The sequence below is a fragment of the Notamacropus eugenii genome, chromosome 1 (genome assembly GCF_028372415.1).
Source record: "Notamacropus eugenii isolate mMacEug1 chromosome 1, mMacEug1.pri_v2, whole genome shotgun sequence".
Lineage (NCBI taxonomy): Eukaryota > Metazoa > Chordata > Mammalia > Diprotodontia > Macropodidae > Notamacropus > Notamacropus eugenii.
In genome coordinates, this window is record NC_092872.1 from 64,623,719 (window position 1) to 64,695,807 (window position 72,089).

Below are 72,089 nucleotides of genomic sequence, written 5' to 3' on the forward strand. Positions count from 1 at the left end.
AAAATGCAATATTGGCTAGGCTTTCTCTTTATCCTGGTGCCTCTCACCTAATGGATTAAACAGCCAAGAGCTAAATCCTGATGGAGTCACCTTGCTGGGAAGATAAGAGAAGATGTAGAAGATATATGGCAGACACAAGGTGAGGGGACGCTATCAGCTTCAAGGGGGCTTCTGGAGGCCCCATCCAGAGGATCCCTCTTTTTGGACATATAACTGAAATTTCACTGAGGGATCTTTGGAATTTAGAGCTAGCTCACTGATTTGTTTTTGTCCTTTTTTCTTTCATACCATAAAACCTTCACTTGTCAGGTAGCCACTTGATTGTGTACTTAAGATTCCATGGGCTATTCTGAGTCAGAATAGAATAGATTTTTAGTCTTAGTTGGTCAATAAACATTTATTAAGCTCTTATAATGTGTCAGGCACCGTGCTAAGTATTGAGGATACAAAGAAAGACAAAAAAAACCCCCAATGAAACCGTCCCTGACATCACAGTACAGTGAGGGGAACAGCATGTAAAAAAACTATGTACAAACAAGATAAGTGTATATAGTATAAAATGGAAAAAAAATCAATAGAAGTAAGGGATTAGAATTTAGGGGGATCAGGAAAGACTTTTTTTTTATTAAATTATTTTATTTGTTTTCAGTGTTCTACAATCACTTCCATCTATCTTAGATTTTTTTCCCCTCCTTCCCCACTACCTCCCTGAGACAGCATACAGTCTTATATAAGTTCTACACATATATTCCTATTAAATACATTTTCACCTTAGTCATGTTGCATAGAAGAATTAAAATGAATGGGAGAAACCATAAAACTAAACAAAACAAAATGTAATACAAAAGAAAATAGTCTGCTTCATTCTGTGATCCAATTCTGTAGTTCTTTCTCTGGAGGGAATTTTTTAAGTCCTTGCACTGCTGTGAAGGACTAAGTCTACCAGAAAAATTCCTCCCATACTGTGGTTGTTGCTGTGCACAAAGTTCTCCTGGTTCTGCTCCTTTCATTCAGTATCAGTTCATATAAGTCTTTCCAGGCCTCTGTGAAGTCTTCCTGTTCATCGTTTCTCATAGCACAACAGTATTCCATTACATTCATATACCACTTGATGGCCATTCCCCAATTGATGGGCATCCCCTTGATTTCCAGTTTTGGGCCACCATAAAGAATGCTGCTATAAATATTTTTGTACATGTGATCTCTTTAGGATAGAGATGAAAGGTTTCTTAGAGAAGGTAGGATTTTGACTGAGACTTGAAGTCATGGAAGTCAGGAGGTAGAAATGAGGAGGGAGAGAGAGCATTCCAGGTATGGAGAGATAGACTGTGAAAATGCCTAAAGGCAGGAAATGGACTGTCTTGTTCCAGGAAGAGCAAAGAGGCCAGCAGTACTGAATTTCAGAGTAGATGGGGGTAGAGGAGAGGGAGTATAAGGTAAGAAGACTGGAAAGGTGGGGAGGGGGCAAGTTATGAAGGGCTTTGAATGCCAAACTAGGGATTTTATAATTCATCCTGGAGGTGACAGGGATACACTGGAGTTTATTGAATAGGAGGGTGACATGTCAGAACTACTCTTCAGGAAGGTCACTTTATTTAGCAACTGAGTGAGTAATGACCTTAGAAGGAGTAGGGAGAGACTTGTGACAGGCAGACCAACCTAGTCTAGAAGGGAGGTGATGAAGGCATGCACTAGAGTGGTGGCAATATCTGCCATATCAGACTGGCTTTCCTAAATCCAGAAAAGTTTATGATCTACTAGGCCACAGGGTGATTTTTTTTTCCCCACAGCAACTTTTAGAGATTGCCTTCCTTGGAGTGGTTGCAATTTGCATTGGTGGAGGGTTTGGGCATACAGATGAAATCATGATCATGGATTCTTGAATATTGACCTAGAAAACAAAATCAGATAATTCAGGTTAATTCTAAACAAGCAAGTCACAATAGAAATGCTATGTCTGTTTCTCAATTGCAAGCATTGTTTAGTAAATTCTGGAGTAGGATTTTGCAAAGTTAAGTAGGGGCAGATCAAGTAAAAATAAAGTCTGGTCAAATCTGTCCCTGTAAAGCCCAGTAATTTCACAGAGTTTTCATAAAAAAAACCCCAAACACAAAAGTTTAATTCTTCAAGAGTGTAAACAATCAGCTCCTAACATTGTCACCACTGCTGGACCTACAAGGGCTGGAGCACTTAGATCTCCCTGTCTTTATTAAGAAAGGATGACCCTTTTCAGCTGTATTTATGATCTAAGAATTAGCACATTTATATGTGCCTCCAATATACAGTGTGTGGCAGCTTCATTCTGCTTCTAAATTGGGGTGGATTTTACAGATTGTGCCTAGTATAACCAAGAATTTCTAAAGTCTCACAACTGGCTATGGATCTTCCTTAGTTATTGGCTCAGGTAGGTAAGAGACCTGCATAGTCAGACAACTGGATTATAGGATTTTTAAAGAGCCTTGGAGACCATCTAAGTGAATCTTTTCATTTTACAGATGAGAAAACTGATTACCCAGACTGGTACTTGGTTACTTGCTGAAAGCCACACAGATAATAAATGGGAGACCTGAGATTCAAACTAGGGTTTTCTGTCTCCAAGTATAGAGTTCTTTTTACTGTACAGGATGCACTAAGGGGCTACAAACATTTGCAGTTTAGGATTATCCCTGGGCCCTTTTGTGTACAAAAACACAAATTTCCCCTGCCTGGATCAATTCTTAAAAGGCAGAAATCCTTGAGGGTGTTGGAAAGAGTGTCAGACCTATGGTCAGGAGATAGAGATTTGACAGTGTATCCTATCACTTATAAATGTGTATTTATACATATATACTTGCAATTATTAAAATGGACTTGGGATTTCATTAATTCAGGAACTTTCTCCAGCAAAGCAAGTGGTAGCCCATTCATGCCTGCTCATCTTGTGTTCCTCTGGTACATATTCTACCAAATATGTTGGTAGAACATATTTGTTTTCCAGGGTAGTAGTGGAAAAGGGGGTTCACTCACCATGCTAGGTTTTCTTTCCCCCTCCCCCCCGCAACATCTATAGGGCTCCAGTGTTTTGCTCTGGCTAGCCCCTGTCACTCTTTGCTCTTACCATGAGACCAATCCTGTCATGCAATTCTTTGATGATTCCATTACTTGTGTTCTTTATGATATATGGTGCAGAACGCTCATCACCAAGACATCGTTCTGTTGTCCTGTGTCATATTCATCTTTAATTCTCAGAACGCAATGGTGTTTCATGTCTTGCCAACTAGAACTGTCAAATGTTAGCATTTAAAAGGTGGGCCTTTACATTCAAGAGAAGTTTGAGGGTCAATAAAAGAGCTTTTCAATCTGGCTCACTTTCCTCCTCTTGATCAGTTCTGGGCCCCATGCATTGTCTATCTGTCCTCTGTTTTGGATCTCTTTCAGCATGGTGGCAAATACCTTGGCTGAGCACACATTTCTTCATGGCTCATAAGGATAGGGTCATTGAGCAGGGTTGTTTCTTTTGTTATATTTTCCAGAGAATCTTAAATGATCTCGCTGTTTGGAGGATGATGGGATATGAGAAGTATGGCAAATATATGTACACATATACATATAAGATATACACAATACAAATATATGGGTATGTATTTATATGTCTATACATATAACACACACACACACATATATATACATATAAGTCCACAATATAACATTATGTTATTATTATTCATCTGCTTCAGTCATATCTGACTCTCTATGACCCCATGTGGGGTTTCCTTGGCAAAGATACTGGAGTGGTTTGCCATTTCCTTCTCCAGCTCATTTTACAGATAAGGAATTGAGGCAAACAGGGTTAAGAGACTTTCCCAGGGTCATACAGCTAGCAAGTATCTGAGACTGGATTTGAGTTCGGGTTTTCCTGACTTCAGTCTCAGCACTCTTTTCACTGTGCCACTTTGCTGCCCCACAGTTTAACATGTATTGTACAAACATAGATATGTGTACATATGTATTAGTGTGTATTTATGTGCATATATACATAAAATGTCAATTATATAGACTATTAATTGTATTTTTTATATTTTTAAATATTTAAGATTTGAGACTATAGCCATAGTTCTACTAGGTTGCCTTACAGCTCACATTTCAGCCCAGATATCGATAGGGGACAGGACAATGGGACAAAAGATGGAATGACGCCCACTGATAGTGAGGGAAGGTGAGTTTTAGGGGCAATATAAGCACAATTTATCAAGGAGACAAAGACCTTAGGCTATAAAATTTGAGAGGCCAGAGTTCTTAAGCTGTGGACAAGCAGTGAGCTTCTTTCTCCACTCCCATAAAACATTTCTGCCACATCTATGTAGGCTTAATAAAGTATTTAGGTTAATGGAAAGAGTCCTGGATTTTGAATCAGGAGGGACTTGGATTCAGAACCTCTGACGTTCACTAGCTGGGTCACCATGGCAAAGTCACTTAACCTCTTTAGACCTCACCTATGAGATGAGGATGACACTCCCAGTCCTGTTACTGTCACAGGTCTTGTTATGAAGGCCAAATGGGGGGCAAGGGGAAGTGTGAGAAGTGCTATGCAAACTGTAAAGTGCTATATAAATTCCGGTCATTATTATTATTTTTATTATTTTCTATAGTACTCTGTAACCCTAGGTAAACACAACTAAAGACACGATCCAGGCTATAGCAGTCACTATTGGGAACCTGGCCAGAAATCAGTGGCTGCTATTCATGTTTCTATTTGTTAATTTAGACCAGAAAAGCTTTTTTTTTGTTTTGTTTTTTAAAATGAAAATCAAAGCCTGTAAATAAATATCTGGGGGGAATTAGAGAAGATTTGGAGAACAACAGCCAATCTCAATATAATTAAAAATAAGCTCTCACCTGCTACTAATTTTCTTCTCTCTCACTAACAGAAATCTTTGTTTGAACAAAGAGGTAAAAGGCACAGTTAGAAGCTGTTTACATAGTGCAAATGAGAGTGCTAATTGTAGGGAGCCTGCATGTTAATGAGAAAGAGGTTATTTATCAGTGTGAAATTTGGAGCACAATAAGGTGCAGCTGATATTTCAGGAAACACTCATTTTTCTAATGTATTTATTTTCACCTCTAACAGTGGGCCAGAATCAAAGGGCAGCAAGCCGACTGGGCCTGAGAGTACTTTCACACACACCAGGTGATCTGCAAGAAAATCGACGGATTCGTCTGTAGACCAGTCTTGTGATCTAAACACACTCTGCTGCTCCTCTCTCGAGGCTCTTCTTCCTTCTTTGTCCTTCCTCCTTTCTACTTACTCATTTTCTCTCCCTTCTTAGGGCCCAATATGAATCTCCCTTTCCTGATGAGGTCTTTCTTGATAATTCCAGGCTGCATTATTTCCCCTTCTCTCTAACTACTTAGACAGATGTGTTTTCCATACAAGCAAAAATTCTTGTTGGGGTGTCTTGTGCCTATAGCACTTAATGACATCTCCACATTTGTTCTCAATATCTAAGAAAAAAAAACCTCTCTTCCAGTATTCTTTTATGAGACAGCTATGGTCCTAACATTTATAATAGGAAGGGATAATGCAAAAATTTCTATAAAGAATATAGAGAGCAATACTGATTCAACATTTTAAAATATCATTATAATAAATTAACTTCAGCAATATCTCAAAATTATTCACTATGACTGTGTTTTATTTATGTCAGGGATAAAAGGATGGTTCAATGTTAGGAAAACAATGAATATAACATCATATTAAAAATAAAAGCAATCAAAATCATTTGATTATTTTGGTAGATACAGAAAATATCTATGATAATATAATGCTAAAGCATAGAGAGAAAGAACATTTTAAAAGATAATAAAAAAATCCATGCATGAAACAAAAAGCTAGCATTATTTTCTGTTGAGAAACACTAAAAGATTTCCCAATTAAGACAGGAATAAAACTAGGATGCCACATCTCTTCATTATTATTTGACATAGTTCAAGGAATGCTAATGATAGCAATAAGACAAGAAAAAGAAATTAAAGGCACTACCATCAGTGAAGAGAAAATGGAATTGTTCCTGTTTGCAGACTACAGGATATTTTCTCTTTTAATTTAATATGGTTTTAATTTTCAGTTCCAAACTCTCTTCTTCTGGCCACCTCCTCCCTCATCCATTGAGAAGGCAAGAAATATACTTATTTACATGTTGAAATCAAGCAAAGCATATTTCCACATTAACTTTGCCTCTCCTTCCTTGCCCCCTTTCCCCTGCCAAGAAATAAAAAGCAAGAGAAACAAAGAAAGGAAAAAATTCTTCAGTCTACCCTCTGAGTCCATCGGTTCTCTGTCTGAAGGTGGATATCATTTTATATCATGAGTCCTTTGGAGCTGTGTGGGATTGTTGTATTGATCAGATTAGCTAAGCTTTCATACTTGATTATCTTTACAATATTCCTGTTAGTGTATGAATTGTTCTTCTGTTGTGTTCACTTCGCATCAGTTCATTTAAGTCTTCCTCCTTTCATTTCTTTTAGCACAATACTAATCTATCAATTTACATATCATAACTTGCTCAACTATTCCACAATTTATGAACATTTTCAGTTTCCATTTTTTTTTGCCACTACAAAAAAACTGCTATAATTATTTTTTCTATGGGTGGATCCTTTCCCTTTTTCTTTGATCTCCTTGGAATATGGATCTAGTCATGGTATTGCTGGGTTAAACCCTTTGGGCATAGTCCCAAATTGTTCTCTAGAATTCTTGGACAAGTTCACAGCTCCACCAAGAGTACATTAGTTTGTCTCTTTTCTCATATTCTCACCAGCATTTGCCGTTTCCCTTTTCCTGTCTTATTAGCCAAGCTACTAGGTGTTAGTTGGTTCTTCAAAATTGTTCTATTTTGTATTTCTCTACTTATTAATGACTTAGAGCATTTATTATATGATTACTTACAGTTTAGATTTCTTCCTATGAACACTACCTATTAATATCCCTTGACTTTTTATCAATTGGAAAATGGGTCCTATTTTTATAAATTTAGCTCAGGTCTCTTATATTGTATCATTTGCAAAAAGTGAGAATTTTGTTTCCTTGTTGAATATGTTTATTCCTTCAGTTTCTTTTTCCTTATCTAACTGCTATTGCTAACATTTCTAGTACAATGTTGAATAATAATGGTAATTATGGACAATCTTCCTTCATCCCTGATCTTATTGGTAAGGCTTGTAGTTTATCTTCATAACATATAATCCTTGTTCTTGGCTTTATATAGATACTACTTATAGTTTTAAAATATGAGTTATTCTTATAAGATTTATTCCTTTGCTTTTTTGTGTTTTTAATGGGAGTGGATGTTGCATTTTGTAAAAAGCTTTTCTTCTTTTTTAAAAATAAATTTATTTTTAGTTTTTAACACTGACTTCCATAAGTTTTAATTTTTTTCCACTTGCCTGTGCTCCCCCCTCCTCAAGATGGCATGCGATCTGATATGGAGTCTTCATATACATTCCTATTAAATATATTTTCACATTAGTCATGTTGTATAGAAGAACTAGAACAAATAGGAAGAACCATGAGAAAGAAAAAAACAAAAGAGAGCAAATATTATACTTCGATATACATTCATGCTCCATGTTTCTTTCTTTGAATGTGGATAGCATCTTCCATCATGAGTCTTTTGGAGTTGTTTTAGGTCCTTGCATTGCTGAGAAGAGCTAAGTCTATCAAAATCAGCCATCATACAATGTGGCTATTACTGTGTACAGCATTCTCCTGGTTCTGCTCATTTCACTGAGCATCAGTTCATATAAGTCTTTTTAGGTTTCTCTGAAGTCTATCTGCTCATCATTTATTATACTTCAATAGTATTCCATTACATTCATATACCACAACTTGTTCAGCCATTTCCCAAGTGGTGGGCATCTTCTCAGCTTCCAACTCCTGGACACCACAAAAAAAGCTGCCACAAATGTTTTTGTACATGTGGGTCCCTCTTGCATTTTTATGATCTCCTTGGGATACAGCTCCAGAAGTGATATTGCTGGGTCAAAGGATATAAAAAACTGTCTTCTGCATATATTGATATAATCATATGATTTTTGTTGTTTTCATTATTGATATGATGAGTTATGCTTATAATTTTTCTAATACTAAATCAACCCTTCATTCTTGATATAAATCCAGCCTTGTCATAATATGTGATCTTTGTGATATATTGCTAGCATTTTATTTAAAAAAAATTTTCATCAATATTCATTAGGGAAATTGGTCTGTAGTTTTTTTTTAGCTCTCCCCAGTTTAGGTGTCAAAATCATATTTTTGTCAAGTAAGGAATTTGGAAGGACTCCATTACCTATTTTTTCCAAAGAGTTTATATAATGTTACAATAGTTTTTCTTTAAAAATTTGGTAGAATTAATTTATAGAACCATATATTCCTTTTTTTCCACTTAGGGAGCTAATTTTAACTTGGTCAACATCTTTTTCTAAGATGGGGTTATTTAAGTATTCTAGTTTCTCTTCATTATTCTGGACAGTTTATATTTTTTGTAGATATTTATCTATTTCATTTGGACTGTCAGTTTTATTGGCATATAGTCAATGGGAATATAGCTCCTAATAATTGGTTTAATATTATCTTCATTGGTTATATATCTTCCTTCTTTTCATTTTTGATAATTTGGTTTGCATCTTTCATTTTTTAAATTAAATTTGCCAATGGTTTTTCTTTTTTATTCATTTTTTCTTAAAATCGGCTTCTAGTTTTATTAGCTCAATATTTTTACTTTCAATTTTATTAATCACTCCTTTGATTTTCATGATTTCTATTTTGGTATTTCATCAAGGATTTTAAATTTGTATTTTTTCCATATGTTTTAGTTTCATGCCCAATTCATTGATTTGCTCTTCCTCTCTTTTAAACATTTAGAGATATAAATTTTCCCTGAAGAACTGCTTTGGTTGTATCCCACAAATTTTTCTGTTCTGTCTTGTTATTATCTTAAATAAAATTACCTATTTTTATGGTTTGCTCATTGACCCACTGATAATTTAGGCTTAGATTATTTAGTTTCCAATTAATTTTTAATTTTTGCCTCAAAGGCCCTTCATTGAGTGTAATTTTTTTGACCTATGGTCCAAAAATTGGACTATGAATTTAATATTTCTGCTTTCCTGTATTCTTTTGTGAAGTTTTTATGCCCCAGTAAATGGTCAATTTTTGTGAAGATACCATGTACAGCTGAGAAAAAGGCATACTCTTTATATTCCCATTCAGTTTTCTCCAGAGGTCTATCATATCTAACTTTTCTAAAATTCTATTGATCCTTTAACTTCTTTCTAGTTTATTTTAGGTTAGATTTGTCTAAGTTTGAGAGATATAAATTGAGGTCCTCCACTAGTATGGCTTCACTGTCTATTTCCTCCTGTAACTAACTTAACTTTTTTTTAAGAATTTGAATGCTGGGGGGGTGGAGCCAAGATGACGGAGTATACTCTAGTGCTTCCGCTACAGTACACAAAATACCTGTAAAAAGGACTCTCAACAAAGTCTAGAGCAGCAGAAGTCACAGAACAACAGAGCGAGGGAGGTTTCCAGACAAAGATAAACCAGAAGGCTGACAGGAAGGGTCTATCTCACAGGACACTGAACTGAGCAGAGCACAGCCACATGGCACTAGGAGGAACAGGACCTGAACAGAATTCCAGGCAGAGTTCCTAGCAGGGAAGGTCCCAGATACCTCAACCCACAAGCAACAAAGAAAGCTCCAAAGGTCAGTGGGGTAGGGCTTTCCCAGCTAGGCGAGAGGGAATGGGGGTTTCTCCAGCAATACCCCCAGGTGACAAAAGAGGCCTCAGCAGCAGATTGTACACAGCTACAGAGGTCAGGAAGCAACCTGGATCCATTGTTCAGGCAGCTCAGCTTAAAGCATCTAGTGGTAGGGAGCAGCTAATCTAAACCCCGTAACCCCATCCCTGAGTGACAGCCCTACCCCCACCCAAAGCCCAGGAGAACCCAGCAGCTGAGTTTAATCTCTTGACAAAGGATTCAGAAGTCAAGTAACTGGCTGGGAAAATGCCCAAAAAAGGGAAAAAAATAAGACCATAGAAGATTGCTTTCTTGGTGAACAGGTATCTTCTCCCATCCTTTCAGATGAGGAAGAACAAGGCTTACTGTTACAGGAAATTAAGACCCCTGCCTCCAGGGTCTCCAAAGGGAACTTGAATAGGGCTCAGGCAATAGAAGAGCTTGAAAAGCAAATGAGCAGCTTGCTAAAGGAGAATCAAAAAAATGCTGAGGAAAATAACACCTTTAAAAAGAGGCTAACTCAATTGGAAAAAGAGGTCCAAAAAGCCAATGAGGAGAGGGAGGCATTAAAAAGCAGAATTAGCCAAATGGAAGGGAAGGTTCAAAAGCTCACTGAACAAAACAGTTCTCTGAAAGAGAGAATTGAGTTCAGGGAATTGAATGACTATGAGATAAACCAAGCAGTTAGAAAACAAAACCAAAAGTTTGAAAAAATAGAAGATAGTGTGAAACATCTCATTGGAAAAACAACTGACCTGGAAAATAGATCTAAGAGAGACAATTTAAAAATTATGGGACTACCTGAAAGCCATGATAAAAAAAAGAGCCTAAACATCATCTAGGACCCAAAAGTCAAGTAACTGGTTGGGAAAATGCCCCCAAAAAAGAAAAAAAAATAAGACCATAGAAGGTTACTTTCTTGGTGAACAGATATCTCCTCCCATCCTTTCAGATGAGGAAGAACAATGCTTACCATCAGGGAAAAACATAAAAGTCAAGGCTTCTGTATCCCAAACATCCAAAATAAATATTCAATGGGCTCAGGCCATGGAAGAGCTCAAAAATGATTTTGAAAATCAGGTTAGAGACGTGGAGAAAAAACTGGGAAGAAAATGAGAGAGATGCAAGAAAAGCATAAAAAGTGGGTCAACATCTTGCTAAAGGAGACCCAAAAAATGCTGAAGAAAATAACACCTTTAAAAATAGGCTAACTCAATTGGCAAAAGAGGTTCAAAAAGCCAACGAGGTGAAGAATGCTTTCAAAAGCAGAATTAGCCAAATGGAAAAGGAGATTCAAAAGCTCACTGAAGAAAATAGTTCTTTCAAAATGAGAATGGAACAGATGGAGGCTAATGACTTTATGAGAAACCAAGAAATCACAAAACAAAACCAAAAGAATGAAAAAATGGAAGATAATGTGACATATCTCATTGGAAAAACAACTGACCTGGAAAATAGATCCAGGAGAGACAATTTAATGGGACTACCTGAAAGCCATGATCAAAAAAATAGCCTAGACATCATCTTTCATGAAATTATCAATCCACCAATCACCACCTCAAAGAGATCCAAAAAGAGAAACTCCTAGGAACATTGTGGCCAAATTGCAGAGTTCCTTGGTCAAGGAGAAAATATTGCAAGCTGCTAGAAAGAAACAATTCAAGTATTGTGGAAATAAAATTGGGATAACACAAGATCTAGCAGCTTCTACATTAAGGGATCAAAGGGTGTGGAATAGGATATTCCAGAAGTCAAAGGAACTAGGACTTAAACCAAGAATCACCTACCTAGCAAAAGTGAATATAATACTTCAGGGGAAAATATGGTCTTTCAATGAAATTGAGGACTTTCAAGCATTCTTGATGAAAAGACCAGAGCTGAAAAGAAAATTTGACTTTCAAACACAAGACTGAAGAGAAGCATGAAAAGGTAAACAGCAAAGAGAAGTCATAAGGGACTTACTAAAGTTGAACTGTTTACATTCCTACATGGAAAGACAATATTTGTCACTCTTGAAACTTTTCAGTATCTGGGTAGTTGGTGGGATTACATACATACATGCACACACACACACACACACACACACAGAGCACAGAGTGAATGAAATAGGATGGGATCATATCTTAAAAAAATGAAATTAAGCAGTGAGAGAGAAATATATTGGGAGGAGAAAGGGAGAAATGAATGGGGCAAATTATCTCTCATAAAAGAGGCAAGCAAAAGGCTTTTCGGGGAGGGAAAAAGTGGGGAGGTGAGAGAAAAAACATGAAGCTTACTCTCATCACATTCGACTAAAGGAGGGAATAAAATGCACACTCATTTTGGTATGAAAACCTATCTTACAATACAGGAAAGTGGGGAAGAAGGGGATAAGCAGGGTGGGGGGGATGATGGAAGGTAGTGCAATGGGAGGAGGGAGCAATTTGAAGTCAACACTCTTGGGGAGGGACAGGATCAAAAGAGAGAACAGAAGTAATGGGGGGCAGGATAGGATGGAGGGAAATATAGTTAGTCTTACACAACACGACTATTATGGAAGTCATTTGCAAAACTACACAGATATGGCCTATATTGAATTGCTTGCCTTCCCCAATGGAATGGGTAGATAGGGAGGAATGAAGAGAAGTTGGAAATCAAAGTTTTAGGAACAACTGTTGAGTATTGTTCTTGCTACTCGGAAATAAGAAATACAGGCAATGGGGTATAGAAAATTATCTGGCCCTACAGGTCAAAAGAGAAGATGGGGACAAGGGAAGGGAGGGATGTTAGAAGAGAGGGCAGATTGGTGATAGGGGCAATTAGAATGCTCAGCATTTTGGGGTGGAGGGAAGGGAGAAATGGGGAGAAAATTTGGAACCCAAAATTTTGTGAAAATGAATGTTAAAAGTGAAATAAATAAATTAAAAAAAAGAAAAGATCAGAACTGTATAGGAAATTTGACTTTGAAACACAAGAATCAAGAGAAGCTTGAAAAGGTAAACAGGAAATAGAAATCATAAAAGACTTTCTAAAGCTGAACTGTTTACATTCCTACATGGAAAGAAAATATTCATAACTCTTGAGACTTTTCTCAGTATTTGGGTAGGTGGAGGGATTGTACACCCCCCCCCCCACATACACATATAGAAAGAGAGTACAGGCAGTGTTGAATCAGAAGCATGACATCCACACAAAAAGAGATATAAAATAAAAACTAAGGAGTGAGGGAGGAAAACACTGGGAGGAGAAAGGGAGAAATGGAATGGGGCAGGCTATAACTCATAAAAGAGATAAAGAAAAATCTTGTTCAGTGGAGGAGAAAAGGGAGAAGGTGAAAGGGAGAAAGTGAAGCTACTCTCTCCTCATATGGCTTAAGGACGGAATAACATGCTCACCAAATTTGGTATGAAAATCTGTCTTATACTACAGGAAAGTAGGGGAGGAGGCGACAAGTGGGGTGAGGGGAATGATAGAAGGGAGGGCAAATGGGAGAAGGGAGTAACTGGAAATAAACATTTTTCAGATGGGACAGGGTCATATGAGGGAATAAAAAAAATCAGGGGGGACAGAGTAGGATAGAGGACAATATAGTTAGTATTACACAACATGATTATTATGGAAGTCTTTTGCAAAATGACACATATATAGCTTGTATTGAATTGCTTGCTTTCTCAGTGGGGATGGGTAGGGATGGAGGGAGGGAAGGAATGTGGAATTCAAAGTATTAGAAAAAATGTTGAGAATTATTATTGCATATAACTGGGAAATAAGAAACACAGGTAATGGGGTATAGAAATTTATCTTGCCCTACAAGAAAAGAGAGAAGATGGGGATAAGAGAAGGGTGGGATGTGATAGAAGAGAGGGCTCATTGAGGGAAGGGGTAATCAGAATGCAAGGTATTAGGGGGTGGGAGGAGGGGAGATATGGGGAGAAAAATTGGGCATGTTACAAAGTGATGTAAAAGCAATTAGTATTAAAACAATTGACTGAATTAATTACTGAGACTAAGTCAGAGACATCTTTAGTTTGAGGAAATGAATTTTAGTCTAAGTCTCCTAGAGGCAGGTAACTTCGAGTAAAATTTGGCATTGATGGAAAAGAAGGTTTTAATGGTAAATTTGATTTTATGATTGTTATTTAAGCAGGAACTAGAACAGGTATAGAAAGGCATGTAAGCCACTTAAGACTTGCCTCAAAAGATGTTCCTTAGCCAATGTGAAATTATAGTCATATCTGAAACCTGATTTTTGGAACTTGCTATTTTAAGATGCTATGGGACTATTAAGTGACTGTTCTGAGTCTAACTCCAGGTATGGATGGCAACAAAGGCGGTCTGAGCCTCCAATCCATGATGCTAGTAAGCCTGTGAGATGCTGGTATGAACTGAAAAAGGTGATCTCATGGGAAGGGTGGGAGAGCAGGCTGTTCAGGTAGGATTCTCCTGACTCAATTTCTCCACTGACACCTGGTAGACTCTAAGCCTCACTGAATGCAAGTTGACAATCTACTCCTGCCTGAAACTGACATGAAATTGGGGAGATATTATTTCCCTGCAATGTCCCTACTCTTAGTGGCAATTTCCTATAGTCAAAAGATTTGTAAGCTTAATATCAGATCTATTAAGTTATAGATTCTTGGTAGGGGATCATCCAAGGTCAAGTCTAAAATTAAGCTATTAGGCTTAGGACTTTAGACCAACAACAATAAGTTAGATTGCTTTAATTCTTAGCAATAGTGTGGAGACAATCAGATCAAGGGCTTATGAAGTTAGCATATATAGTTATTATTTGTGTCTCAGCTGGTTAATGTTAAAATCCGTTTGTGGTCTATATTTTAAATGTTTTAAAAGAAATATCACCTGACAAAAATCTGGAATTGTGTTATGTGATATGAACTGTGTTAAAAATAAAAAAGAAAGAAAAAGAATTTGGATGCTGTGCCATTTGATATATAAATATGTTCAGTTTTGATATTAATTCATTGTCAAATTTCCCTGCTTATCTTTTTTAATTAGATCCATTTTTATTTGCCTAGGATCAGGATGGCTACCCCTGCCTTTTTTACTTAAGTTGAGATATTATAGGTTCTGCTCCACCACTTACTTTAACCCTATGTTTCAAGTGTGTCTCTTGGAAACAACATGTTGTAAGATTCTGGTTTCCAATTCATTTTATTGTCTTCTACCAGTTTATGGGTGACTTCGTTCTATTCACATTCACAGTTATGATTGCTTTGCATTTCCCCTCATCCCCTTCTCTTCTATTTATCTTTCTCTTTATTTACCCTAAGTTCTCAAAAGTTTGTTTTGCTTCTAGCCAATCAATCCTTAATCCTTGCTGTTGTCATTTCTATACCCAACTGTGTTTGTGTGTATATATATGTTCTTCCCTCTTTGAACCAATTCAGACTAGTATAAGGTTCAAGCATTACCTGCTCTTTCCCTCTCATTTTCCCTCTCTGTTGTAAAAACTCTTATTGACACATCTCTTTTTTACGAGATAATTTTCTCTATTCTTCTCCTTTCCCCCTTTTTCTAGTGTATCCCTCTTTCGCACTCATCCCCTCATTTTTTGAGATCTTTCCAGCATAATAGACTCATGCTCTCTGTTTAACTAGACTCCTTTCATCTGCTCTAATGATGGTAAATTTCTTAGGGGTTACATTTACTGTCTTGAAACCTCACAAGATATCTTGGGGTTTATGGGTTAGATTTTCTTTTAAAGACCATACCAAATCACCCTGGCTCTCATTGATTGGCCAATAGTTGGCCAGCCCAAGCCTCACTTGGTCATCGTTTGGGTTCTGATGGCTCAGAGTAACTGAAAATGGCAATTGTTTCTGTTTTAACCAGAAACCCTGAAGATCTTACTCTCCCAGACTGATTTTTTTTTCTTTTCCTGTTTTTTTGTTTTTAACTAGGTAAAAAAGTCATTCTTTGCCTCATTCCTTACTTGTCCTTAATCACTGGATGAGCATTGATCAAACAAACTGCAGCCTGGGAAAGACCTTACCTTAAAGACCTTACCTTACCACTGCATCCAGGGCCATCTCTAATTGTCCTGATCTCCATCTTTCCACTGGACCTAAACGGCTCCGCAGGAGAGGGTGAGGTTGGCGACTCTGACCTGCCTTGCCTCACTTAAAGTTATGATGTCACCTTCCTGATGTCCTTGGTTGTCTTCAAGAATGAAGGGCAAGCAACCACAATCCCATATAGGAATGTCAATAGTTTGATCTTATTAAGTCCCTCATGATTTCTCATCACGTTTATGTTTTTATGCTTTTCTTGAATCTTACATTCAACTCTTTCTAGAGGAGCAAAATGCAGACATGAATCGAGGTACATCAATAATTTAAGTGCCATGGAAAATACTGAAATTACAGTAGACTCAAAATTCACTCAAAGTTCAGGAGTTGGTAGCAAGTCCGCAGAATCTGGACTGCCATTAGATAGCTGCAAAATGGATTATCCAGAAATGGGTTTATCTGTGGTAATCAATAATTAACATTTTCAATCAAACACTGGAATGTCACTTTGTAGATGTCACAGATGTAGATGCAGCAAACCTCAGCGATGCATTCAAGAGCTTAAAATATGAAGTCAGGAATAAAATGATCTGACAAGTAAAGAAATAATTGAATTAATGCACAATGGTCCTAAAGAAGATCACAGCCAAAGGGGCAATTTTTTTTGTGTGTGCTTCTAAGTCATGGTGAAGAAGGAATCATCTTTGGCTCAGATGGATCTGTTGAACTGAAAAGATTAACAAGTTTCTCTAAAGAGGATAAGTGTAGAAGCCTAACAGCAAAACTAAATCTTTTATTTATTCAGGCATGTGGAAACACAGAGTTAGATTGCTATGTTGAGGCAGACAGTATCACTTATGACCACATAATATGCCAAAAATACCTGTTGAGGCAGACTTCTTATATGTATCTTCTTCAGTTCCTGGCTACTATTCTTGGGGAAATATAAAGAATGGTTCATGTTTTATCCAGTTACTCTCTGCAGTGGTGAGACCGTATGCTTACAAGCTTAAGCTATTCAAATCCTTACCTGAGTCAACTGGAAAGTAGCCCTACTGTTTGAATCTTATTCCTTAGACATTGCCTTTCATGTAAAGAAGCAGGTGTCATGTATTGTGTCCATACTTACTAAGGAACTATATATTTTTCCACTAAGAAAAACATGCATTTTCATTTGTATGCTGAGCCAGTAGATGATAGGTCTGAGGACTATATTTCCTTGGTAATTTAGATTGAATACCTTGAGTCTAATACAGTATGGTAGTGGTGAGGAGGATCTGGGAAGGGTTGGGGAGGAAATCGTTATTTTTCCATTTAATAGAATCAATGCATTGCTACCTCAAATTCAAGTAGATGAGGTGGAAGCTAATTGGGAGTTCATACACTGAGTTTGTAAAGAATAAAAAAGATAATGGAATTTTTTAATAATTTTTTTAATTTTAAACTTAAATACAAAATAAGAAAAGAGAAAAAAGAATACCAAAATAATACAGAATAAGAAAAGAAAAAGATTTCCATGTGCATAGCAAAATGTGAGAGAGGATTCAAAATATAAAGCAATAAATTTCAAGAAAAAGCCTGTATAATAAATACTATGCACTGTGTGAGAGCTGTCCATCATTTCTTCTCTTCCTTGTAAGTTTTCTTTTGTTCTCTGCTGTGAACTTTTTATTTTTTCTTCCCCTCTTCACTTCCCCAAAAAGGCACAATTAAGTGCATATATATTTATATACAGATGCACATATATATATGGACATATACACACACAATATATATATATATATATATATATATATATATATATATATATATATATATATATATATATATATATATATATATATATATATATACACATATACACCTGTACATACATACCCTTACACATACATATACTTAGGTATCAATAATCATAGTTATATATAGATATATACATTAATATACATCTATGTAGGATTCAACTATATTTATTTATCCTCTGTTTCTCTGAGACTGGATAACCTCTTCCTTCATAAGTCCGAGTCTGTCCATATTTTTCCAAGTCCACCAATTTGTAATTTCCAGCACCACAGCGATATTCCTATCTTATACTGTCTAGTTGTTTTAAATAGTCCAAAACAACTTTGATAAATACGGCTGCCACTTAGTGTAGTTTTCCTATTTTCTCTTTTGATTAAATCTATTTTAGTCTTAACTTTGTCTGAGATCATGATAACTATCCCTGATCCTTTTTCCCTAACAAATTTTACTCCTGAACTTTATTTTATTTTTGTGCATATCTCTTATTTCATATCCCTCCTGACTCCTCTACTTTACTTCTACCTACTTCCTTACCCTCCTATTACTTAACCTATACTCCTTCCAAGGATGTCTCCCTTATCCTTCCCTTCTCTTAATCTAAACAACCTTCTATCCCACCTCCTATCCCCTTAGTGTTTTATTTCTTTCTAAATTTATCTCTTCTAGATATGTATGTATTATTCCCTCTTGAACCCATTCCTGATAAAAGTAGGTTTCCAGAACTCCTAGCCCTCTTCCCTCATCTAATTCCCCTGAATCAGCTCTTCTCGCACCTCATTTATGTAAGATCATTTCTCTTTTTAGCTGTTCCTCAATGACTTTACTTTTAAAAATCATATCATACTCAAGTCTACCCTGATCTTTCTTATGAACTCCCCAATTACCAATAACACTCTTAGACATACATTTTATGTACATAAAAGGTAAATAGTCTGCCATTGAGTCCCTTGTAGTTAGTCTTTGGTATGTACCTTATATTTCTCTTGGCTCTTGTATGTCAAATCTTCTATTAAGTTCAGTTTTTTCTTTAAACAAAATCCCGAAGGTCTGACAGTTAATTAAATGTTCTTTTATTTTTTCATTCAGGATCATGATTACTTAGCTTTTCTGGGTATGGTATTTTTGGTTGGAGCACCAGTTCTTTTGCATTTTGATATAGAAGTTCTATAGAAGGTTCTAAGAGCTGCTGTCTAATCACCACTGCAAACTCTTGTGTGATCCTAGTTGTGGTGCCACCATATTTAAATTGCTTTTTCTTGTTGCTCATAATGTTTTATCTTTGACTTGAGAGTTTCAAAATTTAACTATAATATTCCTGTGAGTTTTCCTTATAGTATCTCTTTCAGGTGGTGATTGGTGAATTTTTTCTATTTCTACTTTCCCATCTTGTTCTAATGCTTCAGGACAATTTTCTTTAATTATTTCTTGTGTTGATGTATCAAGATTTTTTTTTTATCATATCTTTCAGTTAGTCTGGTTATTCTTATGTTTTCCCTTCTTGATCTGTTCTCCAGGTCAGTTGTTTTTCTTATGAGATGTTTCACATTCTCTTCTATTTTTTCATTCTTTATATTTTATTTTATTATTTCTTGATCTCTTATAACTTCACTGGCTTCCCCTTGCTCAATTCTGATTTTCAAAGACTCATTTTCTTCCTTAAGATTCTGAATTTTCTTTTCTAATTGGTTGACTTTCTTTTCATAATCTTCTTGTTTTTCTTGGATTTTTTTTGGTTTTTCCTAAATCTCTGTCATTTGATTTTTAAAGTCTTTTTAAAGTTCTATCAGTTCTTTTTGGGCAGGTGACCATTTGACATCACTCTTTGGGCTAGAATAGGGTTTCTTTGCTTCAACATCCTCCTCTCAAGATGAATTACAGTCTTTTCAACTCTCTATAGTTGGATCCTTACTCCTTTTCCAGTTCATTTATTTTTTTTTATTTGTAGCAGCTTAGTTTTTGTAATCACCTCTAGCCCTGAGGTATGAGGGATGGTACTTCTGGCTTCAGATCCTCCTTCAATTATTCCCTCTGGCCTGGAACCAAAACCAAGAACTCCAGCCTCCTTTAAATGCCCACAACCTGTGGGCCCCAGCCTACTGCTTCTGCATTCACCAGCCATGTGCTTATTCTTTCTCACCCTTAGCTGTGTCTGGCTCTGTAGCAGAGGTCCATCAATCATCTCAGCTCAGACACCCAATCCCCCTTACTATCCCAGGAATAAAAGTTCTTCTGTCTGGGTCCAAGGCAGCCTCCCAACCCAACTAACCCCAGGGCTTACTGCTTTTTGTTTAAGTGGACCTGGCCTGAAAGTATATATTCTTCATAGGGACCAAACATCATCTTGGGATTTTTCTTCAGTTCAACTCTCATTATCCAAGGAAGACCACTGTTCTGCCCTTATTCTTATTTAATTTTATTGCTTTATATTTTCCCTGAAGTGTTATTATTATCTTATGTGTGGGGGAAATCTAGAGAGCTTGGAATTTTCTGACCTACTCTACCACCTTCTCAGAATCCTCCCTCAATAGTATGTATTATATATAAGAAGGATCTATTATATCTTCAAAGCTTTAAGAATAATTAGGGAATAGAGCACTTTTTATTGAAATAACATCATGGATTTTGATGGTGTTATGGAAAAATTAACATGTTTTAAAAGTATATACTTACTTAACTATGAGAGGTAGTGAACAGCTACAGTGGCACAGTGACTAGAGTGACAGGCCTGGTATCAAGAAGACCTGAATTTAAATCTGACCTTAGACACTTACTAGCTGTGTAACTCTGGGCAAGTCTTTTAACCCTGTTTAGCTTAGTTTCCTCATCTGTATAAAGAGCTGGACAAAGAAGTGACAAAAAGTCATAGTATCTTTGCCAAGAATAAGCCCCAAATGGCAGGTGGAGCCAAGATGGTGGAGTAACAGCATGCACTTTCTTGAGCACTCTCCCCAAGCCTAGCCAAATACCTCTACAAAATGTCTCTAAACAAATACTGGAACTGCAGAAGCCACAGAATGACAAATTGAAGCAAATCTCCATCCCAAGAGAGCCTGGAAGGTTTCCAGGAAGCATCTGTTGCACCAAGCTGGGCACAGGGCACAGTCCAACCTGGGCAGTGCAGGCACAAATGAGACCTGAGTAGGCCTGAGCAGAGTAGTGCCTGAGTCTCGGGCACCTGTGGTGGTTTCCAGACTTCATGACTCCAAAAGGCTGAGGACAAATTGGAAGGTCAGTGGAAAAAGCCTGTGGGACCAGTGTGGGAGAGTGGAGTGGTATGGCCCCAGCCCCAGGGTGGCAGAGGGGGAAGGAAGCAGGGGATCCTGAGGCAGCCACAGCAGCAGCAGGGGCAGTAGCAACTGTTTCTGGAACTCTAGGCCCACAGATTGTGGGGGGAATCGAGTGACTGATAGTACACCCCCAACCCCCAGAAAGCAGAGATCTACCTTGAGAAAGAGCTCAAAAGTCAAGTAATTGGCTGGGGAAATGAGCAAAAACCAGAAAAAGAATCAGACTATAGAATCTTACTTTGGTGACAAGAAAGACCAAAACATGCAAACAGAAGAAAACAAAGCCAAAGCCCCTCCATCCAAACCCTCCAAGAAAAATATGAATTGTCTTGGGCCATGGAAGAACTAAAAAAGGATTTTGAAAACCAAGTAAGAGAGGTAGAGTAAAAATTGGGAAAAGAAATGAGAGGGATGCAAGAAAATTATGAAAAATGAGTCAACTGCTTACTAAAGGAGACCCCCAAAAAATGCTGAAGAAAATAATACAGTAAAAAATAGACTCACCCAAGTGACAAAAGAGATCCAAAAAGCAAAGAAAGAGAAGAAATGCCCTAAAAAGCAGAATTGGCCATATGGAAAAGGAGGTCCAAAAGCTCACTGAAGAAAATAATTCCTTAAAGATTAGAATGCAGTACATGGAAGCTAATGACTTTATGAAAAATCAAGAAATTATAAAACAAAACCAAAGGAATGAAAAAATAGCAAACAATGTGAAAAATCTCACTGGAAAATCAGCTGACCTGGAAAATAGATCCAGGAGAGACAATTTAAAAATTATGGGACTACCTGATCAAAAAAAGAACCTAGACATCTTCCAAGAAATAATCAAGGAAAACTGCCCTGATATTCTAGAACCAGAGGGTAAAATAAATCCACTGATCACTTCCTGAAAGAGATCCCAAAAGGAAAACTCCTAGGAATATTGTAGCCAAATACCAGAGCTCCTAGGTCAAGGAGAAAATATTAGAAGCAGCTAGAAAGAAACAATTCAAGTATTGTGGAAATACAATCAGGATAACCCAAGGTCTAGCAACTTCTATATTAAGGGATCACAGGGCTTGGAATATGTCAAAGGAACTGGAATTAAAACCAAGAATCACCTACCCAGAAAAACTGAGTATAATGCTTCAGGGGAAAAAATAGTCATTCAATGAAATAGATGACTTTCATGTATTCTTGATGAAAAGACCAGAGCTGAATAGAAAATTTTACTTTCAAACACAAGAATCAAGAGAAGCATGAAAAGGTAAACAGGAAAGAGAAATCTTAAGGGGCTTACTAAGGTTGAATTGCCTACATTCCTACATGGAAAGATAATATTTGTTTTTGAAAGCATTCTTCTCCTCATTGGCATTTTGAACCTCTTTTGCCAACTGAGTTAGCCTATTTTTAAAGGTGTTATTTTCTTCAGCATTTTTTTGGGTCTCCTTTAGCAAGGTGTTGACCCACTTTTCATGCTTTTCTTGCATCTCTCTCATTTCTCTTCCCAGTTTTTCCTCCATCTCTCTTACTTGATTTTCAAAATCCTTTTTGAGCTCTTCCATGGCCTGAGCCCATTGAATATTTATTTTGGATGTTTGGGATACAGAAGCCTCGACTTTTGTGTCTTTCCCTGATGGTAAGAATTGTTCTTCCTCATCTGAAAGGATGGGAGAAGATATCTGTTCACCAAGAAAGTAACCTTCTATAGTCTTATTTTTTTTTCCTTTTTTGGGCATTTTCCCAACCAGTTACTTGACTTTTGGATCCTTTGTCAAGAGTAGGGTATACTCTGGGAATCTGTAAGACCTCAGTTCCTCCAAGGTGGCACAATCAAGCATGTACACTGGTCTGGGGGCAGAAAGAGATTTTTGTGTCCAGAATCTTAGCAGTTTCCTCTCCACAGCCACCTGGCCTCCAGTTCAGCCGAGCCAGCACTGGGGGCTAATTTTCAGATAAGCTTCATGGGCAGGGCTGCCATTCAGTGTGAGATAAAGATGAGCTCCCTCAGGGCCTCTACACAGGGTTGAGGTAAGAATGGGCTGCTCAGTGCCCCCAGGGGTTTACAAGCCAACAATGGAAGCGGGCTGCTGTAAGGGCTGCTGTGGGAACTGCTGCCACCTGCCAATGTGGCCTCTGAGGTTGCTGCCTGAGGCCAGAGCTATGGGAAGACCCTTCTCCCTTCCTAGCCAGCTGAAAAAACCCTGTCACTGACCTTTGGTGCCTGTGGGTTGAGGGATCTGCGAACCCACTGCTGCTGCGACTGGAGATTCCACCCCTGAGGTATCCTCTTCCCAGAGCTGGGCAGCAGACAAGGCTGGGCTGGGCTCCACTCCGTGTCCAGTGCAACAGATGTTTCCTGTGGGCCTTTCACATCACCCTGGGCTGGAAATCTCCTCCACTCTGTTGTTCTCCACTTCTGCTGCTCCAAAATTTGTTGAGAGTCCCTCTCTACAGGTATTTCATGGGCTGTGTGGGGAGAGTCTGCATACGTGTGTCTTTCTACTCTGCCATCTTGGCTCCACCCCCTGAAAGATAATATTTGTGACTCTTGAAACTTTTTTCAGTATTTGGGTAGTTGGAGGGATTGTATCCATATAGATAGAGGGCACAGGGTGAGTTGCATAGGAAGGGATGATATCTAAAAAAATAAAATTAAGGGTTGAGAGAGGAATATATTGGGAGGAGAAAGGGAGAAATAGAATGGGGCAAATTTCTCTCACATAAAAGAGGCAAGAAAAGGCTTTTTCAATGGAAGGGAAGAGGGGGAGGTAAGAAGGAAAAAGTGAACCTTACTGTCATCACATTTGGCTTAAGGAGGGAATAACATGCATACTCAATTTCTATGAAAATCTCTCTTACACTACAGGAAAGTAGGGAAGAAGGGGATAAGCGAGGTGTGGGAGGAATGATAGAAGGGAGGGAAATATAGCTGGTCTTTCACAACATGACTTTTATGGAAGTCTTTTGCATAACTACACATGTATAACATATATCAAATTGCTTGCCTTCTGAGTGGGGATGAGTGGGGAGCGAGGAAGGGAGAGAAGTTGGAACTGAAAAAAGTTTTCAAATTGAATGTTAAAAATTGTTTTTACATGCAACTGGGAAATACGATATACTGGCAATGGGGGATTGAAATCTATCTTGCACTACAAGAAAATACAGGGAATGGGGATAAGAGAAGGGAGGGATGTGATAGAAGGGAGGGCAGATTGGGGGAAGGAGTAATCAGAATGCACGCTGTCGTGGGATGGACAGAGGGGAGACATAGGGAGAAAGTTTGGAACTCAAAATCTTGTGGAAATGAATGTTGAAAACTAAAAATAAATAAACAAATTAAAAAAAGAAAACCCCAAAATCGAGTTGCATAAGGTTGGACATGACTGGACAACCATAACAACAGCTACAACAATGATCTTTTAATCAGGAGTGTTTGAAAGTCCTCTACTTAATTAAATTTCCATTTCCCCTTAGGATTAGCCTAATTTTTCTGTATAGGTTATTTTTGATTGTAATAAAAGTTCCTTTGCCTTCCAGAGGATCATATTCCAAGTCCTGTAATCCTTTTAGAGTGGTAATTGTTAAAGATTGCATGTCATCCTGTCTTTAGTTCCATGATATTTGAATTTTTTTCCTTCTAACTACTTGTATTTTCTCCATGATCTTGGAATTCTCTAATTTAGCTACAGCATTCCTGAGAGTTTTCATTTTGGGATTTCTTTAAGTTGGTGATTGGTAGATTATTTCAGATTTCACTCTGTCCTCCAACTCTGAGATATTTTGGCAATTTTCCCTTATAATTATTGAAATATTATATCTAGGCTCACTTTTTGATTGTATCCTTCTGATAGCTCAATGATTCTTAAATTTCTCTTTGATCTGTTTTCTAGGTGAGTTTTTTTCTATGAAATGTTTTATATTTTCTTATTTTTACAAACCATCCTTTGATTTTGTTTTATTGTTTCTTGATGTCTCATGGAGACTTCTACTTGATCACTTCTAATTTTTAAACAGTTACTTTCTTCAGTGAGTTTTTATACCTCTTTTTACCATCTAGCCAATTCTGATTTTTAAGGAATATTCAGTAATTTTTGTTCCTCTTTTATGAAGATGTTAATTATCTTTTCATACTTTTCTTGCAATGTTCTCATGTCCCCCCCACATTTTTCATTTACAGCTCTTATTTGATTTTTGAATTTTTTTTTTGCTCTTTTTAAAAATCTCTTTATTTCTTGTAGGAGTTCTTGTGGAGCTTGTGTCCAGTCTGTACTTATATTGGTCCTTTCTCTGTAGATGTTTTTAAGTCAGTATTTCCTGAATGTGTGTTTTGAACTTGTTTTTCACAATAGTAGCTTTTTATGATCAGATTCTTCCCCCCACCTCCTTTCCCAAGCCTATTTCTTGACTTTGAACTTTATGTTAGAGTTGGGCTCTCCTCACGTATGGAGGTCTAGGGGATATCTGACCTGAGTTTCTTTCTTTAATGAACTCCTACTTCTTTTATAGCTTAGTAGGTTCTCTGTAAGTTTTCAGTGTTTAATGAGTGGTGCGATCTGGGGTGATATCTGGTCACTACTTTCCTGGTCTGTGGTCTGGAACTTACACAAGTAGGACCTCTGCTGTCTTGTGACTGTGACCACTTCTCTCCACCTTGGGGCCTGTGATCTTGAAGTAGGTAGTGACAGCTAACCTTAGAACTGTGACCTAGAACTGAGTAATGGGGGATAGAGCTGACAAATGATGCCCAATCCTGTGTCCAGTGCTAGTACAGGGGTCCACTGGAATCCCTTTCTGACCAGATGTTCATTCCCTTTGCATTCCCTGTATACCAGGTGCTCCTAGTGCTGCTGATGACACTGCTGCTGCTACCTTCAAAGTCCACAGCTGGCACTTGAATGGGATTTATCGGGGCCGTTCACCCCGAGCCGACAGGTTTACCTGACCAGCAGGGCCTGTCGACCCTGAAGGAGCTTGCTGTGAGTAACGATGAGGCAGGAGGCAAAGATGTTAGGCAACTCCGTTTATTCAAACTAGCTCAGGCACTTATATAGTATCATGTACGCCTTAGTTACATAAGCAGCACAAGCAAGATTAAACTAGTTTAAGCAAGTTTGCTACTGCTTTCCAGCCACGTTTCAGGAAGTATCTGGTGGTGAACAGGGGCGGAACCCTTCCTCCCAGCACCATCTTGTTCATGCCTTACCAATCTCCCCTCAGATTACCTGAGCCGTGATTGGTGTACGCCGTCCAAGAGAGCTGAGGGTTGGCAATTCCCTTACAGGCACTTTAAGACCAATAGCCATTCCACTATAGATAAGTGTGTGAAGGAGAGAATCACAAGGAAAAAGGGGAGAGAGGTATGCTTGGAAATATAGGTGATACAGAAACAAAAGACATCAATAAAACTTAAAAAAAAGAATAAAAGAATGGACAGGGAGACTATCACACCTGGTTCCACATCCCTGTAGAAATTTCTTTAAACTCTGTCTCTGGTCTGCCCGTGTCTTGTGAGTGTCTTTTTCATGTTTGGACATGATCTGAGGCATCCACAGATAGTCATTTGTGCCTGTTTCAAAGGTCAGTGAGGGAAGGGTAGGATCAAGGGTAGTATCCATATTTTGTAAAGACAGGACATTTTCTGGGTGAACAGTATTGTGATTCTTTTATAATCAAGAAGTTGTTCAGTTTCCTTTCATAGCTACATTGGAAACATCTACTCTCACAGAAATTGTCATGTTGTCTGAAGATCCTAAGATCATGAATCACTTCTTGAGAAGGATGAAAGCTAGTTAAGCCTCAAGAGTCTTGTGTAAGGGTTAATGCTTCCATAAAATTCTTGTCAAGGGCACCAAGACTATGGAATGAATCTCTGGTAATATGCCACAAAACTTCAGGATGATTGAAGGTCTTTGATAAATACGGATGCTTTTCAGTCTAAGACAGCTGTCACTTTTCAAAAATGTGACTCAGCAATTTAACTTATCGGAGGCTGAAGGTTTATTTTTATAGCTTGGCATGTAGCCAGTGTTGCCAGAGATTATCTCAAACTATGTGGACATAGAAAGGATATTGTCTAGGATGGAATAGATCACAAAATGCTGAACAATGGACGCAACATTACACAAGTTAGTTGGCATCAGTATGTCAATGAAGTACTCATTCCAGGTTCAGAAGATTGTCTTTCATTCAGCTTTCATTCCATTCTAGTTGGCACATTCTCTAAGTTATCTAGCATTGTTTGAGTGGAGACTATGCAAAGAAGATTATGGAGATAAGGGTATGAATTTTGAACCAATAATGGTGCTAAGGAGACAGAATTCTTCTCTTACTTTTACAATAAATACAAGAATCCCCAGGCAATGTACAGCCATAATGTGCTATAATGAGAAAGAATACTTGTTTAGAGTTAATAGATTCAGAGCTGGAATAACTTAATAGAAAGTATATTGTCTCAGGCATTGAGGATAACACCCAAATTGTAAGCCTGGGTGACCTACTAGGATGGTGATATACTTGGCAATTAGAGGAAAGTTGGAAAAGTTACTATTTTTCTCCTCAGGAGAAAGAATAAAGCAAAGTTCAGTTCAAGTTCATAGACAACAAGGATTTCTCTGCCTTGGTGATTTCCTTAGGTGCTTGCCAAAAGGCCAAGCTGTCTTTCATATCCTTGTGCTATTTCTGGGTGTTCTGAAGACCTGAAGAATGATTTCTGGAAAAAATGATCTACAGCTGATGTCTCTACTTCCTTGTCACCCACTCTCTTCTCCAACCTTTGTATTCTCCAGCATTTTACTGAAACTGCTCCTCAAAGGTCACTAATGGTCTCCTGACTGCATTCAATGGTTTAGACTTTATTTAGTTCATGTTTCCCTTGACTCCTTTGTAGCATTTGATATGGTGGATGGCAACGAATGATTCCCTCCCTCTGCATATTCTTGACTCCTTTTGCTTCAGGGATATGCCAGTTTTCCTACATAAGTAATGATTTCCCTTGTGGCATTTAAAATAAAATTCAACTGACTAATTTCCACATATCTTTTTGGTTGTACACCCTCTGCTTAAAGTGAATTGCATTTTCCTTATTATATTCACTGGCTATGTATAAGAAATGTGATAGTACAGCTACTATTGTGGTAGTCTCCTAATTCTGCTTCCTGCCTCACATCTCTTCCCTCTCTAATCTATCCTCCTCTCAGCTGCTAAAGTGATTTTCCTAAAATGTACATATGATTATGTCCCTTCTCTCTTGTTTATTGACACCAGAATCTCCCTATTACTTCTAGGGTTGAATATTAATTCTTCTATTTCACAATGGAATCACTTCATGATCTAACCCTAACCTACCTGTTCAACCTTATTACACATTACTTCCCTTCACCAACTCTGTGTTCAAATCACTTTACCCTTCCTCTTCCTCCCATAAGGTATTGCATCTCCTGTCTTTACCCCATGCTTTTGCACTGGCTGTTTCCCTTCTTGGAATGCCCTCTTTCCTTACTTCTATCTTGAAGAATCCCTAGGTTTCTTCAGAACTCAGGTCAAATATTACCTTCTGCAGGAAGCCTTTCCTCTTCCCCCTTAAAATAATTTTATATTAATTCTGTGTATCTTTATATACCAATAAATGCGCACATCTTTAATAGAATGTAAACTCCTGAGGGCAGAACTTATTTCGCTTTTGTGTTTGTATCCCTAGCACCGTTACAGAGTGAATACTTATTAAATTCTTGTTGATTGTATGACAGAAGAAAGAACACTTCTTTTAGTATCAGCTCTCTGCTTTGTTTCTGGCCTCGCCACTTTTTGGCTCCATAACTCTGGGAAAGCTGCCTAATTCCTGTGAGTCTCAGTTTTCTAATTTGTAGAATGGAGATAGTAATATTCATACTACCTCTCTTCTAGTGTGGCTATGAGAAAAATGCTTTCTAAACCTAAAAAAGCTATTTCCATGTAACTCATATTAATAATAAAATTATCATAATGACATTGAATGAGACAGTTAACAATTGCAGCTTACAGTCCCTTAACCAATCAATCAATAAATCATCAAATTAAATCCACTTAACTTTTAAAAAATTGGTTCTCAAAATAACGGTCTGAGGATCCCTGCTGTCCCCTAGACCTGTTCCAGGGGATCTATGAGGACAAAATTATTTTCATAATAATACTAAGATGTTTTACTTTTAATATGGTAACTATCAATAGATAGAATCCACTAAAACAAAAGCTCCTTAGTTGGGAGTAGGGTTCTCATTAATTTTTTAAGAGTATAAAGGGGTCTTGAGACTAAAAAGTTTATATCCCAGGCACTGGAGATATATTTCAAGGAGTTTATCTGTGTGTGTGTGTGTGTGTGTGTGTGTGTGTGTAGTAATGTGAACAGTTTGGAAAGATGGATTACAGTCAGACTGTGAAAGGACTTTAAGTGACCAATTGAGGAGTTTGTATGTTATCCTAGAAACCATAGGCCACTGACATTTTGTATGCAAAAGGGATGATGTAGTCAAATCTGAGGTTTAGGAACATTGACTGGGCAGTAATGTAGAGGATGGTGGAGAAGGAGAGATTGGATGTAGGGGACCATCAGAAGTTATCGCATTAGTCCAAGGGAGAGGTGACCAGAGTGGTGGCCATATAAGTGGAGAGAAGGGAGAAGATATGAGAGATGTTGTACAGGTAGAATTCTTGAGCACATGCATATGGCAGGAGGGTGGTGGTGGTGGTGAATGAGAACGAAGAGTTGAGGATGACTCAGGTGTCACTAGCGCATTCATAAGAAATAGAAAAGATGCTGGTACCTTCCACAGAAATAGGAAGGTTAGAAAAAAGATATCCTTTTTATCAGCAAGATATGTGTAGAACCTTGGGACAACTGAGAAACCTCTCCAGGACTTGCTTTGTAAATTGAAAATTTTACAATGACAATGGTATACAAGAATACACTTGTATGTCAAAAAAACAAAAGCAAAAAACTAGCAAACACCCCCCTCTATTACCTGTTGTAAGCAGTAACCCCATCACTTGCCTTTCCTGCCTCCATGGCAATCAGAAGATAACCTACATCAATAGGTCCAAGTTTTCTCCCTGTAGTAGGAAGAATAACCAAGAAGCACATAATAGTCCTCATGTGTTTCTTGATCATGTACACAAGGATCAGAACATAATTAGGAGAACAGGACATTGTGGGGATGGGTGAAATCACCTTGTTGGGCAGTTTAGTAGACTGGGATCTGAACTCCTTCGTAAGAGTTTCTCCCTCCCCCATTTTCCCAAGGGTAGCCTGGGACCAATGAGTGGAAACTGCCAAGAGACAGATTTAGGTTCGATGGAAGGAATAGTTTTCCGACAATTAGAACGATTCCAGAATGGAGCTATTTGCCATGGGAAATGGTGCAGTAGATAGGGGCTGGGATTTGGGTTCAGAAAAAGCCTAGTTTGAATCCTGCTTCAGACACTTACTACTTGACTGAACAAGTCATTTAACCCTTAGTAATCCGAGAGGCTTGGTCTGTAAGCTCTCTCAGTTTTAAAGCTATAATCCTGTGACCGCTTGCAGTCTTCAAATAGAGACTGGATAACTTTGTGCAGGGGTTTTCGTTTAGACACAGGTTTACCCAAATGGTCTCTAAGATCTTATTCAAATGTGAAATTCTATGATTCTGTCACATCTTTAGAATATAGTCAGAGTAGGTTTGCTAAAAACAGTAGTTTAGGAGTTCTGAGTCAGGAAATATGATTTCTTTGATCTTGTATTTCCATTATGTGACCACTGGCAGCTGTGTATGCTTTCTGTATCTCAGTTTTATTATCTGCAGAGCTGGAATAATGATCTCACACACAGAGATATTAAGAAGGAAAATGAGAAAATGTATAAATGGGTGCCAGGTAAACATTATTACATAAATGTACAAGTTTTATAAGTCGCATTTCCTAGATTTATTTTTTGATTCTTTTGGTCCCTTGGATTCACAGAGAAGAAGCAAACAGTTTGTAAATTTGCCAGCTGAGATCTTATTACTGACCTTTGTTTTGTCTAATTTTGCTCAAATAGGAAACTTGATCATGGAGGGAAGTAGATCTCCCTTTTCCCACTAATGAATGGAAAGTGATGACAACCATGTGATACCAGAGTTTTTTTTTTTTTTTCCATATTTGTTGAAATTGAAGAATTGAAATCATCCCTGACGGAGGTGATATGATATCACTCTGCTATCTACCATGTCTGAGAAACCACTTCCTCTTTATGAGGTCCCATGACTGAAACTCTTATAAATGATGTCAAATAGCTAAAGGTTGGTTTTTTATGGAATATTTTCTGTACCACCCAAGTATTCAGCTACTCGGCTTTGAGATAAATACTCCTAGAATCAAAATAAGCTATGTTGGAGAAACAAGCAAATAGTTTAGAAATTGATACAAATTATATCGAATATATAGAAATTAATACAAAAGTAATTTTTACTTTTGAATGTATGACTTGAAATGACTTGAATGACTAGTTCGTTGTTGTGTAGATTTGCATTTACAATAAACCAAATCATATCTCTGAGATATACTGATGACCTGCAACACAACTAAAGTCTGATATCATGTGTGTGTTAGCTTATGATAGAAATATTAGTCCAGTCCTTAATTTTCCAAAGGATGAACGAAAACAAGTACATCTAGGTGATCTGAGTACAGTCTCTGAGATTGTTTTATGCTGGAATGATGTTTTCTGTTTGTTTATGGTGTAATATGACAACTTTCAAGTTGTTTTTTCTAGGACTCAATTTATCCATCTGTAAAATGGGATGATGGTGTTATCAGGAATTTCTGTAATTTGTAGGTAGGAGAAAAGGGTGTTATAAACCTCTGTGTAGGAGACAGTGAACTTTTTTCTCTGACTAAAATTTAATACCAATTTGTGCTACTGAAACACACATTAAAGGTGGGAATTCATCTAGGATTGTGGAAAAAAATGACTTTTCCTTTTTTGCTTACATTTTATTCTGGTTCAAATTCATTTGCTTGTTAGCCAGAGAAGATCTTGGCTTTTTCTAATCCCAAGTGAGATTATTCTTTGGGACAGGGGACTGCGACCCTTGACCTAGACAGGGGCTAAAAACAAAAGACTGAATCATAATCTGGAGATACTAGCTAGCTTTGGTTAGCTCAGAGCTAAAGAGCTGTTAGCCTACTCTTATCAGGAAAAGATTTTCTAACAACTACACCCTATCTGATTATGGTTGGGATGGTCAGTGGATGGCCAGAAGTAGAGGCCAGAAGCTGGTAATAAGGAACAATGTTCAGCAGAGACTGTGTCATCATGAGACTACTAAAACCCAGTAGAACAAGGCCCAGCTAAGGCTGTGGGCCCAGCAGCAATTAGAAGTTACCACATAGCTAGCTACAAGAGCAAAAGTTCTGCCATATCCAGCAGGGAGCAGGCCCATCATGGGCTTCGTTGTGACATCACCAAATGAAGTTTGGTGGTCCAATGTCATCCAAGACATTTTGTCTTGTTGACGTGTGTTCCTTAACACATTCCCCCTAGGCATCGTCCCTATTTTTGCTCACTCTTTTTTTTTTTTTTTTTTTTTTTACTGATGGTATATTTATTTGTGAGCGTGTGAACACCAGGTTTATGATAATGGGGGATATTTTGCTTTTGACTTTTTTCACTATGCTTTTTTATTAAATGTCTTCTTTTGAACTAAATATCCCTCTGCCTAAGAAGAAAAAGGTTAAACCTATTTGTGGATTCTTGTGAATTACAGTTTTGACTTGTTCCTTGTCTTTTGTCCTCAAAGAGGACCATGAGACCAGGGAGGTGATGCTGTGACTTGGAAGTGAAATGAATTTAAATGAGGGAGGGCTGTGTAAAGTCATCAGCCTCACTTTCTCCTCCAGTCATGTAGGTCCAGTGGCAAGAGAGAGATCAGGATGACTGGAGATGACTCCAGACACAGTGGGAGACCTTGGCCTTTTTAAACTAAAGTTTCTCTCAGGTCTCGTTTTGTCTGAGGCAACATCCATTCAGTTATTTAAGGCTAGGTAAGAAATGAGGCAAAAGATGGCCCAAGTTTGAGTGGATGAGGACCCTAAAGCACACCGTGGACCTGGAGTAGCCATTTGTAAGGCTCCATGTGTAACAGTTGTGTATTTTAGGTGTTACACAAAGGAGGAAATGCTGTGTGTATGTGTTTGTATGTGTATCTGTGGGTGTGTGTGTGAGTGTGTGTGTATGTGTATGTGTGAGTGTGTGTATGTGTATGTGTGAGTGTGTGTATGTGTATGTGCATGTGTGAGTGTGTGTGAGTGTGAGTGTGTGTGTGTGTGTGTGTGTGTGTGTATGTGTTGGAGCAAGAAAAAGAATTGTGACCTCAAGAGTCAGGGCAAATGCTAACCAAGGCCGAGTGCTGGAAGTTTATCTATTTATCAGTTCTTACCACTTGGGAGTTCCTCTATTTCTTGAGCTCTGCTTTAAAGATAAGGAACAACTTGCTGGTCTATAAATGTCTTTATGCAGATACTCTGAAAACTTTTCCTGTAACTCATACCTCAAACCCCACATGATTATCCTTTTTGCCCACACACAAAAAATTAAGGGAGCATAATTCATATACACCTACACACATACACAATAAAATGTATTTACTCATATCTGTATTATCTACATACACACATGTATGTACCTATATGTGTGTGTGTGTGTGTATATGTGCTTGGTTATTTAGCTATTGTTTTATTCCTTTGGAAATCAGAAAACTCTTTTTTTTCTCTTAGATAGGTTTTCCATGATTTTGGTGTTGTCTCTCTCATAGTTTATTCAATTCTGTTCTATTCAACACATATTCATTCAAAGCTATACCCAGCACATTTCAGTGAAGTGTGCAAAAAAACACATCTTATTTTAATTTTGAAGGAGAACACTTATTTAATACTCAAACATAAAGGACATTACTTTTACTCATCAAAAACTTAAAGTAACTTAAACTTGACTAAACACATTTTTAAAAAGTAAACTAAAAGAATTTTGAAAATGAAACTCAAAATACCAGTTTTGAGGGAGGGAGTAGGAATTAGGGCAAGCCTCAGTACATACTTACCGCATACCTGTTATGTGCAAAGGCTCAGTATATTTTCTATTTTATTCTCATCATGGTACTGATATCCTATTCCTGACATCTCAAAGCATGTATCTTAATCACTTCACCTTTCAATGCTTTATAATATGATAATAATGATAATAATGACAGTTGCCCAATCTGATTTCTGGGGCAAGACTTGACATATAGTTTCTTTGTAATAGTCAAATACCCTGATGATGAAATAATGTGTGATGTTTAGTCACTACCCGATATTTATAAACAACTCTCACCTTAACTACTAGATAGTACAACGAGGATGCGTAAGAATTTTATAGGAAAAAAAGAAATGGCTTTATGAAAGAAGCTGAAGTAAAGCATAGAATCAGAATAGATTTAGAGCTGGAAGGAATTTTAGAGGAAATGCTGCCACAGAGAGGCTAAATGTCTTGTGCAGAGCCATGGAGCTAGTCAACCTCTGAGGTAGGATCTGAACCTTGATTCCAAGTTTAATGTCTTATCTACTATATTGGGCTGCTTTGATAAAATTTTTATCTCTGCTTAAATTATGATGTTTAGAAGAAATTTAAAAGTGGTAAATTTTATAGAGCTGAAAATGTCTTGGGATTCTATTATCCTCATAATTTTGAATGTAAAATAGGATGATATTATCAAGTAAAACTACAAGCATTTTTCCATCTTGTAGGTTGGGGAAAAAGGGTGGTATGTATAATCATATATATAAGCAGACAGTGAGGTTTTTCTCTAACTAAAATACAAGCCCCAAAGCTACAGTGTTATGCTGCTGGATTATGCAGAGGTCAGTCTTTGACCTCTGCCCAAGTTTTGATACTTGAAAGGTTTAGAATGAGTCTAGAGCTACAAGATCTCCCATCTTACATTTGTCCACTTTCTGATCTTGCGCTGTAGGACAATTGCATTGCAGGAAAAGGTGATTTTAGGCAATCTGAAACAGCAATGATCCTTTAAAATAGATTTTTATTGATATCTTTTGTTTTTATGTCACCTATACTTCCCTTGTATCGCTCCTTAATAGTTAGAATTAAAGGGGAAGAAATGGGGAAAATAATTCATTAGAACCAATCATCAGCAAAGTCTGATTGCTCATGCAGTGCTCCACACCTGTAGACCCATTCCTTTGCAAAAGAAAAGGGGGTGGAGAGGGCAGTGAATTCTTACATCTCTTCTTTAAGGTTTAGCTTCTTTATTATAATTTCAGAGTATTCAAGTTTCAGTTGTTTTTTTGGTCTTTCCAGTTACATTGTTGTAGTTACTGTTTACATTATTTTCTTAATTCTGCTTTTTTCCATGCTGTTCTGTATTCATCATGCATGTCATTTTTTCCATTGCATTCACGTGCCACAATCGAGCCATTCTCCAGTTAATGGGCTTCTATTTTTGTTTCTAGTTCTTTGACATTGCAAAAGTGCTACTATCAGTATTTGAGTCCATGTAAATCTTTGGTTTTTTATCATGGACTTCCTTGGAATATGTTTGTTTAGCAATAGAATCTCTGGGTCAAAGGGTTTGACAATTTAGTCACTTTATCTATAATTCCAAATTGCTTTCCATAATAGTTGGATCAATTCACAGTTCCACTGACCATGCATTAGTGTGCCTGTCTTTCCACAATACCTCCAACATGGACTATCTTTGCCAATTCTCTTTGTATGAGGTGAAAACTTGCGCTAAAAAATCAGATTTTTTTTCTTTTCTTTTTTTAAAAATAACTTTTAGATTTATTATTTCCATTTTAAACTATATTAATTCCTGTTCTGATCTTTGTTATTTCTTTTTTCCTGCTTTCTCTTGGTATATTTCTTTGTATGTATTCTAGATTTTTAAAGTATGGAACAAACTTGCTAAGTTTTTTTCCTCTCCTTTTATTGAAAAATACATTAAGAACAATAAATTTGCCTGCGAACACTACACACCATACATGGGTGTGATAGGTTCTATTTTCATTGTCATCTTGAATATAATTTGCTATTAAAATAATTTCCCTTTTTCTTAAGCATTATTTAATATAATTTTAAAATTAATTTTAATTAAGAGTTTTTGTATTACTTAATGTATGAATATTTGCTATTAACTTCATGATCAGTAAATCTATTGAAATTTTTTTTCTTTTTACAAACAAATGATCAATTTGCCTGTTAAAAATAGATATTGTTTCTTTTCCCATTGACTTTTAATATGCTATAGAAATCTGTAGTTTTTCACTTATCTTTTTATTAGATTTATTATATTCTCATAGCACATAATTTTACTTGACTATTTTTTCTTGACAGAATGCAAAGCTTTTCTTACAAATTTAACTGTAGAATTAATAGGTTACTATATATTTAAAATTGGTATATTCCAATTTTGGATATAAACTTTTAGTATAATATAATGTTTTTATCTCTTTTAATGTTTTCTAGTATGAATTTGACTTTATCATCAATGCTAATCCCACATTTCATGATTTGGAGGTACTGTGGCCAAATTTAGATCACACTTTAAGTCTGAATTTATTACTGCATTAAATATATTACTCTAACGAGCTTATCACTACATTCTGTTTTTGAATTCATCTTGCAATGACTTTTGTTTTTGTTGAGTTCAGCCCACTTACATTTATGCAGTTTATCTTTTCTTTTGTTATATGATTTAGTGGTGGGGAACACAAACTTCCTTATTCTTAATTTTTCTGTTATTAATTTGAATTTATCAAAAGTTACCCTAAATACAATTCTTGCTTTACTGGTAGCTGTATCATACTTCCCCTTTATCAGATGGGATCTTCCTTTTGGGATTACCCAGTGCTTCTTCCCTTCTTATTTTTCTTGTATTCTCTTTGCTTATCTAAATCACTTATTTAAAACACTTAATAGTTTACCCAGCAGAGAACTCTGAGTGTTCTCACATTTTGTCAGCAACTAGTTAATTTGATTTGAGAAATGTGATAAGATATTTATCTCTTTGGTCTTTGGGCCTCATTACTTTTTAGACTTACCTGAAGGGCTTGTCTGCAAACTTTCCAAAGGCCATATCCTTCTTGTGATTCCTACTCTTCCTTAGCAGATTTAAATTCTAGTTTCAATTCCTCTTGTAATTTTTTGCATTTTGTAAAATCTTGTATTTGGTCTTTTTATTTTTTACAAGTTTTAGTTTTTGCTTAATGTCTTTAAATGCATCATTTTATCCATTTGACTACCTCTCTAGGTGTGAATTTGTGGGATTTCTTTTTTCTATCTGTGTTTAGCTACTTTAGTGTCTCTGGAAGTATTTTTTAAAAATTATTTTTATTGCATTGTCAGTCTTTACTCCTTTTCTATCTTCCATCAGCTCAGGTGTTACCTTCTATATGAAGCCTTTCCTGATTCACTTTCACTCCTCCCTCCATCCCCACCCTATCAATGCTTCTGAAACAGTTACTTTGACCTCATGACTCAGCTGCCCTGGGGCCTTCTCACCCTTCTTCCGTGCTGGTTCCCTCCTCCTAATTGGGAGTTCCTTTCAAAGTCTCTTTTTTGGAGATGAACCGAGGGCGGTCATGTTTCATTTCCTTCTTGTTGTGTGTCTGGCTCTAAGGACTTTATCACGATACCCCATATTAGAATATAAGCTCTTTGAGGGCAAATACTGGCTTTCTTTTCGGTTCTATTTGTATCCTCAGCTCAGTGCTTCCATCTAAATATGAAATAAATGCTTGTTACCTAGATACTTACCCAGTTTCTCATCCCTCTCCCTCTAAAAAGTTACTGTATTTTAAAATATATATTCTGTATTAAAATATGTGTACAGGTTGATCCTTGAATGGAACGTAAGGTCCCTGAGGGCAGGGACTTTATAAATTTTTGTATTTGTATCACCTAGTAAAATGGCAGAAACTAGTAGGTGACTATTAAATGTTTGTTTATTGATTCCTCTTGTAATCAGAAGGTGATCACAGGGGTGAAAACCTGGGAGAATCTTCAAACAAGCAAATTTAGTTTTGAAGTCGGAACATTTTCTAACACTTTAGAGTAGATCTTTCCATTTTGGAACCTGTCAAACAGTGATTTCATTATTATTTATTTGGTATATTATAAGATTCTTTGTCAGGTATGTGTTGGACTAAGTAACCTCTAAATTATGCCATTCTGATTTTTATCTTATTATATTATTTTAGGTATTTATCTTCTCTTTGTATTTCTACAATTGTTTTTTTTTAAAGGATATATTGAGAGCCTGTCTGGTCCCATCTGAACCTCTTACTTTGCCACATTTACTGGAAAAGCCTATAGAAACCACTGGGACATTTCCCAGAAATTGAAATCCTTTTGGAATGGAACCATCTTTTTCTTTTGTACCCTAGCATGGATAATACATATGTGAAAGCAATGACCTTTTATGGCATACATTTTCACATTATCTTTTGAGAACAACTATTCTAGCATTCTGTTTCAATACTTATCAACGATAGATAATTTTGACTTGACAAACTTTCCTGAGAATTAACCCTCTGCCCCTCCAGCTTGTTTTCCATTTCATTTTATTCACTATAGTGGAGAATATGTAATGCAAAATTGTTCATGATGGATAAGAAAACATGCAGTCATTCAGAATATCTAGACAACTCTCATGTGTCACCCAATTACTATGGTCAGTTGTCTGGTTCAGAGGTTGAACTTAGGATGTTTAGAGTAGAGTCTCTTATTGGTGAAGCAAATGTTTTTCTGAATGATGGATAAAAGATATTTTTCCTTTAATTTTCTGTCTTAGATTAGATGTAAGAAAGCCATTTTGAAAGTGCAACACCTGAAACTATAATCTTCTGTACTTCCTTTTCTTCCAAGTTTGTTCACCAGGTTTATTCATAATGCAAACTATTTACTGTAATTAGAGCTAAACTCCAATTCCACTTTATGGAAAATGGTTGGAGACCTTAACAGGCTCATAGGATCGCAGATTTTGAATTAGAATGAATCTTAGAAGTAACTGAATTCAGTTCCCTCATTTTGTCTGTGATTTCATTTGCATAAGGAACTTCCAGTGAAGGAAGTCCCTCCACCAATGCAGATCAATAACCACTCTGAAACTTAGTCTTTGAGAGTTGACTGGAGGCACTGAGAGAGAAAGCAAATTGCCCAGGGTCAGTCAACTAGTAAGTTTGAGTCAAGATTTGACTCAGTCCATCACTCTGTTTCTGTACCCAGGAACATCTCTTTACCCCCTAATTTTGTCTTGCAGTGTTAATTTAATTTCATTATGTGAGGAAAAATTTGATAGGCAGTGAAAATAGTTTTGTAAAAAAAGTCCAATAAATTCTCTTTTGACTCTGATTCAGTTTTAAATTTTTCAAGCAAATTTTGAAAAGTGACAAATTTCCAAATGGCAAAACTACTCTTCTTTGTTTTGTCTTTCATATTTTTTCCCATTTGTACAACAGAAGAGACTCATCATCCTTTTGGGATGAAGTAAAGGGTATATATGGAGAATGATTGGGCACTTTAAGAGACCACCCTTTTAAAATGATCATCTTTATATTCTTGCTGTGAATTAGTACAATTGTACCACATTTACAAGAATTTTATAGGTAGAACAACTTATTTTTGGAATAATGGTTAAAGGAAGTCTTCTCTATTTTTTGTTTCAGTTTTATTACTAAAAGTCATTTGTAAGTGGGAAATGGTCTGAAATTCTCTTGAACATATGTAGTCTTTCACTTTCGGCCCCAATATAGAAAATAGATATGCCAAATAATTTATTTTAGATAACAGATATTCAGAATGGTTGATGGTGTTCCAAAAAGTCACCCAATTATTTCTGTTCTTTCAGCAATAAGTTAATATAATTATATTAAATGGAAAAGAATTTTATAGGCCAAGAAAATGATTTTCTGAAGCAAGGTTAACAAAGAACCTGGAATTTATATGCAGTTCTCTTCCAAATCAACTTCTATATCATTCTGTGCTTTTGTTTTGGTGTGGAGAAGGTAATTTGGATTTGGCAAGCTGTTATAAGCTAAAAAGCACTTGCAAACATATTCTGTTTCCCTGGTTCCACTACTGTGGAGATTGTGCATTGCAAATTCTTTCATTTTGGATAGAAACACAAGTAGTGATTTAGAACAGCTGAAGAGCTTCCCATGATCACCATATTATTTCAGTCAACAGCCTGATTTCTCAGCAATGAGGTGAAACAATCGTGATGAACAGTTTTATAGAGGAATCAAATGGTTTCCTTTAATGAAGGTAAAAAGAAATCTCTTTCAGTTTTCATATATGCTGGTAATTATTGTCTGGCAAACTATCTTGCACTGACGATCTTTTGCAATTGTGTTGTCTTCCATTTTTCCTCACCAGCATAGAGAGTGAGCAAACCAGATCATTCATTTTGGATGTAAATACAATGACTGGATGGAAATATTCTATTTATCACCCAATTATTTTGTTCTGCATTGGCTATGCTGCTGTGATATGAAACAACTCTGAGTTACTTTGGAGGAGTTTTTACAAGTATGATACACGGTTTTCAGAAGGAATGTTTTCAGAAAAAGTTTAAAGGAAGTCTTCATTCATCACAAAAAAGGAAAGTAAGAGTAGGCAATGGAGTATGAATACAAGAATTGTCAGGATTGTGAAAACTCAGAGACAGCTGAGGTTGGCCAAGCATGCTAAGGCCAACAAAAATTATTTTTTTTCAGTTTAAATTTGAAACTATATTGAAGAAAAGAAGAAAATCAAGGAAGGATCACTGATTAAAAGACGTTTATGACAGCGACAATAGATGACAAAGAAAACAATATTTTGTTTTGCTTGTTTACTTTGCCAAGGATAAAGATCTTTGGAATAAAAAGGAAATAATAAAAATGGCTAAGGGGAGTTGTAACTGAAGATAAAAAAGAGACATAAATAAGGTAGCACCTAACTGAGGTCCAAGTTACCAATCTCATTGTTAATGATATTTGAATAATTATGGAGATCTGGAGAGTGGCTACAGACCTGAAGAAGGTTGGGTTTTATTTATTTAATAAAATGGAAGAGAGTAGAATCTGCCTATTATAGCCTTCATTAAGAGAAGACTAGTTGCCCAAAACAAATGATATGTTAGTTCCAGTACATGCAGTACTGGTCATATCATATTAGGAGTATTTATGTTCAGTTGCAAGGCATCACCTTACAAGGAGGCCATAAGTCAGGACAGTGAAAGGCCTTAATATTGTGTCATTTGAGGGAGGATCTGTTGAAGGAATAAGTTGAGTATGCTTAGCCTGGAGAAGAGATGACTTAAGCGTGTGATCGTAGTCTTTCGGTATTTAAAAAGCTGATTGTGGAAGAACACTTAGACCTGCTCTGCTTGACCTCAGAGGGCAAATAAAAAACAATAGGTAGAAAGAAATTTCACAGAGACAGATTTAAATTTAATATAAGGGAAAATGTCCAAAAATTTAGATCTATCCAAAATCAGGAAGGAAGATAGTAGGTTTTTCTTTACTAAAGAACTTCAAGCAAAAGACCGTAAAAACTCAGTCAGGCACAGGCAGCATCAAATATTCTCATAGGTTCCCTTTCAATTCTAAGATTCTGTAATTCTCTGCTGCAGTTCTGATGTGGCTTGAGGAAAAGAACATTGGACTCATAGAACCCTGGTTCAAATCATGTCACTGATGCTTGTTCCCTAGTTGACTTTGGGCAAGTGGTAAATTTCTGTCATCCAAAGTCTGCTTTGAAAAGTAATTATCTGTCTTGAGAATTTGTTCATTAGTATAAAAAGGTAGCATGCTACATTAATGATACGGTTAGGTACAGGTAAACAACTGTCTAGAGCATGTGGTAGTTTTCCATGGATGACTACTCAATGCCCTCTACACTTTACAGAAGCTACCTGTTAACTGAAAATAAAGAATTCTTCAGTCTTTATGTTTCCTTGAGGAAAATAGTAGTTACTCACTTACCGGAGAAAAGTGAAGTGAAATTTCTCCTGGTAGGATTGATCCTTGGTCTAGACATGGACTAGTTCTTCCTAGTCTTTTGTGAGTTGCAAAGCTATTGTCCTCTTATTGTTCATTTTGTTTGTGATGTTTTTAACAGTAGAAAACATAGTGCTTCATGATACTCATTTATATATTTAAGTGTTAGTATATCCTGAGTACCTGAAGTGAATTATGAATTGAATAATTCTTGTAGAAATTCAGACATGTCCTCATTTACTCATGGACAATAATGGTTCTAATGGAGGAGTCCTGACACCTTGTTTACAATGATTTATCTTTATTCAGGATGATCAGACCATAATTAATGAAATTTCTAACCTCTGTTGCATGTATTATTGGTTCTTTTTTTCTGAAAAATATGAATTAGAATAAATTATTACAGTAAAATTCTTATTGACCCCAAAGTTATAAGCATTTTGATGTAGTGGAAAGCACTAGAAGTCAGGAGACCTAATTTCTAGTTCTGACTATGACACTTACTGTGTGACCTTGAGCAAGTCCATTAACTTGTTGGTGTTTGCATTTCTTCATGCATAAAACATTGATAACTATATTGCTTGCCCGACAGGTTTAATTATGAGGATTAAAATAATGTGTTCAAGAGTGGTATGTTTATGTGGATTTCCCACTATGTGTTTCAGCAGAAGATGAAACAGTTCAGAGTTTAATGGAAATAAACTAAACATTCCAATGAGCTTACTCTACAGATAGAATTTATTATAACAGTATAAAATGAGGTATAATACTTTACTACAAAAGAAAAAAATTGTAAACATGACATCTTGTAAAAACACATATTTTGTTAATTTAAAAAATACTAACAAATTGATATTGAGCTCAAAATCAGTGAATAAAAAATATTAAATGGAGGAGAGAGTTTATTTCCCATGTGGAAACTTTCAGAACAATTCCAAATTACTGTCAAGCTTGAAAAATACAAAACAGCATTTATGGATTCAAAGAACTTCACAGGGCTTCAGTGTGAGAGTCTGGCTAGGTTGGATCCCTTGAAGGATCAAAAGGGCTCAAAGCATATGTTCTGACAGCAAGAATCCTTCCAGATATGTGTGCTAAGCATGCTCCTATTCCAGAGCTAGGCATCATACACAGCATGGGTTTGGGGATGTCTCTTCAAAACCTCATAGGTTCAATTCCCCATCGGCCATTTCCCCCATTGTTAGGTGCCAGTAACTAGTAACACAATTCTATTAAATCATTTAATATCAGTTAGCTTTTACAAAAAGATATGTACTTAGAAGATCTGCTAAGAGCAAAGGACAAACATTTTCCTCCAACACCTCAGGGCCATACTCTTTCCCTATAGGGGAGGAGCCAAGATGGCGGAGTAGAAAGCCACACATATGCTAGCTCCAAACCCACAGCCCATAAAATACCTGCAAGGAAGAGCTCCCAACAAATTGTGGAACACCAGAGGCCACAGAATGGCAGAGTGGAGGAGATTTCTGTTCCAGAGAGACCTGAAGAGCTGACCTGAAAGGTCCCTCACACACTGGACCTGGAGCAGAGCCCAGCCCTGCCTTGGCTGTGCAGCACCGAGAGGAGCAGATCCGAGTGGGCTTCAGGGATGGAATCTCCAGCAGCAACGCAGGTCCATCTACCCACAGGCACCAAAGGTCAGTGAGAGGGTCTTTTCAGCTTGCCGAGAGGGGAGGGGGGTATCTCCATAACTCAGGCCCCCTTGGGAGGCAGCAGCGGAGGCAGCAGCAGACAAGGGCTTCCAAAGCAGGCAGGAGCTCAGATCCATTGTTGAAGGTCTCTGTATAAACCCCCTGTGGGAACTGAGCCCCGTGTGGTGGCCCTGCCCCCACCTAAGCACTGAACTTAATCTCACACTGAATAATAGCCCCACGCCTGCCGAAAGCCCTGAGGCTGGGAAGCAGCATTTGAATCTCAGCCCCCAAGCACTAGCTGGGTGGATCTGGAGGTAAGGTGGGTGTGGAGAGGAAACTCAGAAGTCAAGTAACTGGCTGGGAAAATGCCCAGGAAAGGGAAAAAAAAATAAGACCATACTCTTTCCCTATACCACCTTGATCACTGAGAAGGAATAGGGCTTCTCATATCACAACTCCTATACAAAATCGATCCCACCAAGTTCATATTCAGATGTAGCATGATCGTCGAATGAATCTTTGACTCAATTTTCACTGGCCTGGGCCCAGAAGATCACTCCCAAAGGTCATTCCTTCCCTCTCATGAGTTGTCAATACTGCATTGACTTCAAAATCAGACTCTGGGACCCCTGGGATGCTGAGACATTCTTCTGACCTTTTGAAACTCACAGAATCAGAGCTAGCAATCCCTTCACCTAAAAGGGAAAGGAATGAAAACAGAGGCCAAGGACAGAGGTCTCTTTCATGGGATCACAGGGCCTCAAGAAGGTCTCAGTTTCTGTACATGAGCAGGAATTACTATATTCTTGTTGTTCAAGCCTAACTCAGTTCAAAGGGGCTTGCCATTAGGTTGTCTAGGAGGTAGGTGGCAATTTATACAGCTCCAGCAAGGGCTAAAGAACATCTAATGGAAAAACAACCAAAACTTTCAATCTGTTAAGCTGCAGAGGGAAGGATCATGGTTGGCATCAACGGAGGCAGTGCCTGCTCTGAAGAATTCATAGATCTTTAAAGTACTGGTATTATCATACAAGTATAAAGGAAAGGCCATCATTATATACAAGGTCTGATTCAGTCTAGTCTGGTGCTTCCCATATGAAATGAGCGATTCACAGATCAACTAACAGTTAATGAGTGGAGGTTTACTTAACCATAGCAGGGAAAGGATACTCAGCAAGAACACAGCATTGATTAAGTTGGGTAATTGGGGGAACCCTTCCTGAGTTGGCCATGAGGCAATCAATCAGTCAGAAGCTTGAAGTAGGAGCCATGCCTGCCTCCTTGTGGGCTGACTTTTGTATTTAGGAAGCCATGAAACTGTATAAGTGGCCTGAGCTTCAGGTCCCTAAGCTGATTAAATCTTGAGGAAGGCTTCAGTACCCTTTGATGGAAAATTAGCCTATCATACATACATGGCATACATGGCTTCTACCACAAACACCAAAGTCCTTGTCCATAGGAATATCGGGTCTTAATTAGTCACTATAATCATCCATTTAGCTTGATTGGGGAAGAGGTAAAAGAGAAGGGAGTATATAATTAGATAGGTACTCCTCCTGAAGTTTGATGTTTGACTATAGATCAAGTATTTGCAGCTGTTAGCTTTTTACAAATAAACTTGTCTGAAGAGAAAAAAAGGAAACGAAATCATTTGTGTATTGTTTCAATGAGAGAAAAAGAATCAGGATGATTTGTCCCAGGACTTGAAGTAAGAAAAAATGAGAAATGGAGGTATGTTAGGCCTCACTGAAAAGACATAAGATGTTATCTTGCCTTCTCCACTTCCCATGATATATATCAATATTGTCCTTTAGTTGTTATTGTTGTTGTTGAGTAAGAAGTAGTTGGTTTCTTCTGTGATCCTGTATGTAGTCTCGAACTTAAATGGTGCTTCATAGAAGGGTTAGATCAGTAATCATGGTGAAAATAATAGGCTTGAAATTAATAGAGGGGAAAACAAAACAAAGAATCTTTGAATAAAAAGTCAATGATCGGGTGGGGCTGGGGAGCAAAAGAAGTGATTTAATCATTAGATTATGCTATAGATTACCTGGACAGAAAGAGGAAATATATGAGGAGTTTGGGCAGTAAACCATAAGCTTGGCATAGAGGTATAATACAATAGTGTTTGTTTGGGGACTTCAGTTATCCAGAGATCCATTGGAGCTTTCTCTAGTAAACCAGAGTAGATTATGAATTCTCAGCTTGCTTTATTGATAATTTCATCCTTTAAAAGGTGTAAGAATTAATAAGGGGAAACCTGATTCTAGATTTCGTTCTCACTTACAGGGATGGGCTGCTTGCTGTCTTGGATATGATAAGAACCCTGGAGGAAAGTGATCCCTCTCAGATTTTATAGAGGAGATGAAAACTGGGCACAGTACCTTAGATTTTAGGAAAGCAAATTTCAAAAAGTAAAGAGGCAGGATTTTATGAACTAAAATGGCACAGGCGAAGCCATCACAGAAGGGATGTTTGAGAATGAAATTCTGAAAACAAAAAGAAACAAATCTAATGAGAAGAAAAAAATGGGATTTATCTGAAGAGACGAATGTGTAAGCAACTTAGATTTTAAAGTGAAATATGTAGAATATGGAAGCAAGGCTAGGTATGGTCCAATTCTATAAAAATAATGTCAAGAATGCTGAAGTGTAAAATAAGTTGAGCTTGTCGACAGAAGGTAAGGCCCACAAAAATGTTTGTAAAGCTACATTAGGAGAAAAAGGAATGTCAAAGAAAGGATAAGACCTATGCTTGGGGTGGATGAGACAATGATTTCTGACCACAGAGAGAAGGCAGAGCTGCTTAATTCTTGATTTTACTCTTCTTTCTCTGCCAAGGAAAATGATCTTTGCACTGGAAATAGCAGAACAAAAATGACCAATATGGAGCTGATACTTAGGTTCTAGAACAGTTATGAAAGAGTGGTGCACATCTAACAAGAGTAATGGTGATTATAAAGAACTGGTGTGACTTCAGTAAGAATAGGTCATGGAACTAACCTCATTTCCTTTTTTGGATAAGTTTGCTAAGCTCTCATGAATGAATGAAAGAATGAATGAATAAAAAAAATCATTAAGTGATTACTCAACACTAGGCAGTATACTAAGCACTGGCAATACATAGACAAAAGACATCCCCTTCCCATAAGGGGCTTACATTCTAGTGGGGGAGATACAACATAGAGAGAAAATGTCTTGGGAGGGATGACAGACCCTTTTCAGTAGCAATAGCAATATTGATTTACCTGTGGCTCCAGGGCTAGAAAGCAGTGTTTGTGTGCAGATCTGGTGAGGGAGTAAAATGAAGTCTGACTGCAGCAGGCCTAGATATGGTGGAACATGTGAGGCACTTACGAATCAGGGCAGCAAGACCACATGTCTAGTGTTTCAGATGTGAAATGGTGAAGTCCTCCAGGGTGTGGTCCCTTTCTCCTTCAAAGAGAATGTGGCTAGACAGTAGAAGAGAAGATGGTCAAAGAATAGAGATGAAAGAATTCTGTGGATGGATTTTATCTAAATCACTGTCAAACTTTTGAAAATATGTAATTTACTTATTTTTCAGTTCTAAACATTCACTTCCACAAGAATTTGAATTCAAAATTTTCTCCCCATCTCCCCCCCCAGGACAGCATATGCACCCCATCCACCCCTTCCTCCAGTCTGTCCTGCCTTCTGTTGCCCACCCTTCTTCCATCCCCCTTCCCTTCTATTTTCCTGTAGGGCAGAATAGATTTCTATACTCCATTGCCTGTATAGCTTAATTTCCAGTTGCATGCTAAGACAATTTTTAACATTCATTCTTAAAGCTTTGAGTTTTATATTCTCTCCCTCCCTCCCCATCCACCCTCATTGAGAAAACAAGCATTTCAGTATAGGTCATACATGTGTAACAATGCAAAGTGCTTCCATAATAGTTATGTTGTAAAAGACTAACCACATTTCCCTCTGTCTTATCCTGCTCTTCATTTATTCCATTCTCTCCCTTGACCTGTCCTCCCACAACAGTGTTTGTTTCTGATTATTCCTTTCCCCAATTTGCTGTCCCTTCTATTACCTTCCCTCTCTTTTCCCCTCCCCCCTTGCCTTCCTGCAGAGTAAAATAGATTTCCATATCCAATTGAATGTGTGTTATTCCCTCTTTGAGCCAGATCTCATGAGAGTAAGGCTCACTTATTTCCTTTCATCTCCCCCCCTTCCTCTCCATTGTAAGAGCTCTTTCTTCCCTCTTGTATGTGAGATGATTTGCTACATTCTACCTCTACTTTACTTCTAGTACATTCCATTCAACAATAAATTTTATTTTTTTCAGGTATTCTCCCTTCATATTCAGCTTACCCTGTGCCCTATAGGTATATGTATATGTATACACACACCCACACACCCACACCCACACACACACACACCCATGTTCACATACATACCTACACATATATAATATACACATACATACCTACATATATATTCCCTCTAACTACCCTAATGTTGAAAAAGGTCTCCTGAGTTACAAATAACATCTTTCCATGTAGGAATACAAACAGTTCAGCTTTAAGAAGGCTTCCCTTTCCTGTTTACCTTTTCATGTTTCTCTTGATTCTTGTATCTGAAAGTCAGATTTTCTATTCAGCTCTGGTCTTTTCGCCAAGAATGCTTGGAAGTCCTCTATTTCATTGAAATTCCATTTTTCCCCCTGAAGTATTATACTCAATTTTGCTGGGTAGATGATTCTTGGTTTTAATCCTCTCTACTTTGACCTCTGGAATATCATATTCCAAACCCTTTGATCCCTTAGTATAGAAGCTGCTAAATCCTGTGTAATCCTGATTGTATTTCCACAATACTTGAATTGTTTCTTTCTGACTGCTTGTAATATTTTCTCCTTGACCTGGGAACTCTGGAATTTGGCCACAATATTCCTGGGAGTTTTCCTTTTGGGATCTCTTTCAGGAGGTGATCAGTGAATTCTTTCCATTTCTGTTTTGCCCTCTGGTTCTAGAATATCAGGGCAGTTTTCCTCAATAATTTCTTGGATGATGATGTCTATGCTCTTTTTTTGATCATGGCTTTCAGGTAGACCAGTAATTTGTAAATTATCTCTCTTGAATCCATTTTCCAGGTCAGTTGTTTTTCCAGTGAGATATTTCACATTGTCTTCTATTTTTTCATTCTTTTGGTTTTGTTTTATAATTTCTTGGTTTCTCATAAAGTCATTAGCTTCCATCTGCTCCATTCTAATTTTTAAAGAGCTATTTTCTTCAGTGAGATTTTGAACCTCCTTTTGCATTTGGCCAATTCTGCTTTTCAAAACATTCTTCTCCTCATTGGCTTTTTGGACCTCTTTTGCCATTTGGTTTAGTCTATTTTTAAAGGTGTTATTCTCTTTAGCATTTTTTTGGTTTCCTTTAGCAAGCTATTGACTCGCTTTTCATGATTTTCTTGCATCACTCTCATTTCTCTTCCCAATTTTTCCTCCACCTCTCTTACTTGATTTTCAAAATCATTTTTGAGATCTTCCATGGCCTGAGACCATAGAATATATTTTTTGGAAGTTTTGGATATAGAAACCTTGACTTTTATGTCTTCCTCTGATGGTATGATTTGTTCTTCCTCATCTGAGAAGATGGAAGAAAAATATCTGTTCACCAAGAAAGTAACCTTCTAGAGTCTTATTTTTTCCGTTTTTTGGGTATTTTCCCAGTCAATTACTTGACTTTTGAGTCCTTTGTCAAGTGGAGGGTATACTTTAGGGACCTGAAAGTTCTCCATTCCTCCAAGGTAGCACAATCAAGGGAGAAAAGTTTACTTCTCTCCTGGCCTGTGCTTTGGTCTGTGAGCAACCACAAACACTCTTTTCTGCCCTACATCTGACAGTAGGATTCCCTCTCCACAGCCACAACCAACTCCACCATGCCAGCACTCTTCCCCACTCCAGGACCACCAGAACTGAGACTCAGATCAGCCATTCGATTCCCACAGGGTCTTTAGACTGAGGGCTCCAAAAGTGGATGCTGCTGCCCTGGGGATGGGGCTATGGCCAGAGCAACTCCCCTCTCACCCAGATGAAGGAATTTTCTTACTGACCTTTGAAACTCTTTTTGGCATTTGTGGGTTGAAAAATCTGAGAACCACAACTGATACCTGTGATTCTGTACCCTGAAACCTGCTTCAGTCCTGTCTATGTGGTGCTACATGGCCCAGGCTGGGCTATATTCTGCTCTGAGCCCAGTGTGATAGGCCTTCCCTCTCAGCCTTCCAGGCTGTCTTGGGCTGGACATCTGTTTCATTCTGTTGTTTTGTGGCTTCTGCTGCTCTAGAATTTGTTTAGATTAATTTTTTACAGGTATTTTATAGGCAATGAGATAAGAGCTAGAGCAGGTCTGTCCTTCTACTCGGCCATCTTGACTCTGCCTCCTACAATCAAACTTTTGATAAAGTATCACATATTTTTAAAAACAATAGAGAAAGAAGGATTAGAGAACAATACAATTAGATGGATCAAAACTAGTTGGATTATAGTCTTGAAAGAGGAATTTTTAATAATTAAATGTCAATATAGAAGAAAATCTCTGGCTAATACCCCAGGGATTTGTGTTTGACTCTGTACTCTCTAACATTTCTCTCAGTGACTTGCATAATGATGCAGATAGCATGCTCTTCACATTTGCAAATGATACAAAGCTGGCAGAGATAGCTAACACATTGATTGTTTTATTTCTGGCTTCTGTGGAAAAAGTTTGAAGGAGAAGGATCAAGATTAAGGAAAAGACTTAATGAGAAGCAAAAGAAAAAGATAATTGCAAGGTAAGGCAAGGAAGAAAAGATAAATTAAAAATACTTTTAAAACAAATTGTTAAAAACAAGTGGTAGAATATATCAGAGGACTGTGAGCAAAGGTTGAGTAAAAGAAGTAGGTTGTGACTGTTGAGTTGCTGAGACAAAGGAAAGGAAATTGTTGTGGCTGTAAAGTTATTAAGAGTTGTTAAAAAGCTGGAGAAATCTTAAGGAGGCACTTAGTTGTAAATGCTCACAAGCAGTTAAAAAGAAAAGGCTGAGGATCTGAGTTAGGTACTATAAAGAAAAGTTTAGAGTGATTTTCACAGAGTATGTAGTGCCTGATTTTCTACTACAACCCAGCGACTTCTGTCTGTTCTTGAAATGTAATCCCCATCTGTCTCCTAGATGAGAGAGAGAATGAATCTGGACTCCAGGTTATTCTTTTCATAGACAATTAAACATTTTTTTTAGAAAAGGAAGCAGGGCTTTAATTAGGAAAAGAAAGAATCTGAAGTGGTAGAGGGAAAACCTGACCCTTGTAAGGAGGTTGGAGAATAGAAGACGACATTGTGAGATCATACCACTTTTCGTTTGACCTTGGTTAAATCACTGAAGTTCCCTGGGCTTCATTTTTAAAAATAAGCTAGACCTGGACTAGAAGACTTTTGAAGTTCTTTACAATTTTACATCTATAATCCTACACAGGGGATGAAAGAAAGAAAAAGAACAGCTATACAGTTGGAGCTAAAAACTAAATTTGAGGCTTCTCATGAAGACAAAGCTAGATGATTGGAGAAGGAAACAACTCCAAGGAATTATAAAGTGGATCCCCAGAAGCCATTGAGTAAGAGTTCATCTAGTAAAAGTCAAAGAAAGAGGAAAAGAGTAGTAGGGATTGGTAATTCTTCTTCCAGAGAACTGAGGCAGCTATTTGTCTGCTTTATAAGAAAAATGAGACATGTTGTATTACCAGGATATGTATTACTGGAGAAAGATAAAGAACTTTCCAAGCCTTGTCAAAATGGATCACTACTACCTGCTTCTAGGAATTTGTGCAGAAATGACTGATGTTGGAAGGAACTTAGAAAGTATTGCCAACAAATATGAAGTCTTGGGCAAGAAACTGAAAATCATATGCAGATAGCTTATGCTTTTCTAACTGATGTTCATTGAAATCAAGGGATGTAGAAGAGAAAATTTAATTTGGGAAGCGAATAGCTAGCTGAGAATGAGATTTGCATTTCTGGACGATGGCTTAAAATACAGGAACAACTGACACCTTGTCTATGATAGGATACTGCTAACAAAGGTTAATAAGAATATATTTGCCATGTGTTCTGCAAATATAATCCGAAAGAATTTAAAATAAAAAGTATGAGGGAGAGACTGAATTGTTAATGTAAGTCCACCAAGCTGAATACTATAGAGAGTAACTATAGTGAACAAAGAAGATCAGCACTTGAGACCCCCAGAAGTTCATAGGAGACAAAACTCAAGAAAGAACCCAGTTGTAAAGCTCACAGACTCAACTGTCTATATACAAATATCCAAGGTTAAGGCAACAGGAAAGAAGAACTAGAGGTCCTAATTCCAAGAGAAAAATTAGACTTCATAGGTATCGCTGAATCTTGGTGAGATGAACTTCATGGCTAGAATATGACTCAAGATAGGTATACTTTATTCAAAAGTTATAGGTAGAATGAGGTGAGCGGAGTAGTATCATATATGGAGAAAGTATACCCATGGGAAGAAAGCCAAGAACCAGTGAAGCCCAATTGGGTGAAACCCAGTGGAGGGAGAAAAATAAATTATTTTTGTCTTGGTAGACTATTATATACCCCCTGGGAATAAAGAAGAAACAGATCCCAAGCCTGGCATAGGAGCATGATATGGTAGCAATAACAGATTTCAATTACCTAGGCATCTGTTCAAGGTCTCTCTCTGCCAAAAGGAAGGCAGTTAATAATAACTTCTTGACTTGCCTTAATAATTTCACCATTCCAAAAGTAGAAGAACTAATAGGGGAAAAAAACTGTATAAGTCTCACCAATGGAGAGGAATTAGTTCCCAGAATGGAAAGGATAGGAAGCTCACCTGATTGAAAACTGACCACTCCATCCAGAATTTATGATAGAGGGGAAGAAAGCTGGAAATATTTTAATGCACATCTTATATTTTGGGAGCAGATTTTAAAAAGGTCATAGTTAGGATCCCATAGACAAAATTTAGCCCGAGAGGTCAGCCTAGCGGGAATGAGAAACTCTCAAGAATGGAATTCTGAAGCCAGAAAAGGAGGAAAAGTGTTGGCTCTGTGAATAAATCTATGTAGATTCATAGGAAACTCACCAACCAACTTTAGATTTAAAAAATATGTGTAGATGACAGAAGGATGAGTAACAGCAAACTGATAGGACATCATGCTACAGTCTTATAAGAACAGTTGCAATAATATGAAAACTCAGGAAAAGTTGAGTTGGTTAAGGAAAACCATTGTTTGTCCTTTGTTCTCTAAGAGAACCATGACATTAGGAAGGTGATGCCATGACTTGCAAGTGAATTGGATTTAAGTGAATGAAGAGTGTGCAAAGTTACCAGCCTCACTTTCTCCTTCGCAGTCATGTAGGTCCAGTGGCACCATATAGATCAGGAAGTCTGGAGATGGTCCTTGATGCAGTAGGAGACCTTGGCCTTTTAAGCTAAGGTCTTTAACAGGTCTCAGTTTGCCTGAGGCAAGGCCTGTTCAGTGATTAAGGTCTGAAATGAAAGGAAAATGGACACCTCAAAGGATTTTGGAGTAGGCCAGAAAGAGGAAGATTGAAGGAAGGTTAGTACCTATGCATAGAGGTAGTTAAGGTAATGATAACTGAGAAGAAAAAATAAGGTAGCTTACTTTAAGCTTTGTTTGCTTTGTGTCTGCCAAGGAGGTTAACCTAAAGGTTGTTATACTGGAAATGACACTACAAAAAATAGCAAGGAGTTGATACTCAAGATATATAAGGATGCAGTAAGAAAACCCCTACTTGCCTTTGATGAATTCAGAATTCTCTGGTCCAGGGGAACTACATCTTAGATTCAGAAAGAACAGGTGGATGTGATTGCTGAGCCACTGAAATATCTGAAAGATCACTGAGGATGGGAGAGATTCCTTGGAAGTGGAGGAAGGCAAATGTTCCAATTTTCAGAAAAGGAAAGAGAATGAAGTCTCCAAACTATAGTCCAGAGAGTTGGATTTTCACTCCTGGGAATATTCTAGAATGGATCATTAAAGAAATGGTTTGCAAATATATCGTAAGAAGAGGTGATTACAAAAAGCCAACATGGTTTCATCAAAAAATAGGTCATGTCAGAGTAATTCTTTTTCCTTTTCTGAACTTGTAGAATAAAACTTACAGAATTTGGCAAACACTTTATAAAGTACATCATACTATTCTTTTGGAAATAATAGAGAAGAGCACAAGACAGTGATTAAATTTGATGACTTAAATGGATGAATGGCTGTGCAGTTCAGTGTCAACTTGTAGCAGGTCTTCAGTGAGGTGTGCCAGGTACTCATGCTTGGTTGGCACTGTGCTATTTAACCACAGATAGCATGATTATCCAGTTTATAGATGACACAGAGCTTGGAGGGATAGCTAGTACACTGGATGACAGAGTCAATTTTGAAAAAGAGAATTAACCTGAATCTCCTAATATGAAATTTAAGATAAACATGTCTTCTTATACTTGGGTTAAAAAAAATCAATGTTAGAAGTACAGGTTATAATGATGTGGTTAGATAGCCTATTTTTCTTTTAAAAAGTTTGAGATTTTAGTGGACTTAACATAATATGGCTTAATATGAGTTAGCAGTGTAACACAGCAGTCTGAAAACCAAATGGGATCTTGAGTTCCATTATGAAAACCTAGCCTTCAGAAACAAGGGAGTATTTTCCTTTGCCTTAGTCAAATCACATTTAGCGTGCTGGATTCAATTCTAGGTGCTACAGTTCAGAAAGAATATTCATAATCTGGAGATCCAGAGTAAGGGAACCAGAAGGATGAAGGACCTTGAGTCCATGTTATATGAGTACCTGTTGAAGGAGCTAGGAGTGTTTAGCCTGGAAAACAGAAGATGCAGGGGCGATCAAAAAGCCACCTTCAGTTTTGTGCAAGAGGGATCAAAATTATTTTGCTTGTCTCTGCAGGGTAGGACCAGGAGTAATAGGAAGCAGTGTGGTACAGTGGAAGCAGAATGGATTCTAGATTTAGAGATGGATAAAGCATTTAAGTCCTTACTATTCTGGGTCCTTTGCTAAGTGCTGGGGGTTATTGTTTGTCCTTCCTTCTAAAAAAGGACCATAACATCAGGGAGGTGATACCATGACTTACAAGTGAATTGGATTTAAGTGAGAGATAGCTGTGCAAAGTCACCAGCTTCACTTTCTCTTCCAAACTATTTGAGCCCAGTGGTGAGAATATAGATTAGGACAACTGGAGATGAACCTGAATGCAGTGGGAAGCCTTGGCCTTTTTAAACTAAGTTATTTCCCTGGTCTCAGTTTGACTGAAGCAATGCCATTCAGTGATTAAGGCTTAATAAGAAATGAGGCAGAGAATGGCCTCTTTACCAAGCTAAAAAAAGAAAAAAAAATCATTCTGGAAGGGGAAGATCCTCAGGGTTTCTGGCCAAAACAGAAACAATTGCTGTTTACATTTATTCTGAACCAATTAGGGCTCAAACAATGACAAAGTGGGGCTTGGCCAATCAATGAGAGCCAGAGTGATTCTGGCTTAAGGGGCTGTCCTTATGGGAAAAGAAATTTCAGTGATCAAAATTTACATTCCTTTTGGCAGAGCACCCTCAGGTAAGGGTATGCTGCTGTATGTGGACAGAGAAAAGAAAAAAAAAATAAGGAAAAGAAAAGAAAGGAGATGTGTTGCCCAACTGGCCAGTTCCCATGGGGCCCCCAGTAGGGCAGTTCCTTTTTTCTATTCACAGAGGTTGTGATTTGTCCTTTGTTCTCGAAGAGGGCCATGGCATGAGGGAGGTGATACCATGACATGCAAATGAATTGGATTTAAGTGAGGCAGGGCTGTGCAAAGTCACCAGCCTTACCTTCTCTTCTGGAGCCATCTGGGTCAGGACTACTGGAGATCAAGTATTGGGGGTACAAACAGAAGGAAGTAAGACAGGTTTTGCTGTTACTGAGCTTACATTATAATGGAGGAAGATAATACATAAAGGAGAGCCAGCAAAGGAATGGAGGAGAGAGGCAGTATGGTGTAGAGATGACCAGGAAGTGGTATGAAGTCCTATGAACATTTTTTACATAATTAGAGGCTATGATCACAGATTTAGAAGCTCAGAGGTCATCTAATCCAACCCCTTTATTTGACAGAGGACGGAAGTTAAATGACTTGTCCAAAGTGATGGAGACAGCAAGTGTCAGAAGCAGGATTTCAACATCTGGCTTCTAACTCCAGAGCCATTTAATGGAAGGACATGGCCCAAAGGCAAAGGGAAATTCTAATTCTGAACAACTTTAAATCCCCATGTTGGATTTACCTCAGTCAAAAGTTTGACTTGGTCTGTGCCAAGAAAACATTTATGCACTGCTATGAAGGCGAAGGCATGAAAAGGTTAGAGTTCTGCAAAGCTTTGGAAGATGACCTGGATACCCTGGAGAAGGCTAAGTGGGAGATAGGCACATATTCTGTGGGTGATGATGATGATAGCGAGAACTCCTAGATTGCTCCCTCTGCCAACAATTCTTTTGGTCCATTCACTTTTCTCCCTTTTTCCCTCCTTCCTTTCTGTCCTTCACAAATGTGTGTGACCCTGGGCAAGTCACCTAACTTCTCTGTGTCTCAGTTTCCTCGTCTGTGTGTGTGTTTGGGAGGGATGAATTCCATGGCCTCTAAGGGTCCCTTCTAGATCTTATTCAATATATGATTTACTTTGTTTTGTATCTTTCCAGTATAATTTTGTATGGTAGATATATTGATTTTATCTTTGTGTTAAGGTTTTAAGCTCCATGAAAACAGGAATTTCATCTCATCTAAACTTTGTTTAGATACTTACTATAACTAGCTCTACCCATTGTAGGTGTTAAATACCTGTTTGTTGAATTGCATTGAAATAAATTGAATGTAGGGAACCTGATCAGTACTTCTAATAAAACTCATTCCAATTTCAGATGGTTCTGCTTGTTAAGACTGACCTCACATTAAAATACTGAAATGGATGCATGATCTCATTCATTCGGATTTTCCTCACAATGATACAGATTATCATTTATTTATGTCTGCCCATTGGTGACCCTTGGTGATATCTTCCCCTCATCTGCCTCCTTGTAATGACCATCAATCAGTCCTATTTTCACTGGAGTGAAGAGGAAAAAAAAAGTTTAATCTCTTTTTCATATAATACCTTAGAACTATTTGAAGACAACTACTACTGCTGTCCTAACTCCTTTGTTTGTCTAAGCATCTTCATTTCCTTCAGATGATTCTTCTCTGTCATGTTTTCCAGCCACCACCCTTTTACCCTTCCTCTGGAGGTACACCAGATTGTCAATATCTCATCTCAAATGCAACACCTAGAACTGAGCAAAGTTCTCCAGATGTAACTGAATCAGAGTTGAGCACAGTAGGGGCTTAATCTTATACGAGATGGACACCATGCTTCTATTAATACAATAAAATAATGTTAGCTTTTGGGGGGCTGTCACTTCATCCTGATGTCATGCTGGTAGCATACAGAAACTCCTACATTACTTTTGCTTGAACTATTTTCTCCTCATGTCTCCCCTATCCTACCTACTTACTTGATATTTATAACCTCATTGAAGGACTTCAGATTTGTCCCTATTAAATTTCTTTTTGTTATGTTGGTCCCTCATTCTAGTCTGCTGAAGGGTTTCTGGATCTCAAATCTGTCATCTCCAGAATTGTGGATTTCCATTTCAAGAAATAATAGCTAGCCCACTCAACCATGTGTCTACTGCAAATTTAATAATTGTGCCTTATGTATATTTAGTCAGTTCATTGATAAAAATACTGAATAAGGATAAGATCAAGCATAAAGTTCTCATCTCATATTACTAGAGACCTTTTTCCAGTTTGACATGGATTTATTAATTGACCCAATTCAGTTACCATCCTTCGACAACCGACAAATCCACCTCACTGTACCATCATTTCTTCATCTAGTCCACAATGATATTTTAAGAGATTTTGTCAAATAGCTTACTGAAATTCAGATATACTGTATCTGCATAATTTTCTTAGTAGATCAGGAATTGAGGGGACAGGGAAAATTTCTTAGCTGTCACCTTTTTCCTCAGGAAATGTGGTTTTTTGTGTTTCTTTTAAGTATGTGCACAAAAACCCGATCTACTTTTATTTCTTAGACTTATTCAAATTGTCCCATATTTGTGGGGTTTTGGGACCTGTCAGCTGAATTAAATTTTCCATTTCCTATGTTTTTAAGAATCTGGTGGCCTTCTGCGCTTCTGGTAGATCAGGTTCTGGGTAGAAAATCTGGCACAGGGGCATAATTAACATTCAAGATACCCCCAGTTTCTATGGAGATGAGTATAACCCCCTGGTGAGGAGTGATGGATGTGTAATCTCAGAAATAAGGCACTGACAGGTAAGAAATTTTCCTTTCGTGAGTGAATTAATCACATTCATTATTCATCAAACACTATGATTTATTATTCAGTAGTCGACCAAACAGCAAGAGAAACATATTCTCCCCAAAATGCTACTTGGAGAGAGAAGGGCATTTGGATGTATATGGAGAACTGGTGTTTGGCCCAATTTTATACAAAGTGTATATATTACTCTGTTCTAAAAAGCAAAATGAACCTGTTTTACAATCCCTTGAACTGTAATACTATTTCTCTCCTACCCTTCACCACAAAACTTGAAATGGACACCTGGGCTTACTGACTTCACTTTCTTACCATCTACTCATTCTCCAAATCCCTCCAATCTGACTTCTGCCTACACCACTCTACCATTATTACTATTTAATAATAGAATCCTTGTCTTCTCTGTACCATTTCATTTTTCTGATCACCCCTTCCTTTTGAATTCTCTCTCGGTCTCTGTCTCTTTCTCTCCTTCCCACCTTCTCCCTCTGTGTTATGAATGTCTTTTTTTGTTGCATCACAGTAATCTGTGGACCTCTCCCCAAACCATACTCAGTGAGTCTTTTCTTGTAACAAGGAAAACCAGTTAAGCAAAATCAGCTGTCACTGTGAGTACGTCCGACAACATATACAACATTTTACATCCGTTGTCCTATACTTCTCCAATATAAAAGAAGTAGGTACATCTTACCCTCTCTCCTCTGAGGTCACAACTATTTTGGTATATTTTTTGTATTCTTTATGGGCTCCGTTTACTTCACTCTGCCTCACTCTGTAAATTTTTCCAAGGTTCTCTGAATTCTTAATTTAAAAAATTAATTAAATTAAATTAATTAAATTAAAAAAAATTTAAAAAATTAATGCATCTCATGATGCATTAATGGTTCCATTACAAGCATATGCTACTTTTTGTATATCTGTTTCTCAACCAATAGGAACCAGCTTATTCCCCAGTTCTCTTCCCACTTAAAAAGTGCTACTATGAATATTTTTTATTTATGGGATCTTTCTGTCTTATAACTTTTCGGGATATATACTCAACAGTGGAATCTTTGGTCAGTGTATATAAACAGTTTAGTCACTTTTCTTGTGTAATTACTAATATTTTTTCTGCAAAATGATTGGCTCATTTAATAGTTCCACCAGCAGTGTTATTAGCACATACAACTTCCACCATCGATTGTGTCCATATTTTGTCCTTAGCCAGTTTTCTGGGTATAGTCTCACTTCTTTTAGATTCCCAATATTTTCCTGAGTCTATCTTACTCACACTTCTCCAGGTGCCCAGAATAGCCTCCCTTCTAAATTCCTTTACAAATTCTGGTCATTTTAAAGACCCAATTCAAATGCCACCTACTTCATGAAACCTTCACTGTTCTCCACAGGTGGAAGTGACTTGTCCTTCTTATAAACTACTACTGTAATAATGATGATGATAACTCAGATTTGTCTAGCACCTTAACGTTTGTAATACTATCTCATTTAGGAGAGGCAGGGTAGTTTGTAGCGAGAGAACCCTGTACCTAGAGGCAGAAAGACCTGGGTTTAAACCTATCTCAGCCAAAATGACCTCTCGTCAATCACTTAGCCTCTGATGGAACTTGAATGCTTCTAAAGCCCCTTCCAGTTCTAAATCTATGATCCTTTGATCTTCACAAAGAACCCTTGTAAGGTAGGTACTCATGGTTATTATTCATGCTGTTTTATAGTTGAGTAAGTATATAAGTTCAGTGACCAAGAATTTATTGATTGTTCACCATCCTCCAGGTGATTTGTTAAGTGCTGGATCACAAATACAAAAGTGATACAAGCCCTGTCCTGAAGTCCATGTTTCTTTATGTCACACAGCTAGTGAGGGTCAGGTTCAGGAATCCAGTCCAGATCTCTTCTGACTCCAAGATTATCACTTAGTCTATTACTACACACTGTTATAGCACTTTGTATCTCTCACGAAATTTGTCATGTTCTCCCATATGTTGTAATTGTCTGTATATTTATCTCCCTGCTGGTATTTTTAAAGTGCAGGCTCATATCTTCATTCAGTAATAAACATTTATCAAGTGCCTATTATTCTGTTAGAAGGGACATCTAGGGGGGCACAGTGGATAGAATGCTGCGACAAATCAGGAAGATACATCTTCTTGAGTTAAAATCCTCAAACACTTACTAGCTGTGTGACCCTGGGCAAATCACTTAACCATTTGCCTCTGTTCCTCATCTGTAAAATGATCTAAAGAAAGAAATGGCAAAACACATCAGTATCTTTGCCAAGAAAATCCCACCAAAGGACCACAAAAAGTCTGACATGACTGAAATAGTAAGATTTCATTAGAAAGTACTAGGTGAGATGCTGAGTCGTAATAAATTATTCAATAGAATAAGCAACACAGGCATTTAGAGCTGGAATGGACCTAAAGATAATTTAGCTCAACGTCTTCATTTTATAGATGAAGACAGTGAGGTCCAGGGAGATGAGATGTCTTGCCTGGAATCCAACCTGCCTGCAAGGAATTTACAATCTTATTACTCTTATCGTCTTATTCATCATAGTATCACTATGAATGCATGACATTTGAGAGAAGCAAATCAGGAGCAAACTATTTTGTTGACTATACCTATAAATTAGGACCTGGGGAAATGCTAAAGTCAGTATTGCTGAATGTTTAATCCACCCATTTACATTTGCTTCCTTTTTAGGACTTAACACTAGGACCTGGCCTTCCCTGACTGTTAATTAATGTGGCAATAAAACACAAAGGATTGGCATTTGGACATGGGCCTTGCATTTTATTGTGGAGCATCCACGTTTATAAATAGTCCAACATATTCTGCTTCAATTTCTTATCTTTTTAATGATTTCTTTCAGCCTGATTGCAGCTTAATTCAATAGAATTAAAAAAACTCAATCAATTAAAATGTTATTAAGGACTATATACAAGGAACCGTGTGAAGGCCTGAAGGAACACAGAATCTGGAACATCTGATTCCCAATCCCTCCACCCTAGGATTTGATCTCCGTCAGAAATGCAAAGAGATATGTGGCATTTTTTTTTATCATCTTAAAAGCTCTGGGATTTCTTCCCCCCCCCCCAAACATTCTATCTTACCTTAATAACCCAATATAATGCTATTCCAATGAATATATTTGAGACTTTCTTGTATTTTTCTTTTGAGTCTAGACGACCTGCTGGCAGTTCCTGGTTTAGTGGATAGGGCCTGCCCTCAGACACTCACAATCTGTGTGATTCTGGGAAATTCACTTAATCTCTTTAGCCTCAGTTTCCTCAACTATAAAATTAGAATAGTAATGGCACCTATTTCCTTGGGTTGTTGTGAGAGTTGAATTAAATAATGTTTGTTAAAAGCTCAGCACAATGCCTGGCACAGAGTGGGTACCATATAAATGCTTATTTCCTCCATTCCCCCAACCTCATAAAGTAATGAATTTTCTAAGTTTACTCCACAGAATAAAAGGCACTATTTGTGGTGCATATTACTTTACTGAGTCAACTGCTTTCTTGAAATCAGCAGCGAGGACTTCCATTTTCTTTGTTTCTCTCTCAGTTACATATCTATACAGATATAATCTGCCACAAGCAATCATCTGGCAAAAACCAACTTGTGCCCCTATTATGCTTTGATCACAGATGTCCTTAATATACATAGGTCATTCTAATAATGGTTTTAAAGAAGAAAACAGATATGCAGGTCAATAACTGTTGTTTTCGTGTTATATCAGAATCTTCTCTTTAAGACACCATGAGAACTGTTTAAAATGGTTTCATTTGGATTTCTTCTGTTGATATTTGGTCAGGTCCAGTGCATCTTCCAGCTGTCTTCTTCAGGTTAATTTTTTCTTTCTCGCATGGCATGTTGGGTATAGAGCACAAATGTGGTGCATCGAATATTGGTGCAATGAGAATAGATCGTTATAAAAATGTTGGCAGGCAGATTCCATTTCACCTACAATTGTACTTGGAATAATTTGGCTTTGCTAGAGCTCTTGCCCGCTCTCTGCCTTCTTGTGTTCTCTACTTCTTTTCACTGTTTTGGGAGGTGATGTTGCTTATATGCTTTCATTCTCTTCCTCCTTGATAATTTGCTGATGAACTCATCCTTCAGACCCTTGTTACTCTTTGTCATAAGAGACTAAGTATTTCATTTTGTAAAACAAAGTGAACACTTAAAGCTTCTCCTCATACGAGGCCCCTCTCATGCCTATAAGCAAATCATGTGAGAATCTAATGATAAACATAACTACAGAGGTAATTATGGAAGATAATGATTATCTGCAGACTGACATTGTAAAGTACTAACAGAGATACATCTTTCCAAGAGGTGTTCACTAATGTCACAGTTAATGTCCTGATGATGATCCAACAAGTCTTTCCAAATGCTTCCATTTTCAGATGATATTCTACTAATTCCTCTGAGCTCTGGAATACTACAAATACTTCTCAGAGGTAATCTATAGTCATTTGTAAAAGATCACTGGAAACAAAGTAGATGAAATGTATTTATTGTTAAGATTATGTAACAGAGCTAGATAGATAAGAAACTTACTAAAATAGTTCCCCCAATACGTATATCTTCAAGAAATAGTATAGATAGACATTGAACTGGGCCCAATATTAAATAATAGGATATCTTGTTGGATTTCATTTAGAGAAACTGGGTAGGACTCTTGGTGATCCCAAATGGCACTCCTTTTATCCTACTATAAAAGCCCATATGTTTAATTCCAATATTCTCCTGGTGATGCTATATGACTGTGAACTGTATAGTGCCATGTTCTTAAAAGGGATGATAAAAACAGCCCAAATTTGTAGAATCAATAAAATATTAATAAAATTCATTTGGAACAAAGGAAATGTAGAATTTATGGGGAAACAAAGCAAAAAAATGAGAACAAGGAGGATGCAGTGTTAGTCCTGGTTAAGAAACAGAAAAGTAAGTTGGTGGATAAAGACAATAACCCAAATTACAAGTAACTCACAGGGATATGGAGAGATATGTAGTGGAAATAAGCAGGCTGTAGCACATTAGCAACGATGACTTGCTTGAAAGAACCTTAAAAAGTGCTATCTTGAAGCTGTTTGTGACTCCAAAAAAGAAGTAGGCCTATTATACTGTGAGAAAAAAGACAACAGATGGATATTCTGAGTGGTACAATGATGTCCCAAAGGAAATAAAAAGAACAAGAGGAAGGCCCCTAGCTTATTGGATAAAAATGCTTGGTGGAACATTAACAGAAACCTATGGATAAGAATTGCCTGGGATGAAAAAGGGTAAAGGAGTTACAATCTGTCAGGGAAAGGAGTATCCTCACATTATAGATGTATATGGTGAAGTACTGCTTCATTCATGCATGAAGTGCTACTTCTTTTAATTACCCAAACATTAACTTTTCAAATTTTTAGGGGGAGCTCATTCTAAGATCGCAGAACTTGATGGAAAAAAACCTTGTTCAACTTATACCATTTTAATTTAGTAACTACAGTCATATTCTTTCAGTCGTTATCTGTCCAGACTGCAATCCTAATATCATTTTAATTATAAGATAACCCAATGTGTGCTTGAAGGAATGATATTTGGGTAAAGCAGAGATGGAATTTTATAAACCTTTCTAATTTCACTACATCTTTCTTGAGATATTAATGCACCAAACAGATGATTATTTAGATGAAATAGATGATTCCCAGAGAGATCTTTGGTTGTAATGGATAATTTGCAGCCCATTATTCTGTCATTCTACTTGATATCATTTTTCCTTAAGGGATTTGTCATGTATTTGTCTGTGTTAAAACACATTCCACCTGTCTACCCACTCATAATCTCAAAGGCCTTTTTGAAGTTTATTCCATTCACTTGGCTTTAACTATGCTGAAAATATTTGTGTCATTGGCAAGTTTATAAATTTCACTATTCCTTTGTAGTTCAACATCTTTGTCAGTACAAAACAAGATACTATATATGTAGTAATGAGGAGGAGGGCCAGCTGGTCAGTTGCACCTTAAAGTTTGCTACATGTGTAGTCTGGCTTCCTAGAATCTAGTCTGACTATTCAACTTGATAGATCCAGAAACTCTAGTACCTAAGAGATGATCAGGTCATGGTGAACGAATTTACGCTAACCAAGATCCCCAATTTGTGATACTAATATTTTAAGTTGCTTATAAACTTTGTGCAACATAGTTCTTTTCTAATACACTGGTAAAATATAGAACTATGTTATTAACTAAGGCTCAGGATACTGAAAGAGATTGCAGGTATAATCATACAAGTACAAGGAGTAATCGTTTAAGGAATTAAAGAATGGGAGAAATGCCAGAAGACTGAAGATCGGTAAAATTGAACAACAAATTCAAAATTGTTCGTTTCTTTTGCTTTTATGTTAACTTCACTTCACAATACATGCCTCACCCCTGCCCCTTCCAAAGAGCCATTTCTTAAACAAAGGATTTAAAAAACAAACAAACAGGAAAACTAACATTAATTATGACACATGGAATTGTTGAAAAGCATTGTTCCTGCCTCAGTGAAGAAGTGAGGCAGGGAGTTCCACACAAATTTTCCTTTGGGATCAAGATTAGTTACTATAACTTCACTGCATTTAGTTTCAGTTCAGTTATTCTTCCTATCTGTATTATTGTCGTCATTGTGTCTGCTATTTTCCTAGTTTTGCCTACTTCATTTTGCACAGTTTATATGTCCTCCCAGTCTTTTCTGAGTTCTTCATATTCCTTGTTTCATGCATTACACTCATTTCACTGCACTACGGTTTGTTCAGCAATGCTCCAATTGATGGACATTTATTTTGTTTCCAGTTCTTTGCTGTGATAGAAAATGCTGCTCTTAAATATTTGGTGTATGTACGACTTAGAAAAAAAAAACTTTGACCTCCTCAGAATACATTCTTAGCAGAAGGATTGCTGGGTCCAAGAGTATGACTATTTTAGTAAGTCTCAGCATCATTTCCGGAATGGTGAGACTAGTTTACAGATCTACCAAAACTGTAGCAATGTGCCTGTCTTTCCATAGTTCCTCCAACATAACCTATTTCCATCTTTTTTTCTGGGTTTTAAAATTCAATTGTTTCTAATTCTCTCTAACATGTCCATAAATCTACTTTTCTGGGTTTTTTAAAAAACAAGTACTGAATATTTTTGATGGTTATTATTTTATGGTAGCAATTTTCAAAGTGTGGTCCAATGATTGCTAGGAGTTCCTGAGACGCTTTTGTGGGGACTGTGAGGTCAAAATTATTTCCATAATAATTCTAATATGTTTTCATTTTAATATGTAAACATTGATAGCTCATAAAACAAAAAATTTTGGGGGGATCCTCCATAATTTTTAAGAGTGTAAGTGTTCCTAAGAACAAAAAGTTTGAGAACTGCTTTATGATACTTAATATGAGATCTGGAAGTGTTTTTCCCTCTCATTCCTCCTTTTTTCCATTAGTTTCCTTGAAATTCTATCTTTTTTTCTTCAAAATGCATTTTGTTATTATTTTATTTAGCTTTCTATACAATTCCCTTGGCAGTCTGGTGGATATAATACTAAATCTTTAAATTAATTTAATTAGCATTACCATTTTTATTGTATTGGTGTGATCCATCTATAAGCATGTATTATCCTTCCATTTAATTAAATGTTTTTGTATTTATTTAAGGAACATTTTTGTAATTGTATTTATATAGGTTGTGGGTGTACTTTGGTAGCTTGGCATCCAGATATTTTGTGAATTTTGTAGTTACTTTGAATTAGACTTTCCATTCTTCAATAACAGATTGAATTTACTTTAATAACAGATTATTAAACATGTAGTTTGTTAGTGCTTGAATGATAATCTCCCAGTAAGTTTGATACAAAGTCATTAATTAACATATTTTGGATTATGATTGTTTAACTACCAAAAAATCTATATGATTATATTATCACCCAGTCAATCTTTTTCTCCTTGTTCAGAAGGATCTCACATACAACTTTAATTTCCTTCTTGAAGTCAATATTTTAAAAATCAATATTATTATCTATTTCATTCCTCTGATTTCCTACTTCAGTACCCTGTCAATAAAGGAAATGAGACTGGTTTTGTGTGTCTTAGTGAACCTAAATTGGTTCTTAGTGATCACCAATTTCCTCTCGAAGTGTTCATAAAGCATTCATTTTAGTCATTATCATAGACTTTGGGCTTCTTTTTTTCTTTCTCTCTTTCTCTCATTTTTTTCTCTCTTTCATTCATTCTTTCATTCTTTCTCTCTCTCTTTCCTCCTTCCTTCTTTCCTTCCTTCCTTCCTTCCTTCCTTCCTTCCTTCCTTCCTTCCTTCCTTCCTTCCTTCCTTCCTTCCTTCCTTCCTTCTTTCCTTCCTTCCTTCCTTCTTTCCTTCCTTCCTTCCTTCCTTTCTCCCAAATTTGCTATTGACATAGAAGGTTTGACCAATTCAGACTCCAGCCTCAGCCTGTTCGCCCCTCCTTAGGTAGCTTGGTGCTCCATTCCCCTACCCACTGCTGCCCTAGTGGTTTTGCTATATTGGTGGTATATATTTACTATATACTATATAAAAATATTTACAATATTTACTATATTGTGACCACCAGATTATCTTTATCCCTACTGTAGTTCAGAACTCCTGAACTCAAGTAATCCACCAGCTTTAATTTCCCTAAGTGTAGAGACTATGGGCATGTGCCATGGCTGGCCATGGGATTCTTTTTTAAGTTTATGGAAATATAATTTCAGACATATTTTTCCACTTAAAAAATTATGATAACAATTGTGCAACTCCAGTTTTCTTACCTTTGCTTTTCTTTTTAATTCATCTAAGATTACTGATAGTGATCTTGGAATCAAACTTTCCAGTTCTTTGAGTCCCCTAGACCTTGAGACTTGAACTCATTTAAAGTGGCTAGATGCTCCATCATTATTTCCTCACCTACTGGATACTTTGATTTCTTTTTCTGTACCTAGTTCTTTCCAGTTTGATGATTTGATAAACATTTTCCTTGATGGAGAAAGACATAGACAAAATGGAGTCAAATAGTTCTACTGTCATCTGCTAAAATCATACCATCTGCCCTAAGCAGTTGGTGTAATATCCCTTGTTCTTCTTGCTCCAAAAATATCTTTAAAGCTTTTTTTGTTTTTGTTGTCACTGTTGTTGTCTATAACATTTCTTGTAAGCCTCAATTCATTCTGGACTTGGCCTTTCTGACATCATCTTCCAGATTTTGCACTTGTCCTTAGTTATATGTCCCTTCTATCATTTGTACTTATTATTTTAAAATCTGAACTCATCAGAGATCCTGTTTGGCCACATTAATTTCCTTGAATGTGTCTCATTCCTCACTAACAGTTAGGATCACTTATGATTATATTAGTTAGAACATTGTTTTGCAGATTCACCTAGACCTCCTGACAGTTTTGACATTTAGTTCCTGAGTGTATCATAGCTCCCATTTCTCTGAATACTGAGAAAGTTGCTTGTCTACAGTCTATAGTACATGCCAGGTTATACCCAGCATTTCCTTTTGTTTTTATGAACTCTGATATGATATGTCCACTTTTCCTCAGTGTCCTTTTTTGCTTTCATGTTACCAATCAATTCTTTGTTCATCAGAATTAAATCCATAGTTTCAAGTGTCCTCATAATTTCCTCTACCTTATGAGAGCCATAATTATGAGGAAGGCAAGTTAAAGAAAACTTATCAGCTATGCTTTTTTTTTTTGTAGAGAATAGCTTCTAGCAGGTATCCCAATAGATGAAGAAATTGATCATTACCGTATCTTGCTTCTTTCCCAGGTTCATAGGTTTACATAAAGGCAAAACCTCCCTGACATTTAATGACTTGACATTCAATCACTTCACTCCTTTTTTTTTTGAACAAGGTATGAGGATACCACACATAAAATCATTAATTGGTTCTACTAAAACAGCACTTTAGATGAAACATCATTGTCCGGGACAGCTAGTTCTAAGCAACAATGTTATAAATGGAAGGTATGTTTCTTGAAGGGTAAAATTTGAACTAGATAGGCTAAAAGCTAGTCTTTCATGAGACTTGAGACCACTGTAGGGTTTGGCTGGGTCCTGCATGATTGAATATGGTAATAAGCTAGAGATGAAAAGACCTGAGACATCAAATCTTCAGAGGGACTTCTAAAGTTTGTGGTTTATAGATAATATAATTGGATCAGAAGACATGACTAGCTCAATGACACGAAGCAAAGAATTTATTAGTACACTTGCAGGAAGAGGTTAGGAAAGGGGGCTAAATATTTTCTTTTCTGGAATTCCCAACTTTAAGATTTAACGAGAGATGATAACATTCAGCTAAATTTAGACTTAAAAAAGAAAAGAAACATTTTTGTCCACAGTTGTATCTTCCTAGAGAAAAAAAATAATGGAAAATACTGAATCCTAATGCAACATAAGGGGTAGAGAGGCATTAGAACTAGAACCTGAGTATTCAGAATTCAGATCCCCTGCCATCCTTTCTTATTGCTTAAATTTTAACTTAAAAATTTTAGATTGAGAGATATTTAATAGGAATCCTCCTCTCTATATATAAATGCAAATATGTATAGGAAACATATAGGTTTGTTGTTCTACTAAAAACAAGATATGTTATTATGTACCTATATCTACCAGGAATTATACCAGGTGTACTAGGTAAGTGTATCACAAAAGTGACATACTTCCTGTACTCCAGGTCTATTCTTATCTGTCTTCTCCCTCCATACTATTTTTGGGGGGATCTTCTTGACCCCCATGGGTTTAATTATATTCTCTGTGTAGATGATTCTCAGATCTATTTATCCAGCCCTACTAATGTCTCTTCTGACTTCCAGTTTTGCATCATCATCTGCCTACTGGACATCTCCAATTAGATGTCCTGTTGACAACTCAACCAAAACACGTCCAAAACAGAACTTATCTCTTTCTTCAGACTTTCCCCTTTACCAACCTTCTTTTTATTGTCAAGGGTTTCAGTGATCCTTCCATTTATCCAGGCTCCCAGCCTCAGTGTCATACATGAGTTTTCACTTGCACACTGCACACATTCATTCTGCTATCAAGTTTTGTTGCTTCCACCTTCACAACTACTCTCATATACATCCTATTCTCTTCACTTAGCACATTGCTTGGCTCATATCACATTCTTAATAAATGCTTGTTGATTGACTGGATTAAGCTGAAGCATACTTTTATTCCATTTCCCCTTCACTTAAATATGCAAGAATCCTTATGATGGTGTTTGCTATACATAAAACATTGTTGGATTGTATTTTTTGATTTTTTCTGCAACTTTCTTCTCTTTTTTGGGTGTTTTATGAGTGTTCAAGGTAGTTTTTCCTCCAACATCACATTTTATTACTTATGTTTATTAGCACAAGGTATAGTACAGTTGGTTTTGCTTGTGTCTGTACAATCCTAGCTTCTTTATACAGAGACAAACATCAACCCACTTCCATTGTAATATTTACAATACTTTTTAATGACAAAATTTAACATACTTTTTAATGTCAAAGTCATTTACAAACTCCTCACCTATCCACTTGATTCAGGTAGGGATGTGGCTTATTTTCCATTTCTCCATATTTTCATTGATTGAGTCTTCACCTCAGGAGTCCAAATTCAAAGTAACATACAATAATTATCTCCACTGCCCCTCTGCCCATTCCTCATCAAGATCTGACCACTCCCTATATATGGAGGGGGTGGGGTAGGGATCAATTCCTTGTCTTTTCTCAGTGTTCCTTTTGTGAGATAGGTATTCAAAGCACAATGCCCTTTAATTTCTTTTTTTCCAATTTATTTATTTATTTTTAGATTTCAGCATTCATTTCCACAAGGTTTTGAGTTTCAAATTTTCTCCCCATCTCTCCCCTCCCCCACCCCAAAATGCTGTGCATTCTGATTACCCCTTCCCCCAATCTACCTTCCCTTCTATCATACCCCTCCCTTCCCTTATCCCCATCTTCTCTCTTTTCTTGTAGGGCAAGATAGATTTCTTAACCTCATTACCTGTATTTCTTATTTCTCAGTTACACGTAAAAACAATTATCAACATTTGTTCCTAAAACTTTGATTTCCAACTTCTCTCCCTTCCTCCCTCCCCACCTATCCCCACTGAGAAGGCAAACAATTCAGTATAGGCTATATATGTGTAGTTTTGCTAAAGACTTCCATAATATTCATGTTGTGAAAGACTAGCTATATTTCCATCCATCCTATCCTGCCCCCTATTTATTCTATTCTCTCTTTTGACTTTATCCCTCCTCAAAAGTGTTTACTTCTAATTATCCCCCTCCTCTCATTTCCCCTCCCTTCTATCATCCTTCCCAACTCCACTTATACCCCTCTCCCCTACTTTGCTGTAGTGTAAGATAGATTTTCATACCAAACTGAGTGTGCATGTTATTCCCTCCTTAAGCCAAATGTGATGAGAATAAGCTTCACTTTTTTCCCTCTCACCTCCCCCTTTTCTCCTCCATTGAAAAAGCATTTTCTTGCCTTTTTTATGAAAGATAATTTGCCCCATTCCATTTCTTCCTTTCTCCTCCCATTATATTCCTCTCTTGCCCCTTAATTTTATTTTTTTAGATATCATCCCTTCCTATTCAACTCATTCTGTGCCCTCTGTCTATATGTATATGTGTGTGTGTGTGTGTGTGTGTGTGTGATCCCTCCAACTACCCAAATACTGAGAAAAGTTTCAAGAGTTACAAATATTATCTTTCCATGTAGGAATATAAACAGTTCAACCTCAGTAAGTCCCTTATGATTTCTCTTTCCTGTTTACCTTTTCATGCTTCTCTTGATTCTTGTATTTGAAAGTAAAATTTTCTATTGAGCTCTGGGCTTTTCATCAAGAGTACTTGAAAGTCCTCTATTTCATGGAATGACTATTTTTTCCCTGGAAGTATTATACTCAGTTTTTCTGGGTAGGTGATTCTTGGTTTTAATCATAGTTCCTTTCACCTCTGGAATATCATATTCCAATCCCTTCAGTGCCTCAGTGTAGAAGCTGCCAGATCCTGTATTATCCTGATTGTATTTCCACAATACTTGAATTGTTTATTTCTGGCTGCTTGCAATATTTTCTCCTTGACCTGGGAACTCTGGAATTTGGCTACAATATTCCTAGGAGTTTTTCTTTGGGGATCTCTTTCAGGAGGTGATCAGTTAATTCTTTCAATATTTATTTTATCCTCTGGTTCCAGAATATCACATCAGTTCTCCTTGATAATTTCATGAAAGATGATGTCTAGGCTCTTTCTTAATCATGACTTTCAGGTAGTCCCATAATTTTTAAATTGTCTCTCCTCCTAGATCTATTTTACAGGTCAGTTGTTTTTTTCCAATGAAATATTTCACATTCTCTTCCATTTTTTTCATTCCTTTAGTTTTGTTTTATAATTTCTTGGTTTCTCATAAAGTGTTTAGCCTCCATCTGCTCCATTCTAATTTTGAAAGAACTATTTTCTTCAGTGAATTTTTGAACCTCCTTTTCCATTTGGCTAATTCTGCTTTTTAAAGCATTCTTCTCCTCATTGACTTTTTGGGCCTCTTTTGCAATTTGGGTTAGTCTATTTTTAAAGGTATTAGTTTCTTCAGCATTTTTTGGTTCTCCTTTAGCAAGCTGTTGACTCGCTTTTCATGATTTTATTGCATTGCTCTCATTTCTTTTCCCAATTTTTCCTCCACCTGTCTTACTTGGTTTTCAAAATCCTTTTTGAGGCCTCAGACCATTGCATATTTATTTTGGGGGTTTTGGATGCAGAAGCCTTGACTTTTAGGTCTTACTCTTATGATATGCATTTTTTCTTCCAATCCAAAAGGATTGGAAGAAAATACCTGCTCACCAAGAAAGTGATCTTCTATTGTCTGATTCTTTTTCCCTTTTTGGGGCATTTTCCCAGCCTGTTACTTGACTTTTGAGTTCTTTGTTAAGAGGAGGGTATTGTCTGGGGACCTGTAAGTTCTCAGTTCTTCCAAGGTGGCACAATCAAGAGGAGTAAACTCCTCTCCTAACCTGCACTCTGGTCTGGGAGCAACTATAAGCACTCTTTTCTGCCCAGGATCTGCCAGTAGAATTCTCTCTCCAGAGCCTCCACCAGCTCCACTACAG

The 72,089-nt window shown here is 37.1% G+C and overlaps 1 pseudogene; it reads left to right on the forward strand.

Moving 5' to 3' along the window:
* The first annotated feature begins 13,721 nt into the window (after positions 1-13,721).
* Positions 13,722-17,152, forward strand: LOC140501274 (caspase-3-like; annotated as a pseudogene).
* Positions 17,153-72,089: the final 54,937 nt, after the last annotated feature.